Raw genomic sequence first — 62,618 nt, forward strand, 5'->3', positions numbered from 1 at the left:
GAACTATGAACCTGCATTCCATTGCTCAGCAATGTTCCCCGGGACTTTACCATTAAGTGTAGAAGTCCTGCCCTGATTTACCTTTCCAAAATACAACAGCTCACATTTATCTAAATTGAACTCAGTCTGCCATTCCTTGCTCCAATGGCCCAACTGATCAAGATCCTGTTGGATTCTGAACTGACCTTCTTCACTGTCCACTACACCTCCAATTTTGGTGTCTTCTGTAAACCTACTGACCATACGTCATATCCAAGTCATTTATTTAAGGGCCCAATATCCATCCTTGCAGCACATTGCTGCTCACAGGCCTCCAGTCCGCAAAGCAACCCTCCATCATCATCCTCTGTCTCCTACCTTCAAGATAGTTTTATAATGGCTTGCTCTCCCTTCATTCCAAGTTATCTAACCCTGCTAACCAGTCTGCTTTATGGAACATGGTTGAATGTCCATATAAACAACAATTCACCGCCTGGCTTCATCAATTTTCTCTGTCACTTCAAAACACTCACTCAAGTTCGTGAAACACAATTGTGCATTTTCAAAGCCAATTTGACTCTCCCCGTCATTCCTACCTTTCCAAAGAGATGGATATTCTGTCCCTCAGAATCCCTTCCAACAACTTGCCTGCCTCTGACGTCAGGGTCACTGTTCTCTTGTTCCATGGCCTCTCCTTACTATCTTTTTAAAATAGTGGCACCTCACCTGTCTCTATCAACGATACAAATACCTCAGGAGAGGCCCAACAATCACTTTCCTAGACTTCCAGAAAGTTCCAGGATACACCTGATCAGGTTCCAGGGCTTTATCCACCTTGATGCGATTTAAGACATCCAGTCCCACCTCCTCTGTAACATGGACACTTTTCAAGTTATCACTGTTTATTTCTCCAAACTCTCGAGCTTCCATATACTTCTCCAGTAAAAATGACGTGAAATATTTGCATTTCGTTCGCACCCCCTGTGGTTCCATAGACAGCTTTGTTGACCTTTAAAGGGTCCTATTCTCTGGTCCAGTTAATCTTTTGTCTGTGATATATTTGTTTAATCTCTTTGGATTCCATACCAGGACATCCCAGAAAAGCCTACTTCAAGGACAGTAATTTTCCTCCGACTTGATCAAAAATGCCCTCCAACACATACCCTCCACTTCCCGCACCTCCGCCTTTACCCCACCCCTCCAGCCACAATAAAGAATATAACCCTGCCGTCATCACCGTCCTCCCCACTAATCTCCAGATACAGCGCATTAACCTCTGTTATTTCTGCGACCTAAAGTCAGACCCCACCACAAGAGACATATTTCCCTCCTCAACCCTATCTGCGTTCTGCAGAGACCATTCCCGCGGCGCCTTCCTTGTTCGTTCCAAACCCTCCCACCAACCCACACTCCACACCGTTGACCCTCCCTTGACGCCATGGGAGATGTAAAACATGCGGCCACACCTCCCTCTGACCTCTGTCCAAGATGCCAAAAGGATCTTTTCACATCAGGCAGAGATTTGCTTGCACATCCCAAAACCTCATATACTGCATCTGGACACTATGGGAAATTTATCGTGGTTCATCCAACTAACCAACACATCTTTTTACTCTGGGAGCAAACTGCAACACCTGAAGGAAACCCTTAGAGACACTGGGGAGAATGTGCCAACTCCAACACAGACAGTTGCCCAAGGCTGGAATCAAACCCAGGTCCCTGGTGCTGAGGAAGCAGCGCTAACCACTGAGCCACAATACTGTGGGATCTTTGGTGCTGATGCACTGCCCCACTGATACCTCAATCACTCACCCTGCCTCATTTCCTAAGAGGCAGTGATGATGGAGTGAAATTATCACTAGACAGTTAATGCACAGACCCAGGTAAGTATCTGGGGACCCGGGTTTGATTCCCATCACGGCAGATTTTGGAACGTGAACTCAATAAATATCTGGAAAAAATAATCAAGTGACGACAAGGAATCCATTGTCAATTGTTGCAAAAACCAATATGGTTCACTCATGACCTTTAGGGAAGGAAAATGCCATCCTTACCTGGTCTGGTCTGCATGGGACTCCAGACCTATAGCAACGTGGTTGACCCTTAACTGCCCTCTGGGTAAACACAGCAATAAATGCTGGCCGAGCCAGTAACAGCCTCATCCTGTGAATGAATAAAGAAAACAGGCCAGGGTTTGTTCCTTCTCTGGTAGGTACATCCTACAAACTGAATCAGAAATGTTCTCGTACACACTGAACAAATACATTTCCATCCAAGCCGTTAAGACTACAGCACTCCGAGGCTATGTTGGTAAAGTTAAAACCCCTTATCGTTGCAACTATATTATTCTTACAGATAACTGAGGTCTCCTGGTAAAATTGTGTCTCAATTCCCCGCTGACGATTGGGAGAGAGTCTGTAATACAATCCGAGTAAGATGGTCTTCCCTTTCTTATATCTCAGTACCACCCAAATAACTTGCCTGGATGTACTCCCGGGAATATCCTCCTGAACCCAGCCATAATGTTATCCTTAATCAAAAACACGTCTCCCCTGCTCTGTTGCCCCCATTCTATCCTTGCTATAGCATCTATACCCTGGAACATTAAGCTGCTCGTCCTATCCATCCCTGAGTGATGCCTCTGTAGTTGCTGTAATATCCCAGTGCCATGTTCAAAACCATACCCTGAGCCCACCTGCCTGACCTGTCAGGTCTCTTGCACTGAAGTAAATGCAGTGCAATTGGTCTGTCCCACTTCATTCTTGGCTTGCTCTTGCCTGCCTTGACAGTCTGACCGGTGAACAGTACCAGCCTCAGACTCACCTCTTTTCTTACTATCTCTTTAGGATTACCCTGACTCCCTCACTGGTTTAATATCTCACGAGTGGCACTAGCAAATCTCCCTGCTCGTCAGGACCCATGCTTTCCCCTTCCTATGCCATTGGTACCAATGTACAATGTCCTCCCACTGGTTATTTTCCCTTTTGAGAGTATTCTGCTCCCTCTGTGAGACATCCTTGACACTGGCACCAGGGAGGCACCAACCCATTCTGATGTCTCACTGTTACCTGCAGAAACGGCAGATTGTGCCCCTGACTAGAGATACCCTATTCACCATCGATCGTGTGGAACTGGATATCCCTCACATTATGTTCGAAGCCAGTCTCAGTACCAGTAACTTGGCTGTCAGTGCTACATTCCACTGAAAGTCTATTACCACCTACATTTACTGAAGTATACTTTTAACAACCGTATACTTGTTTGAGATGGGGATAGCCACAGGAGACTCCTGCAGTACCTACCTATCCCTCCTAGCTTTCCTGGAGGTAACCCATCTACCTGACTGTATCTGCAGTATCCTGCAATCCTGAGACTGCCACCTATCACACCCCCCAGCTCCTGTCAATTCCTCACTGCCTTTAATCACTCCTCCACCAATACATGCGATCGAATACGATTTGCAATCACACTTCCTGCAGACATAATCATCAGGATCATTGAAACTCTCCCTAATCTTCCACATCCGACAGGAACAACACGCCAATCTGCAACAGGCCATCTCTCCGCATTCACAATCTACAGACCAAGACAAAGGCACAGTCTTACTGCTCGAAAAATACTGCCCGAGAATAACTTAATGCTTACGTTTTATATCTTAAACATTTAATCAAGAGACCGTAAGACATTAAAAAGATATCCTCACCTGACTCATTGTTGTAGATTTAATAAAATAAAACCGACTAAGATTTATATTTGAAGAGACTGAAACTCACTGAGCTGATCCCCGGCTCTGAGTACTTCCAAGGGTGAAGTCTCTCTGAGGGCAGCTGTGAAATGTCACTGTTTCGCTTCTCTGCCCACTCCATTTCGAGAGGTTTTTAACTTCACAGCAAGTCACCTCAAAGAGGTCACTGCTTTGTTTTATTCACTGGGGGTTGCCTTTGCTGCACAGACCAGTATTTATTGCCCCCCCCTTTACTTGTCTTGGAGAAAGTGGTTTTTAACCCCGTCCCTGAAATGCTGGGGTCCATGTACACCACAGTGATATTTGGACAACAATCCCCCTCTGGCCCCACAACCCTCCCTGTGTCTGTCATCCCCCTTTGGCTTCAGAAATCACATGTCCGTGGCATAGGATTTTTATTTGGATTCATTTTTGTTTAATAATCCCACGCCCGCACGCCCCCACAATCCCAAAAAAAGTGAAATATTTCACCCCCAAACAAATTTCTGTCCATTGACCTTTTGGAGAGACCGACACATGGACGTTGCCGTATTTTATCTCACATTGTGTACGTAGAATGATGGAACTTCCTTTTAAATATTGCTAAAAAAAGGGAGGCAATGGCTTAACGGTATTCCTGGCAGATGAGTGACATGTGCAATGTTCCGAGGGTTAGGGTTAGAATCCCAACATGGCTGATGGCAGCATCGGAATTCAATACAATCTGGAATGAAAAGGCGAATGATGACCATGAAACTATTATCGATTGTCAGAAAACCCATCTGGTTCACTAACGTCCTGTAGGGAAAGAAACGGTCATCCTCACCTGGTCTGACCTACATGTGACTCCAGACCCACAGCAATGTGGTTAACTCTCAACTGCCCTCAGGAAAACTAATTTAAAAACTGTTAACAAATACTCCGCAGGTATCACTTAAAAACTGGCTGTTCCCATTGGGACCATGTGAATTTCTGATCGGCCTGAACTAAAACTGAGTTTCAGCTTCACCTTCTCCCTGTCTCACATCAGTCTGTTTACACCCAACTCCAAAACACTCTCATTGATCCAAGCAGCCCTCACAGTGCAGCCCTGTCATTGTCATTGTCTGCTCACACCTACACTGCCCTCAGCCTCCTGTCCTGTTTCAATGCATCTCAATGGGAGCTCAGGGACAGCACGTCATCTTTCAATTCAGCCCTTTGTAACCCCAGAGTCAACATGGACCTCAGCAGTTTCTGAATGAACAAACAGTTGTCAGAATCTGGAACATTCCACCTGAAAAGGTACTGAAATTTGAGTCCATAAGGTTTTTTAATGGGAAGTTTGCAGGTAATTGAAAATATGACGTTTATAGGTTAACATCATGAAGTGGGTGATTGGGTCTAAATCTGAGAGATCTTACAAAGAGACGAGGTGTAATTTGGATGAATCTGTGCTCCCTCTCAGGCCAATATCTCCTTCCTCAGCTGCAGGGCCCAGAACAGAGCACACACCCAAAGGGTGATCCAACCACGGTTTTGTACATCTTTCTGCTTAACAAAAATATTGGAGATATTTCCCACAAACAGAACAGACAAACCTTTCTCCTTCCACAGTTAAATGCCAATGATATTCTGATCCGATGACTCCATTGACTGTAAAAACTTGCTTTTGAGATCCCAGCCTCAATTATTCTGATTCAGTATCCTATGAAATGAATTCACAAAACAAAACTCTGTCAGTGCAGGAAGAATATAAGACATACTTTTCTCTTGGCATGTGCTTGATGTGTAAATGCCTCTCTTCAAATCGTACGCCCCAACCCCCGATCCTAGGAACCGACACTGTACCTTGCCCCTAATAAAGATGGTGGCCATATTCCAGGTACTGTCACCGCCTGAGGGCCGCAGCCATTTTTCCATCTGCTGCAAATGCGGGAAAGTGCTTCTAATTCAGACTTGGGAACCACACAGAGTGTAATTAATTCTTCCCAGTCTAAAGTGACTCATTATCTCCCTGTCTCTGAGGCCACTCTCCCCTTCCCTGTTTGCGTCTTCCACATTCACCAACGGCCGAGTCACGTGACACTGCACAGGCTGAGTTACTGGTGACGTGTCATCCCACTGGCCACGCCCCTCATTCACTCCCATTGTTTGGATGACCAGCTGGTTCCACTTGGTCCACCAGTCCCACCACCATTTCCTATTGGTCCGAAGCTGCCATCAATCAGCTGGACCCCATTGTGAGGTCAGTGGGGGGATCCTCCCCCTGTCTGAATCAAACCCGGAAGGTGGATGGATGGTGTCAATCAGGAACAACAAGCAGGAGGTGCTGGGAAAGCTCATCAGGTCTGGCAGCATCTGGGAACAGGAATCTGTCCAGTGGCCCTTCCTCAGAACCGATGGGAGCTGGGAAAATTAGAATCCTGACAGTATGGCAACAGACCATTCGGCCCAAAAGTTCCACAGCGTCCCTCTGAAGGGTATCCCACCCAGATCCATTCTCCTACCCTATTACTGTATATTTCTCCTGAATAATGCACCTAACGAGCCTGTTCCCTGGACAACATCTCTGTCTCATGCTTACTGCAGTGTTCCAGTGAAGACAGAACATACCAAATGGCCCATATTTCAAAGACTGCAATTTCCCCTCCCATGGGTTCAATACCATCCACGATATCTCCTCCACTTCCCGCACCTCTGCCTTTGAAACCCACACCTCCAACTGCAACAAGGATAGAACAACCTCCCAGCTCCCTCCACCCACCCCAAGTCCTTACCTTCCACCCAGATACAACACATCATCCTCTGCCATTTCCACCAGCTACAATGAGACCGCATCACCAGATTCTTAAGGTGTTTGACAGAATAAATACCGATGTGTCTGAGGGTAAATATTGAGAGGGGAGTCTGAAACCAGATTCTGAGCCAGTCACAGAATCAAGTGTTCTGTTTCGGATTCATCAAGTTTAAGGCAACACAGACATGGGTAAGGGGTTTCAGTAGCACTGGGGCTGGGGTGAGGAGGAGACAAGCAACGTCTAAGAGATTGGAATTCCTGGTGTTTGGGATTGTATAGATGCCTGATCAGAAGGTCAGCTTTGCGTCATATATAACTGCAATACTGTGAAGAGTGTAGTTCTGCTGCATAGTTCCCAGTGAGAGGGAGAGGCTCAGCAGTAAGGGAAAGGAATTTGCCAGGCAACGCGTTTAACCATTACAATGTTTCATTGGGGGAAACTGCACCTAATCGAGTAGTGGGAATGTGGTAAGCAGTTTGATAACTGAGTAACTGTGGAGTAATGGAGAGGGAAGATGGGGAGGGAGAGCAGCGCATCGTCAGTGTACATGTGAAACCCAACATGTTGCTTTTGCACAATGTCACCTCCTGGCAGTATGTACGTGTGATACTGAAGGGACCAAGGACACCAAATGCAAGGAATTCAGAAAGGAAAGGGAGAGTAGAGATGGAGCAGAATTTTTCAACAACCATGAGGTCAAATATTAGGTTTTCACAGAATGGGAGAGAAACGATTCACATAACCAGAAAAGACAGAACAAGGAACAATATCTGTGAATCGGTGAGGGAGACTGATGAGGAGGAGGAGAAAAGAGAGTTGGAAAGTCTATAGTTTAGTGAGATTATGGTAAAGGGTCACGATGAGCTCTGATAAGGCTTGACATGAGATTGGAGAAGGTTTGGACAAAAACCGGGAACACCACGTGAGACAGTTTGACTCCGTGGGCTAGTGGGAGGGAGGGAAGCAGCAGATCGGATTATCTCAGTCTTATTGACAGAGAAACTCCATGTGCTCCAAACTCTTGTTGTTGGAGAGAAGGATGGGGGAGACAGGATGATGGACAGTGTTCCACAAATAAACAAAACCTGGGTAACTGATATTTAAAGTGAGTGAACCAACCTAATGTATTTAACTTCTATCCAAAATATTAAAACAAACGACTGAAGTCCTGGTTCGAAACCCATCTTGGCAGATGGTGAAATCTGAATTCATGAACAAAATAACTGAATTAGGAATCTCCTGATCTCCATGGAACCATTGTTAATGGCGGAAAAAAATCCTGCCAACCTGACAGTGGCCCAGCCAGCTACTCACTGTATTAATCACTGCAAAGTCTCAACAAAGGAATGAAACTAGATGGACCACTCGACATCTAACAGGGCACCAGAAAATACAACCACAGAATCAGCCCTCTCGATGGTGCAATGTCCTCCTCACTAACATCTTGATTTTGGGGCCAAAATGTTCAGAGCTGTCTCACAGACCAATCAAGTAACAGCCTGACATACTCATATTCGTGAAATCAACTCTTACAGACAATGCTGAAAATGTGTTGCTGGAAAAGCACAGCATCCAAGGAGCAGGAAAATCGACGTTTCAGGCATGATCCCTTCTTCGGGAGCCCTCTTACAGACAATGATCGGATAGCACCATCACCATCCCTAGATATCGAGAGTGTGGTGCTGGAAAAGCACAACAGGTCAGGCAGCATCCGAGGAGAAGGAGAATCGAGCCTAAGCCCTTCATCAGCCCGACCTGCTGTGTTTTTCCAGCACCAGACTCTTGACTCTGATCTCCAGAGTCTGCAGTCTTCACTTTCTCCTGAAATCTCTGGATATGTCCTGTCCCACCAGCAGGACAGACCAGTGAGAGGTCGTGGCACAGACAGGGAGGATTTGCCCTCAGAGTACTCAGCATTGACTTCGGAGATCAGGAAATCTCATGACTCCTGCTGATTACCACGTACCGTCCTCCCTTGGATGATGAATCACTTCTCCTTCATGTTGAACACCATTTGGAGGAAGCACTAAGGAAGTAAAATGGTGTCAAACGTACTCTGGGTACAGGATTTCAATGTCCACAATCGAGACTAGCTCTGCAACAGAATTACTGACTGAACTGGCCAGGTCCTAAAGGACATAGCTGCTCAACTGAGTCTGCAGTGGATGGTGAGGGAACCAACAACAGGGAAAAACATAATTGATCTCATTGTTATGAAATGACCGGCTGCAGATACATCTGTCCCTGACAGTATCGGTAAGAGCTACCATCACACGTTCCTCTTCGAGACACAAGTCTTGGCTTAAAGTTGAGGAAAATCCTCCATTGTGTTGAGTGACACTATCACCGTTCTAAATGGGACAGACTTTGAAGAGATGTCGGATCTCAAATTGGATCTCTCTGAGGCACTGGGATAACAACAGCAGCAGAACTGTACGCCAGCACAATCTGTAATCTCATGGGATTGTACATCCCGCACTCACCCATCACAATGGGCAGGAAAGGAGGGCATGCCATGAGCAGGACCAGGCATACCTAAAAGTGAAGTGCCCACCTGGTGAAGATACCAACCAGGATTATCTGTATCATCAAACAGCATCAGCAGCAAGGAATAGAGCTAAGTGATCTTGCATCCAAAGGATCAGATCAGAGCTCTGCAGTTCTGCCACACCCAGTTGTGAATGGTGATGGACAATTAAATAACTCACTGGAGGAAGCATCACAGATATCTCCACCTTTACTGATGGAGGGGCCTCACACATCCATGCACCAGATCAAATGACAGCATTTGCAGCCAGAAGTGCAAGTTGGGATGATCCACCTCAGCATTCTCCAGTGGTTTCTCACATCATGGATGTGAGCTTTAAGCCAGTTCAGTTGAGTTTGATTAACATCAAGAAATGGTTAAGTAGTGTAAAGGCTGTGGGTCCTGCTAACATTTTGGCAATAATACTGATCGCTTTTGCTCCAGCACTTGCCACCCACCAAGACACGTACAGCTCCAGCACTGGCGTCTACCGACAATGTGGAATATTGCCCAGCGATGTTCAACACAAAAACACAGGGCAATCCAACCCAGGCAATTTCCCTCTGTCAGGCCACACTCGATCAGCAGTAAAATGATGGAAGATGTCACCAACAGGGCTACCAAGCAGCAGCTGCTCAGCAACAGCCAGCTGAGTGACACTCATTTTAGGCTCCACCAGGGCCACTCAGCTCCCGATTGTGTTACCGCCTGATTCACAACCTGACAACCAGCTGAATCCCAGAGGGGAGGTGAGGGGGACAGGCCAGTCCCACTATAAGAGCACTATTTCTAGCTGATTCCACCCTTGTCTCAGCTCATACACTTTCATCCATCTTGTGTTATCTCCAGACTTCCTTATACAAACACACTCCTGGCCAGCTTCCCACATTCAAACTCCCTGTAATCTTAAGAAAAACTAAATCTCTGCCCAAGTACTCCCTTGCACCAAAACTTGTTGATCCATCAAAAGGCTGCTATTCATAATCAACTACATAGAGCCACAATGATGTACAGCATGAAAACAGACACTTCAATCCACGCTGTCCATGCCGACCAAATATCCCAACCCAATCTAGTCTCACCTGCCAGCATCGGGCCCACATCCCTCAATTTAAAATTCACACGCTTGATTCAATTCCTGGTTGTGATCATCCCCAGCTCGCTGTATCTCACACCCTTTGAGACCTCGACAACCCATTCGGTTCGAGACTTCCAATGATATGTTAATTCATTACTTCACCTGTGTGGCTGCTTTTACAGTTGCCAAAGCAACAAGGTCTGAAATTCGCAGCCAAAACCTCTCAGGTCTGCTTTCCTCCTTTAAGACATTCCTCAAAATCTGATTATTTGGTAATGATTTTGGTCACCTGACCTAATATCATCCTTCTCTGGCCTTACGTCTAAAGTTCCCAATAATATTTTGTGAAATTATAAGCAGGATAATGAAACTACAAACTGTTCTTGATTTGGACATTATCATCAAATCATCACTGTTGCTGTAATGAATAATCTGTAACATCTCGTACCCAGCCAACATTGTGGGAGGACCTTCACCACACAAACTGCAGCTGTACAAGAAAGTCAAACATCACCCTCTCCACAGGCAACAGGCCTTTGGTATTAATCACTGGGATCTGTGGAAGGAGAAACACAGTTGATGTTTTAGGGAGTGCAAAAAGAATTACAGGGAATGAAAATGGTGCAGTATTTGATAGTCAGAAATGGAAGGAAAATACACTTGCTTATTGGAAAAAGGAATTCTTGACTGTCAAAGATTTTCCAGAAAAATATTAATAAGCAGCACATGGTCAGGGGCTGGGCGGCACTGAAAAGTTAACTTACTAGAATGTCTGTAAAAGTAATGGTAAAATACTAAACAGACCAATAATACACCCATTCTTCGAGACTGAGGAAGCTAGATAGTGACAAAGTGGTCATGAGGGAGCCCAGAGATGAAGCAGAACAGTGTAAGTTGTTATGATCCCACAGTCATAGAGATGTAAAGCACCGACAAAGACCCTTCGGTCTAACTCACCCATGCCAACCAGGTATCCAAACCTAATGTATTCCCATTTGCCAGCACTTGGCCCATATCCCTGTAAATGCTTCCTAATCATATCATGTGTCTATTTAGATGCCTTTGACATGTTTTAGTTGTACAAGTCTCCAGCACTTCATATGGCAGCTCATTCCACCCACTGCATGAAAGAATTGTCCTTTAGGCCCCTCCGAAATTTTATCCATTCACTCTAAAGTAATGCCCTCTACTTCTGGCCACCACCACTCCAGGGAAAACACCTTGTTCATTTACTGTATTCATGCCCCTCATGATTGTATAAACCCCCATAACATCACCGCTCAGCCTATGGTACTCCAGGGAAAACAGCCCAGCCTTTTATGCCTCACACTACAGCTCAAATCCTCCAACCCTAACAACATCCTTGTAAGTATTTTTTGAAACCTTTCAAGTTTCACAGCACCCTTCTGATAGGGGGCAGGCCAGAATTGCACACACTGTTCCAAATGTGGCCTAACAAATGTCCTGTACAGCAACATGACCTCCTACATCCTATACGCAATGCTCAAACCAATAAGGGAAATAATCTGAACACCTTCTTCATCATCATATCTGCCTGCAACTTGACTTGCAAAGACTATGATCCTGCAGTCCAAGGTCTCTTTGCTCCGCAAACATCTCCAGGGCCTGGCCATTCAGTGTAAAAGTCCTGCCCTAATTTGCTTTTCCAAAATGCAGCCCTTCACATTTATCTAAATTAAACCCGATCTGATCGATATTTTATTGTAATCGGAGGTAACCTTCATTATCCACAATACCTCCAATTTTGTATGACCTGCAAACTCATTTACGATACCAAATCATTTAAATGAATGATGAAACAAATCCAGAAATAAACATCCATTTCTCTGAGTTTGAATGTGCTCTGTGTAAATCCTGCCCAATGACTCTGTACCAGACAAAGGCTGCAAATGTGCCTGGCTGCACCTTGCCCCCTGCAAAGTTGGCGGCTCCACACGTGTCCAATGAATTCTTGCCCCGAATAAAGATGGCGGCGCGCACCCATGCCTGCAGCCACACTGAGGCAATTCCCCGTTTACCTGAAAACACGAGACTGGGATGTTCATATTTGTGTTTCCCGATGTGCACATTTTGTTTGGAAAATCTCTCCGCTCATACAGAATCTCTCCCACCTCCTGCGGTTCCACAGACAGCCTTGATGTTTGCGGGTGCCTATTTTCTGCCTGGTTACTCATTTGTCCTTAGTGTATTTGTACAATCACTTTGGATTCTCCTTAAACCCATTTCCTAAATCTATCTCATGTCCCCTTTTTGCCCTATTGGTTTACCTGGAGTAAACTCCTACTGCCTCTATACTCCTCTAGGGATTCACACAAACACAGCTCTCTGTCCCTGCCATATGCCTCCTTCATTTTCTTGACCAGGCCCACAATTTCTTTCGTCAGGCAGTATTCTCTACACCTACCAGCCTTGGCCTTCACAGGAACATACTGTCTATATACTGTCATTGTCGCGGGCCTATGGAGGCAATGGCAGATGAGGACAGTAAAGAGGTAATGTTGGGAAAGATAACAACCTCAAGGTAGATGGGTGTCCTGGCCATGATGGAATGTATCCCAGAGACTATAGGAAATGGTGGTGGTGGGGGTGGGGAATAACAAATAGACCTTGTGATAATTCACACAAATTTGTTGGATTCTGGGATGGTTTTGACAGACTGGAAGCTGCAAATGTGGTGCCACTATTTTTCAAAAAGGACCCGTTAGGTTAACTTTTGTAGTGGAGAAAATGCTTGAATCTCTCAAGGAAGTAGTGGTGAGATATCTGGGTAGAAATTGTTTCATTGAGCAGACACAGCATGGATTCATGAAAGGCAGGTCATGTCTAACACATTTACTGGAATTATTTGAGGATACGACGAGCGCTTTGGACAAGGGGGACTCGGTGGAGGTGGTGTACCTGGATTTCCAGAAGGTATTTGATAAGCTGCCACATAAAAGGCTGCTGTACCAGGTAAAGATGCACAGCATTATGGGTAATTATCTTTGATACAGAATCGGTTAACCAACAAAAAATAAAGAATGGGGATAAATGGGTGTTTGGATTAGCATTGGCACTACAACTGTTTGCAGTTTGCACAAATGTTTTGGTGTCGAGGACCAAGTGTACGGTGTCAGAGTTCACATTTGATACAAAAATGAGGTAGAGCAATGTGTGCAGAGGCCACTGTCAGTCTGGACAGTGATACAGATAGGTTACGTGAGTGGGGAAGGATCTGGCAGATGGAGTTCAATGCTGCGGTATGTGAGGTCGTCCAGTTTGGTCGTGCTAACAGCAAACTGGATGATGAAATGATAAACTTGCAGCAGGCTGCTGTGCAGAGGGAGCTGGGTTTCCTTGAGCATGAATCACAGGAAGTTGGTTTGCAGGTACAGGAGGTAATTAAGGCAGTGAAGGGAATATTGTCCTTCATTGCTAGAGGGATGTTTATGCTGCAGCTGTACAGGGTCCTGGTGAGACCTCACCTGCAGTACTTTGTATAGGCTTGGTTCCCTTATATTAGCAAGGATGTACTGGCACGGGAGGGAGTACAGAGGACGGTCACTAGTTTGAGTTGGGAGTTGAGAGGGTTGGTGTATGTGGAGAGATTGAGAAAACTGGTTCTATAGTCATTGTAATTTAGAAGAATGGGAGGTTGGAGAGGAAACAAATAAAATTATGAAGGAAGAAGATAAGAAAGAAGCAGGGAGGCTATTTCCACTGGGGGCAAGTCAAACTACAGAGGATAGCATCAAAATAAGGGGGAGCAGATTTAGGACTGAGTTCAGGTGGAGCTTCTTCAGCTAAACGGTTGTGCGTCTGTGGAATTCCCTGCTGAGTGCAACATTTGACGTTATCAACTTGAATGCCTTTCAGGCAAAATGTAGATTTGTGAACAGGAAAGGAATTAAGGGTAATGGTGAGAGAGCAGGAATGTGGAGCTGAGGCCATGAAAAGATCAGCTCTGAACTTACTGAATGGTAGAGCAGGCTTGAGGGGCCAGATGAAAGTTCTTGCCTTGTGCCATCGAAATTGGCCTTTGTCCAATTCAGAACCTTAGCTTTTAGATCTGGTATATTATTTTCTGTAACTGTTTTAAAGCTAGTAGAATTATCAGAGACTTGCAACAGTGTGGAAGCACATCATTCAGTCCATCACATTGATACTGACCTGGAGAGCCTCCTAACCTCCCTCTGTAACATTGCATTTCACAAGTCCACCCATCATGCACATCCCTGAATACTATGGACAATTCAGCCTGGATAATCCACCCACCCTGCACATCTTTGGACTGTGGGAGGAAACCAGAGCACTCACACGAAATCCAGGCAGATAACCCCAAGAAGATGATGATCCCTTTCTTATTTCCCAGTTCCACCTAAATAACTTCACTGGGCGTACTCCCAGGAACTTCTTCCCTAAGCAAAAACATAATGCTATCCCAAATCAAAAATGCAACTCCCCCATCTCTCTTGTCCCCCTTTCTATTCTTCCTATAGTATCTATACCCTGGAACATTAAGCTGCCAATCCTATCCAACAAAGTGATGCCTCTGTAATTGCCATAATATCCCAGTGCCATGTTCAAAACCATACCCTGAGCTCATCTGCCTTCCCTGTCAGGTCTCTTGCATTGAAGTAAATGCAGTGCAACTGCTCAGTCCGACATCATTCTGTGCCTTGCCCTTGCCTGCCTTGACTATTTGACTTCTGAACTGAACCAGCCTCAGGCATACTTCTTTACTCACTATCTTCTTGGGTTAACACCCACTCCCTCACTGGTTTAATGCCTCCTGAGTATCACCAGCAAGTCTCCCTGCCTCGATATTAGACACCTTCCAATTCAGGTACAATCCATCCTTCTTATGCAGGTCAACTCTACTCCAGAGGAGATCACAACGATCCAAAAAATGTGAATCCTTTTCCCCTTCTCCAGCTCCTTAGCCACTCATCCACCATCTCCTCCTCCTCTGTAATATGGACATTTTTCAAGATGTCACCATTTATTTCCCCACATTCTATATCTCCCATGTACTTCTTCACAGTAAACACTGATGCAAAATACTGGTTTTCCTATCACACCCATCACCTGCAGCTCCACACAATGGCTGCCTTGGTGATCTTTGATGGTCTCTATTTTCGCCCTAGTTAGCGTTTTTTACTTCATGTATTTACAAAAGCCCTTTGGATTATTCTTAACCCTATTCGCCAAAGCTATCTCACGTCCCTTTGTTGCCTCCTGATCTCCCTCTTAATTACACTCCTACTGCCTTTATACTCAAAAAGACTTTTTGGATTGGAATAGATGCAAAATATAACATCCTGACAAAACAAATGAGGGTGTGTCTTACACTCAATAAAAGTAGGGCCTTGAGTAGTGATATAGGAACAAAGAGACCGAAGACTTCATGTCTTTGAAGTTTGAAGTTTGTGTTATTTGTAGACAGGTGGTTAAGAAGGCGCTTAGCACACTGACCTTCATTGTTCAGACCTTGGAGTACAGGAGTTGGGACGTTATGTTGAGGATGTACTGGATGTTGGGAGGCCTCTTCTGGAATACTCTGTTCTGGTTGTGCTGTTATAGGAAGGATATTAGTAATTTGTAGCAGGTTTAGAAGAGATTTACCAGCATGTTGCCATGAATGCAGGGATTGTGTTCTAAGGAGAGGCTGGAGAGGCTGGGAATTTTTTTCACCAGCGTACGCGAGGTTGAGGGGTGACCTTATTAGAGGTTTATAAAATCAGAAAGAGTTTAGATAAGAGGGATAGCAGGGAGAGAGAGGGATTCAAAACTCTGGTGCATTCATTTTGAGAAGAAATGAGAAAGATTTGAGAAAAGACATCAGGGTTTTAAAAAAAATTATACATGTGAAATGAACTTCCAGAGGAAGTTGTAGCTGTGATTACAATTACAATATTTGAAAGACATTCAGGTAAGTACATAAATAGGAAATATTTGGTTGGATGTGGACCAAGCGGAGGCAGGTACAATTAGTTCAGTTTGGAATTATGGTCGGCATGGACTGGTTGGACCACAGGGCCTGTTTCCTTGCTGTATAACATTATGACGCTAATCCTCACTAACTCTAAATTCCTCCATCCTCAACTCTCCCGATCACTGTCACCTCATCCAGCTTCACAACTCTTCCTTATTTATATAATTCCTCACCAGGCACAGAAAGCTCCCTATCTCATGTCCTCCAGTTTCTCAAATCTCTGCGATATGTGCCTTTCTTTAGTTCCAGCCTTGAGGATGTCCTCATTCACTCAGATTGGTTAGAGGACAAACTGGTACGACCTGGTCCTCTAGTACTGCCCTCTGCCCCCTATTGGCCTGAGCTGACATCGATCATCTGGGGCCCATCGTGAGGTGAGTGATCGGATCCTCCCTCTCTCTACCCTGGGGTGAGCTTCAACATTCACAGTCAATGGGGCAGTATCACAGAGCACAGGGGCTGGGGCTATTCAGCCCATTTGGGATGTATCCTCTCCCTCTGGAGATGCTGCAAATCTGTCCTAATTCCCTTGCCATTTGCCCATAGACCCCCAAATCTTTCCTTAAAATGTAAAATTCCACATCTGTTTATGAATAACTGCTGTGTCGGTATCCAGCTGCTATTCAGACTGTTCCAGATGCGCAGAACTTACTGAATAAAATAATGTTCACATATTCACATATTATCTACCAATTACCTGAAAATAGTAACTAAAATTGTGACATCGTTAACAATTCCCCTCTCTCAGCAAATTAAATATCCTAGAAACAAATTTGCAGCTGGTCGAATACACTGTCTGACCTTCTCAGCTCCAAGTACAATTATCTGTGCTTCTGCTAGCTCTCCACAAAAGAGGAACACATCTTATTTTCATTTATTAGTTTCATAGAGATGTACAGCACAGAAACAGACCGTTGGTCCAATTTGTCCATGCCAGCCAGGAATCCTCAACAAGTGGAGCCCCATTTGCTAGCATTAGAGCATTAGAAGCTCTTCCTATTGTAAATATATATATATATATAAAAAAACACTTAACTTACCTGGAAAACTTAGTTGTCGGGCCGGGGGGCGTGACCTCGGCGCTCGGAGTTCACCTGGTCCTCTGATGCGCGCGCAGAGTATGATCACGTGATGTTCCAGGACGCTGGCGCGGTCACGTGGTCTCCCTGTTTCGCGCTCCGGGAGGTCATGTGATCGGCCGTTTCCCGCCCCGGAAGTGGGCGAGACTGCCGTTTTGCGCTCGAAAGGAGGCCGCATGGTGGTCCTTTGTCTCCGAAAAAGGGAAGGTCACGTGAGATCGGACAGCCGGAAATGCGAGGAGGCGGGGAATGGAATCGGAGCAATAGCCAATGAGAAGACAATTTCACTTGAGTGATGGTATGATGTTTTGTATAGTATAAAAGACTGGAGCAGGGACAGAGGGAGGTCTTTTTTCTTTGTAAACTGACTGACTGAGTAGTTTGTCAGGAACAGAAAGGTTTAGACCCAGAGCTCTGTATACTTTATCCACTTATTGTTAGAATAAAACTAAAAGTGCAAGACTAAATGTTTTTTCTTATTGCTTTATTTTAAAGAGCACGCAGGACTTGGCTCACACAGAAAGAAAATAAGCGGGGAGAGTGGGCCGAAAGTCCATCACTATTCATGTACCCAATCGGATGCCTTTCAAATGTTGTAATTGTATCAGCCTCCACTACATCATCTGGCAGCTCATTCCACACACACACCTTGAAAACTTTGCCCCTTAGATCAGTTTTAAATCTTTGCCCTCTCAATGTAAGCCCATGAGATTTTGTTTTGAACCCACCTAACCTGGGGGGAAAGACCCTGGCTGTTCACCTTATCCATGTCCCTCATGATTTTATAAATCTCCATGAAGTCACCTCTCAGTCTTTGACTCTCCAGGGAAATTAACCCTGGCCTATTCAGCCTCACCCTGTAGCCCAAATCCTCCAACCCTGGCAAAGTCTTTGTAAATCTTGTCTCAACTTTCTTTCAAGATTCACAATATCAGAACAGGGAATTTCAGACTTGAAACAGAATTCCTGAAATGGCGTAATCAATGTCCTGTCCAGCCACAATTTGATGTCCCAGCTTCTGTACTCAATGCATTGATCAATAAATAGAAGAATAGCAAACACCACCTGCCTACCTGCAACTCTACTTTCAAGGAACAATGAACCTGCTCTCCATGGTCTCTACGTTCAACATCATTCCCAAGTACTTCACCATTAAGTGTATACGTCCTGCCCTGATTTGCCTTTCCAAAATCCAACAGCTTACATTTGTCTCAATTGAACCCAGTCTGCCATTCCTCGCCCCAATGGCCCATTACAGGCATGAGTTATTTCTTTGTTTGTTGCCCATCCCGATGTGATGTTAGTATTTGGTGGCCTATACACTGTGCCAATCAGTGACTTCCTTGTTAGAATTTTGAATGCATCATTCCTGTTTCTCCTAATGTATGGCAATAAGAACAACTACTTGCATTGTATGGAATCTTTCACAATGGCAAATCTCCTAAAGTGATTCATGGATGATCAAAACCTTGATTAAGGAGAATGATTTTTTAAAAATCTTAAAGGAGAATAGAAAAGGTTAGGGAGACTATTTGACAGAATTCTGCCCTTGACAGCTCCAATTGTAGAGTGATGCAAGTGGGGTGGGTTGGAAAGGGAACATGCAAAGGGGAAACGGAGGAGTGCAGGCAGTGTATAAGGTCTTAAGGACAGAGGAGGTTCCAGACTGAGTCTGTCGGTCATAGACAGTGTGGCTGCCTCATGGAGTTTGAAGCACTGCAATGGGTCCATGCAAGTCATGTTAGTCAAGGATAGTATAACGGTGGCTGAGAGTACTTTTGATAAGGACTTGATTACTGAGATAGTGTGGGCTGAGGTTAGAACAGGAGAGGAGAGGTCACACTGCTTGGAATTTTTATAGGCCTCCACAGAGTTCCAGGGAAGTGGAAGAGAAGATTTGCAAAATGATTCTGGGTAAGAGCAGAAGTACCAGGGTGGTCATTATGGGGGATTTTAGCTTCCCCAACATTGACTGGGAATGCTATAACTCTAGTACGTTGGATGGATCAGTTTTTGTCCAGTGTGTACAGGAGGGTTTCCTGACACACTATGTCGAAGGGCTGACAAGAGGGAAGGCCACATTGGATCTGGTGCTTGGTAATGAACCAGACCAGGTGTTTGATTTAGTTTTAGGTGAGCACTTTGGAGAGAGTGACCATAATTCAGATGCGTTTAGTTTAGCGATGGAAAGGGACAGGTACATGTCACAGGGCAAGAGATATCAATGGGGCAAGGACGATTATAATGCGATTAGGCAGGAATTAGGATGCATAGAGTGGGGCAGCAAAATGCAGGGGATGCAGACAATAGAAATGTGGAGCTGTTTTAAAGAACGGATATTGCATGTTATTGATATGTAAGGGAGGAAGGGATAAGATAAGCGAACACGTGGTTTACTACAGAAATTGCGTCTCTTGTTATGAAGAAGAAGGAGGCTTATGTGTTGATGAGGCAAGATTGTATAGATGGGGAGTTGGAGAGGTACACATCAGCTAGGAAGGATTTAAAGAGAGAGTTAAGAGCAGCAAAGAGAGGACACGAGCAGTCTTTAGCAAATAGAATAAAGGAGAATCCTAAAGTTTTCTATAGGTATGTGAGGAATAAGAGGATATGGTAGGAATAGGTCCAATCAAAGACAGAAGTGGGAAGTTGAGTGTGTACTCTGTGAAGATTGGAGAGGTGCAAATGAATATTTCTCATCGGTTTTCACTCAGGAAAAGGAGAGTATTGCAGAGGAGAAGAATGTGGTACGAGATATTAGACTAGAAAGGATCGAGGCAAGTTAGAAACGGTGTTATCAATTCTAGAAGGAGTGAAAGTAGACAACTCCCCTGGGCCGGATGGGATTTATCCAAGGATTCTCTGGGAAGCTAGAGAGGAGATAGCAGAGCCTTTGGCTTTGATATTTGAGTTAGCATTGTCTACAGGTTTGGTACCCGAGGACAGGAGAATTCCAAGTGTTGTGCCTTTGTTCAAGAAGGGCAGGAGAGATGACCCAGGTAATTATACACCAGTGTGCCTGACCTCTGTTGTAGGAAACATTTTGGAAAGGATTATAAGAGATAAGATTTATAATCATCTAGCAAACAACAATTTGATTTCTGATAATCAACATGGTTACGTCAAGGGCAGGTAGTGTCTCACAAAACTCATTGAGTTTTTTGAGAAGGTGACCAAGCATGTAAATGAGGGTAGGGCAGTTGACGTGGTATACATGGACTTCAGGAAAGCTTTTGATAAGGTTCCACATCGTAGGCTGTTGGAGAAAATGCAGATACACGGAAATGAGGGTATTGGATTAGAAACTGGTTTTCTAATGGAAGACAGCGAGTGTTCGTTGATGGAAAATATTGAACTGGAGTCCAGGTACTCGTGGTGTGGCACAAAGATCTGTTTTGGGACCACAGCTGTTTGTCATTTTAAGAAATGACTTAGACGCAGGCATAGGTGGATAGATGAGTAAATTTGCTGACGACACTAAAGTCGGTGGAGTAGCGGATTGTGTGGAAGAGTGTTACTGGTTGCAGGGGGACTTGGATAAACTGCAGAATTGGGCTGAGAGGTGGCAAATAGAGTTCAATGCAGCTAAATGTGAGGTGATGCACTTTGAGAAGAATAACAAGAAGGCAGAGTACTGGGTCAATGGAAAGATTCTTGGTAGTGTGGACGTGCAGAGGGATGTTGGAATCCATGTACATAGATCCCTGAAAGTTGCCACCCAGGTGGATAGTACTGTTGGGACGGCATACGGTGTGTTAGGTTTCATTCATAGTGTAATTGAGTTCCAGAGCCGCAATATCATGCTGCAAATATACAAAATGCTGGTGTGGCCACACTTGGATTAATGCGTGCAGTTCTGGTGCCCATATTTCGGGAAGGACATGGAGGAATTGGAAAAGTTGCAGAGGAGATTAACCAGGATGTTGCCTAGTCTGGAGAGAAGGTCTTATGAGGAAAGGCTGAGAGAGTTCAACCTATTCTCCTTGGCAAGAAGAAGGCCAAGAGTGAATTTGATAGAGACATACAAGATGATCAGAGGCTTAGATAGGGGAGACAGTGGAAGGGTTTTTCTAGGATGGTGATCTCAGTGTGCACGAGGGGGCATAACTGCAAATGAGGTGTGATAGAGTTAAGACAGATGTCAGAGACAGGTTCTTTACTCAGAGAGTGGTAAGGGCGTGGAATGTACTACCTGCTAATGTAGACAACTCAGCCACATCATGAAGATTTAAACAATCCTTAGATAAGCACATGGGTGATTTTGGGATAGTGTAGGGGGACGAGCGGAGAACAGTTCACAGGTTGGCACAACATCAAAAACTGAAGGGCCTGTTCTGCGCTATATTGTTCTATGACTATTGTGCTACAAGAGATGTCTGCTGTCTTAAACAGAGTGACAGATCTTATATTGTGGGGTTACGAAACATCACTGATCTCTACCAAACATGTACAAGGTAAAGTCAGGGCAATAATAAGATGCTGCAAAAGTAGTGGAACAGGTAACTGCATACAAAACCCTGCTCCTTCTCATCTATGTTCACCTCCAAAACTGAGGGCCTTCCAGAAAAGCAGCTCCATATCCCATGGCGACACTTTTCCCCACACTCGTGGTTTCTGGCTGTGCACGAGGAGTGGAACAGTCTGTACTGGGACCCACTGGGGCCCTGAAACCCTAAAGACAAAACACATCTCAGCATTGAGAGCCCCACGACATTGTATGCATTTTTCTATTGTTTTTAATCTGTTCCTGACTTCCCTTGTTTTTCCAAATGAACCTGTTCAAAGTTGTAATTACACACACCTGCACAAACTGTGAATTGAACTCAGGTCTCTCAGTCCAAGATTCGGGATATTTTCACATCACAAGGCATCAGTTCTCACTTCCCTTGTCCTTCAGCCTGCTGAGTTACGCCTAAAACAACTCTGCAATTGGGAGGAAGGGACGGAACTGGAGGACCGAACAGAGGCCTGTCCGCCAACCAGAGTGAGTGAGGAGCGGGGCCAATGCATTCTAGGGGAATGATTGGTCAGAAAGCAAACTGTTTTGCACGATTGTAATCATTCTCACTCCATCGTGGGGCATTAAACCTCTCTCATAAATCAATGTGAGATTTTAAGATGTAGTTGAAATGTAAAACTGATAACGTACATATTTCCAATCGATTCACACAACTAGAGTAAGAAACTTACTTTCAAACTCCCAGAACAATTGATAATTTACAAACCTGGCCAGTATGGTTAAGTTACACCAAATAATCTGCTTGAATGCTAGACATCTCTATGTCTCTATCTCGACAAAAAATTTAATGACAAATATTCTGTGCAGATATGAATATTCTCTATAAACTCACCGATAATCTCAGACGCACGCGCAGTTTGGTTTCTATGTGGAGCATGCGCAGTGTCACACTGATCGGGACAGAGAGAGAGAGAGACATGGAGCTGCTTTCTCCGACAGCGGCTGCGATCGGCTTCAGAGAGCGGCGCTCAGAGCCGAGGAGTGGGAGCCTCGCTGAGAGAAAGGAGCGGACAGAATTCACAAGTCCCCCATAATGGTTAAAAAAACCCCGAAAAAGCCCCTCCAGGCCCGGGGAAGGAGGTGGCGGTCTCTGATCAGGGAAGCGGTCCAGGGTCACGGCCGCCATTTGTTTGAGGGAAGAGGGAGCGCGGGCCTAAGCGCCACCATCTTGAGAAGGTCAAGGTGCAGGAGGGCGGTGCTCTCGCGGTCTGTAGAACAATCAGAGGAAAGGGAAGCCCCATTGTGATTGATGAATTCCATGAACACAGCGTCACTGGGCGGTCCCGCAGGAATATCCTCTCTCAGTCCTGCTGTGATGTTTCACCCAATCAGAACCAGCAGCTCTCCTCCTCTCTCAGCTCCCCTTCTGTCCTTCCTGCAGCATCTGTCCCCTGGGGCATTGAGCTGCCTGTCCTGTCCCTCCCTCAGCTGTTGTTCTGTGATACCTGTGATATCCCAGTCCCATCTTAGATTACTTCACTAAAGACAGGAATGCCCCCCATGGATTTCTCTTAACATCAGCAATTGTTTAATACTCACTTCCATGTTTTTAATTATATCTTTTTTGAAGTATTTAATTCACATTCAATCATTTGCAATGTTGGGATTTGAACCTGTGTCCAGAGAACATTTGTTGAGTTTCTGGATAAATTGCCTCACATAATGCCACTAGGCTCTCACTTCACCTGTTCACAGGTTGCACATCCCAGTGCAACATGAATAGAAACCCTATCTTTTTGCACAATTGTTTGATCCTGAACCCTGGTGATATCACTCAGTATCCCTCCATGTGGGGACTCTCACCGTGTGGGTCTAATTGCTGCCTCTATCAACGTCTCTGACACTTGCAGCTACTCCATATCCTGAGCCAACAGAATTTTCCACTCCAGAGAGATGAGGCAGTACAGGCCCGGAATGGAGACTGGGATTTTCCAGATCTCTGTGGGCTCAGTGCCATTCTACATGTGTAACCCTCACAAGTATCAGTCTAATTTCCCATTCTGCCTATTTGTGTGTCTTCTACAGATACTCAGGGAGTTCGTGACTCAAGAGACTTGCCAACTGCTGGTTGGGAAGATGATTGTTCAGCCAGAGAGACAAAGGTCAGGGAGGTCGGGAGCCTTCAATAAATCCTGCCGCCAGGTAAGATCACTCACAGTGCACAGCGCAGAGAGCAGTGAGAGAGCTCCAAACATCAGCTAACAGGACATGACATAGATATAGTGCTGGAGGGGGAGCACAGTACAGACTCCCCTCAGGCTCAATCACAACCCCTACTTTAAGTTTTATTGTACTGAGACAGCATCGGTAGTTCCCAGTTTTCAATCCAGGCGTGTGCTGTCTTGGTGAGCACCAGGACAACAGAGTGGAATGCAGGCCTGCAATGAAATGGTGGGAATGCTGCCTGGGATCTTACTGTTCCATAATCCCTCTCCAACACTGTATCTGTGTCTCGTATTGTGGATCAGTGTCTTCAAGCATTCTAACACCTATAACAGTTCCTATCTCTGTCATGTCCTCTCCTCTCACCAATTTCTTGACATATTTGAAACGTCCAGTCCAGATCCCATCCACATCGCTGTAACTTGCGTCAGTTTCTACAACATGCCTTGTCTCGATAGGCTCCTGCTCCAACAACCGAAGACCTTGGGTCTGTTTCTGTGCTGCATGATTCTTTATTCGAGGTTTCCTAAACGGAATGAGTTGGCCCAATTCCCTTCAAACCTTCTCCTCTCCATGTACCTGCCCAAGTGTCTTTTCCATGTTGGAATTGTACTTATTTTTACCATTTTCTCTGGCAGTCCATTCCGTCTATACACCATCCTCTGTGGAAAATGTTGCTCCTCAGCTCCCTCTTTAAATTCTTGCTATCTCACATCACGTTTATGCCTCTAGCTTTGGACTCACCTACCCTTGGCAATTCACGTTAGTTAGGCCCTACATTGTTTCATAAAGCTTCATAAGGTCAACCTGTGGCCTTATTGATGACAGTGTTAATAATATCTCCAACTCATGTACTCAATGCGCTGGCCAATGAAGGCAAGTGTGCCAAATGCTGTTTTCCCCACCCTGTCCACCTGTGATGTCATTTCCAAGAAACAATGTAACTGCACCCCTTGGTCTCTCTCTGTTCGACAACACTGTCTAGGGCCCGAACATTAACTGTGTTAGTCCTCCCTGGTTTGTCTGAACTGAATCCAACACCTGAATTAAACTCCATCTTTCATTCCTTGGCCCACTGGCAAAGTTGATTAAAATCCCCTTCGATATCTATATCCCCTGCACACTCTTCCACTAATCTTGGTATCCAGAGACTCCTATATTTTCACTCAAATTATTTATGTAAATGTTGTGGTTCTGTTCGCCGAGCTGGAAGGTTTTGCTGCAAACGTTTCGTCCCCGGGCTAGGGGACATCATCAGTGCGTTTGTTGGAGCCTCCTGTGAAACGCTGCTTTGATGTTTCTTCCGGTATTTATAGTGGTTTGTTCTTGCCGCTTCCAGGTGTCAGTTTCAGCTGTCCGCTGTAGTGGTTTGTATATGGGGTCCAGGTCGATGTGTCTGTTGATGGAGTTTGTGGATGAATGCCATGCTTCTAGGAATTCTCTGGCTGTTCTCTGTCTGGCTTGCCCTATGACAGTAGTGTTTTCCCAGTCGAATTCATGTTGCTGGTTGTCTGAGTGTATGGCTACTAGGAATAGCTGGTCGTGTCGTTTTGTGGCTAGCTGATGTTCATGGATGCGGATTGTTAGCTGTCTTCCTGTTTGTCCTGTAAAGTGTTTTGTGCAGTCCTTGCATGGTATTTTGTAAACTACGTTGGTTTGGGTCGTGCTGGGTATTGGGTCCTTTGTTCTAGTAAGTTGTCTGAGCGTGGATGTTGGCTTGTGTGCTGTTATGAGTCCTAAGGGTAGCAGTAGTCTGGCTGTCAGTTCTGAGACGCTCCTGACGTATGGTAGTGTGGCTAGTCCTTTTGGTTGTGGCATGTCCTCGTTCCGTGGTCTATCTCTTAGGCATCTGGTGATAAAGTTGCGTGGGTATCCGTTTTTGGCGAATACCTTGTATAGGTGTTCCTCTTCCTCTTTTCGCAGTTCTGGTGTACTGCAGTGTGTTGTGGCTCTTTTGAATAGTGTCCTGATGCAGCTTCGTTTGTGCGTGTTGGGGTTGTTACTTTCATAGTTTAGGACTTGGTCTGTGTGTGTTGGTTTCCTGTGTACCCTTGTGGTGAATTAACCGTTGGGTGTTCTCTCTACTAACACGTCTAGGAATGGGAGTTGGCTATCCTTTTCCTCTTCTCTCGTGAATCGGATAACTGTGAGTGTGGCGTTGATGATTCGGTGTGTTTTTTCTATTTCTGTGTTTTTGATGATTACAAAGGTGTCATCGCTATATCTGATCCCTTCCCCTCTCTCGCCCTCCCGCCCCTCCCTCCCCTCCCCTCTATCGCCCCTCCGGCCCTCCCGCCCCTCGCCTCCCTCGCGCTCCCGCCCCTCCCCTCCCTTCCCCTCCCTTCCCCTCCCCTCTCTCACCCTCGGCCCTCCGCTCCCCTCTCTCGCCCTTCCCTCCCTGTCCACCCCTCTCCCCCTCCCGGCCTCCTCTCCCCACCGCCTCTCGCCTTCCCCTCCCTTCTCTTGCCATCTCAGCACTCCCCTCCCTTCCTCTCTCTCGCACCCTGCCTCCGCTCCCCTCCCCTCTCTATCCCTCGGCCCTGCCCTCCCCTCTCTCGCCCTGCCGGCCCTCCCTCCCCTCCCCTCTCTCGCCCTGCCGGCCCTCCCTCCCCTCCCCTCTATCGCTGTGCTGGCCCTCCCCTTCCCTCCCCTCTCTCGCCCTCCACTCCCCTCTCTCGCCCACCACTCCCCTCTCTCGCCCACGTGCCCCTCCGCGCCCCTCCCCTCCACTCTCTCGCCCTCGGCACTCCCCTCCCCTGTCATGCCCTTTCTCGCCCTCCCGGCCACCCTCCCCTCTCTCCCGCACTCCGGGTCCTCCCGGACCTCCCCACCCCTCCCCTGCCCTCCCCTCCCACTCTCGCCCTCGGCCCTCCCTCACCTCTCTCACTTCCCTCCCTCCCCTCTCCTCTCTCGCCCTCCCCTCCTCTCCCCTCCCCTCTCTCGCCCTCCCAGCCCACCCTCCCCTCCCCTCTCTCTCGCCCTCCCGGCCAACCCCGCCCACCCTCCCCTCCCGACTCTCGCCCTCCTGGCCCACCCTCCCAACTCTCGCCCTCCTGGCCTCCCCTCTCCTCTCTCGCCCTCCCGGCCCTCCTCTCCCCTCTCTCGCCCTCCCGGCCCTCCCCTCCCCTCTCTCGCCCTCCCGGTACCCCCTCCCTTCTGCTCTCTCACTCCCCCCTCCCCTCCCGCTCTCTCGCCCACCACTCCCCTCCTCTATCCCGCACTCCCCTCCCTCTCTCACGCTCGTCCCTTTCTCCCCTCTCTCGCACTGTCCTCCCTCCCCTCCCCTCTCTCGCCCTCCCGGCCATCCCTCCCCTCCCCTCTCTCGCCCTCCCGGCCTCCTCTCCCCTCCCCTCTCTCGCCCTTTCCTCCCTTCTCTCGCCATCTTGGCACTCACCACCCTTACTCTCTCTCGCAACTGGCCTGCTGCTCCCCTCCCCTCTTTATCCCTCGGCCCTCCACTCCCCTCTGTCGCCCTCCCGGCCATCCCGGCCTCCCCACCCCTCCCCTACCCTCCCCTCCCTCTCTCGCCCTCGGCCCTCCCTCCCCTATCTCACTTCCCTCCCTCCCCTCCCCTCTCTCGCCTTCAGCCCTCCTCTCACCACTCTCGCACTTCGCTCCCTCCCCTCCCCTCTCTCGCCCTCCCGGCCCTCCCCACCCTTCACCTCCCCTCTCTCGCCCTCGGCCATCCCCGCCCCTCACTTGCCCTCCCGACCCTACCCTCCCCTCTCTCGCCCTTCCCTCCGTTAATCCCCTTCTCTCGCCCTGCCCTCCCCTCTCTCGTCCTCCCTTCCCCTCTGTCGCCCTCCCCTTACTCCTCTCCCCTCTCTCACCCTCCCCTCTCCTCTCCAGGCCCTCCCCTCCCCTCTCTCGCCCTCCCTTCCCCTCTGTCGCCCGCCCCTCACTCCTCTCCCCTCTCTCACCCTCCCCTCTCCTCTCCAGGCCCTCCCCTCCCCTCTCTCGACCTCCCCTCCCCTCCCCTCTCTCACTCTCCCCTCCCCTCCCCTCTCTCGCCCACCCCTCCCCTTTCTCGCCCTCCCAGTCCTCCTCTCCCCTCCCCCAGCCTCCCCTCCATCACTCGCCCTCGGCCCTTCACTCCCCTCTCGCGCACTTCCCTCCCTTCCCTCCCCTCTCTCGCCCTCCCGGCCCTCCCCTCCCCTCTCTCACTTCCCTCAGTCCCATCTCCTCTCTCGCCTTCCCGGCCCTCCCTCCCCTCCCCTCTATCGCCCTCCCGGCCCTCCCCTCCCCCCTCGCCCTTCCCTCTCTCCCCTCGCCTCTCTTGCCCTCCCGACCATCGACTAACCTCTCACGCCCTCTCTCGCCCTACCGTCCCTCACTCAACTCACCTATCTCGCCCTCCCGCCCCTCCCCTGCCTCCCCTCCCCTCTCATCATCCCGGCCCACCCCTCCCCTCCACCGCCTCCCCTCACTCTCTCGCCCTCGGCCCTCCCCTCCCCTCTCTCGCCCTTCCCTCCCTCCCCTCCCCTCTCTTGCCCTTCCGACCCTCGACTCACCTCTTCCGCCCTCTCTCGCCCTACCAGCCCTCACTCAACTCACCTTTATCGCCCTCCCGGCTCTCCCCTCCCCTCTCCCGCCCTCCCTGCCCTCCCTCCCCTCCGCTCTCTCGCTCTCCCAGTCCTCCTCTCCCCTCCACCGGCCTACCCTCCATCACACTCCCTCGGCCATCCCCTCCCCTCTCTCGCATTTCCCTCCCTCCCCTCCCCTCTCTCGCCCTCCCGGCCCTCCCCTGTGCACTCCCGCACTCACTCGCCCTTCTGGCCCTCCCTCCCCTCCTGTCTCTCGCCCTCTCCTACCCTCTCTTGCACACAGCCCTCCGCTCCCCTCCCCTCTCTCCTCTTCGGCCATCCCCTCTCCTCCCCTCTCCCCTCCTCTCTCTCTCCCGCGCTTCCCTCTCTCGCCCTCGTGGCCTACCACACCCCTCTTTCGCCCTCAGACCTCCCCTCCCCTCTCACGCCCTCCCCTCCCTCTCTCTCGCCCTCGGCCCTCCCCTCCCCTGTCTCGCCCTTCCCTCCCTCACCCCTCCTCTCTCGCCCTCCCGGCCCTCCCTCCCGTTCCCTCACTCGCTCTCCCGGCCCTCCCTTCCCATCTCTCGCCCTCCTGGCCCTCTCCTCCCCTCCCTCGGCCTCGGCCCTCCACTCCCTCTCTCGCCCTTCCGGCACTCCCCTCGCGTCTCTCGCCCTCCCTGCACTCCCTCCCCTCCCCTTACTTGCCGCTGGCCTTCTCCTCCCCTCCCCTCTCTATTCCTCAGCCCTCCCCTCCCCTCTCTCGCCCTACCATTCCTCCCCTCCCCTCCCAGCTCTGGCCCTGCAGGCCCTCTCCTCCACTCTCTCGCCCTCCCCTCCCCTCCCCTCCCCTCGCTCAACCTCTTGGCCCTGCCCTCCCCTCCCTCTCTCATCCACGGCCCTCCCCTTCCCTTCTCTCTCTCGCCTTCCAATCCTGTCTCTCACCCTCCCGCCCCTCCCCTCCGTTCCACTCCCTTGCCCTCCCTTCCCTCCCCTCTCTCGCCCTGCCCTCCCTCCCCTCCCCTCTCTCGCCCTCCCGGCCCTCCCCTACCCGTCCCCCCCAGCGCTCCACTCCCTCTCTCGCCCTCCCCTCCCTCTTTCGCCCTTGGACCTCCCCTCCCCTCCCCTCTCTCGCCCTCCGGTCCCTCCCCTCTCCTCTCTCACCCTCCCAGCTCTCCCCTCACCTCTCTCGCCCTCCTGGCCCTCCATCGCCTCCCCTCTCTCGCCCTCGTCCCGCCCCTCCCCTCTCTCGCCCACCCGGACCTCCCTCCCCTCCCCTCTCCCGCCCCTCCACTCTCTCGCCCACCCGGCCCTCCCTCCCCTCCCCTCTCCCGCCCTACCTCACGCGCCCTCCCTCGCCCTCCCGGCCCTCCACTCCCCTCTCTCGCCCTACCGGCCCTCCCCTCCCATCACTTGCCCTCCCGACCCTCCCCTCTCCTCTCACGCCCTCTCTCACCCTACCGGCTCTCCCCTCCACTCTCTCGCCCTACCGGCCCTCCACTCCCCTCTCACGCCCTCTGTCGCCCTCCCGGCCCTCCTTCCCCTCCCCTCCCTCACGCTCTCTCTCCCTCCCGGCACCCCCTCCCCTCTCTCGCTCTCCCCACCCTCCCCCCACCTCTCTCGCCCTCCTGGCCCTCCACTGCCCTCCCCTCCCCTCTCTCGCTGTCCCAGCCCTCCCCTCTCTCGCCCATTCCACCCTCCGCTCCCCTCTCTTGCCCTACCTTCCCCTCTTTTTCCCTCACTAGCCCTCCCCTCCCATCCCTTGTCCTTCTCTCCCTTCTCTCGCCCTCCCGGCCCTCCACTCCCCTCCTCCGCCCTCCTCTCCCTCTTTCGCCCTCTGCCCTCCCCCCTGTCTCTCCCTACCCTCCCTCCCCTCCCTCTCTCGCCCTCCCGGCCCTCCCCTTCCCTCCCTTCTCTCGCCCTCGGCCCTCGCCTCCCCTCTCTCGCCCTTCCCTCCCTCCCATCTCTTCTCTCATCTTCCTTGCCCTCCCCTCTCTCGCCCTCCAATCCCCTCTCTCGCCCCCCCTTCCCCTCCCCTCACTTCACCTCCCCTCTCTCGTCCTCGGCCAACGCCTCCCCTCACTTGCCCTCCTAGCCCTACCCTCCCCTCTCTCGTCCTTCCCTCTCTCCACCCCTCTCTCTCGCCCTCCCCGCCGCTCTCTCGCCCTCCTCGCCCCTCTCTCGCCGTCTGCTCCCCTGTGTCGCCCTCCCCTCACTCCTCTCCCCTCTCTCGCCCTCCGCTTTCCTCTCTCACCCTCTTCTCCCCTCTCTTGCCTTTCCCTCCCCTCCGCTCTCTCCCCCACCCGGACCTCCCCTCTCTCGCCCTCGGCCTTCCCCTCCTCTCCCCTCTCTCACCCTCGGCCCTCCCCTCCCATCCCCTCTCTCACCCTCGATCCTCCCCTCCCCTCTCTCGCCATCCCCTCCCCTCTCTCGCCATCCCCTCCCCTCTCTCGCCCTCGGCACTCCCATCCCCTCTCTCGCCCTCTCTCTCCCTCTCCCCCTCCTCTCCCCTACCTCTCTCGCCCTCCCCCTCTCTCGCCCTCCCTACCCTCCCCTCCCTCTAACTCTCTCTCATCCTCCCCTCTCTCTCTTCCTCCCCTCCCTCCCTCCCCTCTCTCGCTCCCTCTTCCCTCTCTTCCTCCCCTCCCTACCTCACTTCTCTCGCCCTCCCCTCTCTCGCCTTCCCCTCTCTCCCATACGTCTCTCGCCCTCTCTCTCTCACCCTCCCCACCTTCCCCCCTCCCTCCCTTCCCTCTCTCGCCTTCCCCTCCCTCCTTCTCCTCTCTCGCCCTCTCCCTTCCTCTTGCCCTCCCGTCACTCCCCTCCCTCACCCTCTCCTCTCTCGCCCTCCTCCTCTTTCGGGCTCTGTTCTCTCGCCCTACTGTCTCTTTCCCTCCCCTCTCTCGCCCTCGCCCTTCTGTTTCTCGTCTTCCCCTCTCTCAAACTCGCCCCTCCCTCGCCCTCTCCTCCCTCTCCTCTCTCTTCCCTCTCCCCTCTCTCGCCCTCCCCTCTCTCCTCCTCTCTTGCCCTCTCCCTCCCTCTCCTCCTTCTCCCTCTCTCTCACCTTCCCCTCCCTCTCACCCTCCCCTCCCTCCCCTCTCTCGCCCTCTCCCTCTCTCTCGCCTTCCCCTACCACCCCTCCCTCTCCCCCTCTCTCGCCCTCCCCTCCCTCACCGACGTCTCTCGCCCTCTCTCTCTCTCACCCTCCCCGCCTTCCCTCCCCTCCCTCCCTTCCCTCGTTCTCCCCTCTCGCCCTCCCTTCCCTCCCCTTCCTCTCCCCCCTCTCACCATCCCCCTCTCTCGCCGTCCCCTCCCTCCCTCCCCCTTTCTCGTCCTCTCCCTCCCTCTCCCTCCCTCTCGCCCTCCCCTCCCTCTCTCCCTCGCTACCCCTCCCCTCCCTCCCTTACCTCTCTCGCCTTCTCTCTCCATGTTACGCTTCCCGCCTTTCCTCCCCTCCCCTCCCCTCCCTCCCCTCCCTCCCTCCCCCTCTCGCTCCCTCCTCCCTTTCTTCCTCCCCTCCCTACCTCCCTTCTCTCGCCCTCTCCTCTCTCGCCCTCCCCACCCTCCTTCTCCTCTCTCGCCCTCTCCCTCCCTCTCGCCCACCCCCTCCCCTCCTCACTCTCCCCTCTCCCGCCCTACCCTCCCTCTCTTCATCCCCTCCCTCGCTCCCCCTCTCTCACCCTCCCTTCCCTCTCTCTCCGTCTCGCCCTCCCCGACTTTCCTCCCCTCCCTTGCCATCCCTTCTCGCCTTCCCCTCTCTCGCCCTTACCCCTTGCCCTCCACTATCTCGCCCTCACCTTCTCTTGCCCTCCCCCTCCCTCTCTCCCTCTCCTCTCTCGCCCTACGCTCTCTCACCCTATCTCACACTTTCCCCCCTCTTCTCCCTGCTCCTTCACGCTCTCTCCACCTTCTCTCACTCTCAACCGCCCTCAATCGCTGTCTCTCTCTCTGCCCACGTCCCTCCGTTTCTCTCTGACTGAATCTCTCTCCCTCCTGTCCCTCCCTCCCTCTCTCTCAGACACACTCTTTCTCCGTGCTCCTTCCCTCTCCCTCTGACCCCGAGAGTGGAGGTGGGGTGGGGTTGGTCATGGGGCTGGGTGTGGTGGGGGGTGGTGAGATGGGGTAGAGATGGAACTGCTGGAGGAGGCAGAGATGGGCAGGACAGAGAGTGTGAGGGTGAGGGGAAAGTGAAGAGTGGAGGCAGGTGGAGAAACCGGGGTTGGGGCGGTTGGTGTGAGAGGGAGAACGAGGGAGAGTGAAAGGGGGAGGTTGTAAGAAAGAGTGAGTGTGCAGGGAGGCAGAGGGAGAAATGTGGAGTAAGACTGGGGGAGATGAAATGGGGGGCCAGGTTGGAAAGGGGATGGGGAAGGGGACAGAGGGAGTTAAACCCAGCTCCTGAGCCCAGGGCGTGGTGCCCTCCCCTTCCCTGAGGACCAGGACTTGGGGCTGAGTCTGTCTCTCTCCAGCTCAGCTTCTCCAACACAAAGACACACAACAACATCGGTCACTCTGCTGCTCGGCACGCTGTAATCAGCATTTTTATTGGTTACAAATGGAAGTGATGGATACAGTCAGTGGGATGGTGCCTTTTCTCACTGGCCCCTGAGTTGTGAGAAACATTGAAATGTTTCCCTGTAACCCCCCTGTGGGATAAGGAGGGACAAACCAGCGCTCCCCTCAGTCTGTTACCATAGCGACAGGCTGCTCCATCGCTGAAACACTGAACTGAAATGAGAAAATCCCGGATGGTGTGATTAATGAGGGAATTTGATGGATGGATGGATTTGGGTGAAGGGATATTGCAGCACATTCTTCAGCTGCTGCCTGAACTTAGTCTGGGTCACAGCATAAATCGCGGTGTTTGTGCAGCAACTGAGGAGCTGCAGCATGAAGCCCAATTCCTGCACAAAGTAATGGAGATACAGAGGGGTATCCACAATAGCCCACATCCGGGACCATATAGAATACAGCATTAACGTTGACCATAACAGGATGAAATTGGCCGAGATCACAAACAGCAAAATGATGGATTTTTTTCGGTTTCTCATTTCAGTGTCAGACTGAGCGTCCCCATTGGTGTGAGCGCGGAGTCTCCTGCGGGCTCTGCTGGTCACTAAAATGTGTCTGACGGTGAGAACATTGAGCAGCAGAATCAGGAGAAATGGGACCCCCGGGGTTAGAATGTGGTGGAGGAACTCGATTGTGACCCAGACACTGGAGAATACAACAGCGACTGTTACATCACAAAACCAGGGGGCGTTCCCCAGCAAATACCGAGCCGTGAGCATAAAATACCAGGAAATGTTCTTTAAACAGCTCAGCACAGTCACTGCTCCCAGAACCACAGCCGCCGTTTTCTCACTGCAATATTTACTTTTCAGCTTCTGGCAACAAATGGCCACAAACCGATCAAAGGTGAAAGTGACGGTGAACCAGACAGAGCAGTCAGTGGCTGCATAAAGCAGGACGGCGTGGATATTACACACGGGGACGGAGTCCCTCAGGAAATAAAACTGTTCCTGATAAACAATGGGAATGTGTCTCAGGATCAGGTCGAGGATAATGACCAGGAGATCCGCCGCTGCCATGGCCCCCAGGTAACGTCTGACACATGGAGACAATCCACAATCTTTATAAAGCAGGACGTGGATGGTCACTACGTTAACTGTGAGGAAGGAAAACAAACCCATTATCCATCAGCCTGGAGGCAAAGGGACCCCGTTTGATCGGGGACACAGTGAGATTTTCAAATGTGTCCCTGTATTCAGGGATTTACGAAAATAATTGGAGCTGGAATAACAAATGGGAAGGTCGGAATTACTGACAAAAACGTGTCATAAACCACAAGAAACCCTCCCTCCCCAAACACACCGAGGACAGATGGTTTCTAGAACATCCCCACACACTTGATCACTCGAGAGCAGACACAGGTCACTCCTTCCCAGTTCCTGATACGGAGGGTGGGAACGATTCTCTCCCAGTTTCCTGAAGACAAACGGAGTTGGGAATTTCCTGTATTTTGGTCTAAATTGTGGTCGATCCTGTGTCGTGGAGAAATGTAAACGCAGGGAAAACGTATTCCCCCCTTTAACTGCCTGAGGGGCCTTCGGGACAGTGTCTCCTTCTCCCTGGAACGGGATCTCTTCCCTCGGGATCTTATCGTTTGTTCAATTCACTGACGTCCGGCCGTTCACAAACAAACAACGTCAGGGACAGAACGTTCCGGGGAATGTCGGTTATAGAATGTCAGGGACAGAACGTTCCGGGGAATGTCAGTTATAGAATGTCAGGGACAGAACGTTCCGGGGGAATGTCAGTTATAGAATGTCAGGGGCAGAACGTTCCGGGGAATGTCGGTTATAGAATGTCATGGACAGAACGTTCCGGGGAATGTCAGTTATAGAATGTCAGGGACGGAAACTTCCGGGAAACTCCGTGACCTGTCCATCACCTTTCACCCCACCCACCCCACCACCATGATGTACTGTGCACAGGCTACATACCTGTCCCGCACGGGGAGCTGCACTGACCACATCATTGTATTATCTATAAACCTCAACCAGACAGTCTGACCAGCACAGAGACCTGTGCAGTGATCACCCGTGAATTAATCTGTAACCCAGGAGCAGTTACCCTCCCAGCATGTAGGACTGTGTACACCACCCCAGTGCATTGATCTGTAACCCAGGAGCAGTTACCCTCCCAGCATGTAGGACAGTGTACCCCACCCCAGTGCATTGATCTGTAACCCAGGAGCAGTTACCCTCCCAGCATGTAGGACTGTGTACCCCACCCAGTGCATTGATCTGTAACCCAGGAGCAGTTACCCTCCCAGCATGTAGGACTGCGTACCCCACCCCAGTGCATTGATCTGTAACCCAGGAGCAGTTACCCTCCCAGTATGTAGGGCTGTGTACCCCACCCCAGTGCATTGATCTGTAACCCAGGAGCAGTTACCCTCCCAGCATGTAGGACTGTGTACCCCACCCCAGTGCATTGATCTGTAACCCAGGAGCAGTTACCCTCCCAGCATGTAGGGCTGTGTACCCCACCCCAGTGCATTGATCTGTAACCCAGGAGCAGTTACCCTCCCAGCATGTAGGACTGTGTACCCCACCCCAGTGCATTGATCTGTAACCCAGGAGCAGTTACCCTCCCAGCATGTAGGACTGTGTACCCCACCCCAGTGCATTGATCTGTAACCCAGGAGCAGTTACCCTCCCAGCATGTAGGGCTGTGTACCCCACCCCAGTGCATTGATCTGTAACACTGTGTTAGATCCCTGCCCAGTGTGGGGAAACTTGCAGCCCATGCTGGAGGTGAAAGGATGTACAGCTCCCACCCATTTACAGCTCCACATCTGTACTGTACCATGACAAGGGGGTGCTGTGGGTGTGTACATCACTTCTGGAGAGAGATGGCGAGGGAATCAGTTTAAAAATCATCACATGGGAGGGGTTTGGGTTATAGACAGAGAGGGGGAGACTGAGAGACAGTGTCATGGACGCATGTGTTCCCAGGTTTCGGAATGCTGAAACGTAGACACTTTGATAGCATCCGGTATCATAAGCCAGTCTTCCCAGGAAAGATGGGAAAAATGATGGAGAGTTTTGGATGAGCATTTGTTCTACAGCTTTGTAAATGGGAGTAGTTTCAACAGAATCTATGACTCACTGGGCTGATTCTAACAATAATTTGCCTCAGTGTCATTTTCATTGAGTGTGACAGAGAGATTATCTGTACGAGGCCAAGCTAGGTTCCTGGGGCTGTCTTACTAAACACAAACGCATTGACTTGCCCCCCCCCCCCCTCCCCCACCATGGTGTTCCTCTCATTCAATACCAGCCCGATTCTCCCACCCATCATGGCTGGAGGGACTCACAGTTGCCCGGGTGCCCCTGGATATTCCGTGACCCCTGGCACTGGCGCCATCTTTGAAAGTTCAAAGGGCACACAGTTGAGCTTTCTCAGTTTGGAGCTGCCCTGCACAGTTTACCCCGACCTTGGCAGCTAAGGGGCAATTACACCACGGTTTGTCGACAGGGTCACAGAGGTCCTGGTGGATGGGCTAGTACAGAGGGGGACCATTCTCTTCCCAGTGGGGGCCACACCAGCAGACCCACCGAGCATGGTCTGAGCTCCCCACCCAGCTCAGTGCAGTATCTGCGGTCTGAAGAAATGCCCAGCAATACAGGACAAGCATCAATAACCTTTCCCGCTCTGTCAGGATAAGGGTCACTGTATTCTCTCTGCTCCTTCACACTCACGGTATATCTGTTATAGCACCGACCCCCAAACAAAGCTCCTGCTCATATACACCCAGGGCCCTCTGTTCCTGCAGCCCCTTTATAATGGCACAGCCTGTTTTAAACTGTCTTTCTTTATCTTTCATACCAAAGTGCATCACCTCACACTGCTCTGCATTGATCCCCGTCTACCAGCGTGTCACTGTCCTGTTAGAGTTCCACACTGTCCTCCATAGACTTTAAAATCCTTGCAGGTTTCGTACCATTTACAAACATTAAGATTATCATAGTGTCCCAGTCCCCATGAAACAACTGAAATCCTGCCCCACACACAGGAGTGTGAGCAAGTGAAATACTGATATATTCCCACGGACAGAGTCGAATAATGACATACTGTCAATGGAGCAACAAAAATCCTGACACATACGAGACAGAGTAGATGAAATATTGACAAACCACAGAGCAAGAGAAATCCGGATAGGTTCCACTTATCTATATTCATCAGGGTATAATGGGATGAAGTTTAGTGTGTACTGTACCTTTAAGAGAAAGTGAATGCTGCTCTGAACTGAGAGCTTAGAAATACTTGTGATATGAGAGGATGGCAGACCCAGAAACAATATATTGCTGTAGAGCTGGAGTCGGGTAATACGCAGTTAAGAGATAGAGGGTCTCTTTCAGTTCACTTTCAGTGTTAAAAACTACATTGTTGTTTGTATTTAAACAGTGGAATTTGGGAGTTCTCTGTCACTCATATTTTAACAGTTTACGAGGCGAATTGAGCATTTATTTATGTTTAGTTTAAGTTACCAGATGAGATCTATGCCGTGTCCTAACAATTGCTGAGTGTGTATCTGTGTGTCTCTGTGTGGGGCAGGTCTGGCAGTCTCTGTTGTGCTTAAAGTGATGCAATGCCACCCTCTGCTGGCCTCCACACGCCACTGCACAGGCATTGGCAGAGGGTGAAAACCAACAGGGATTCATTCAGAGAGGGGGAGAGAGAGGGCAGCTGCTCACAGCACCATCCAAACTGATGTCTTATCCATGGACTGATCTAAATGTCCTTTAAACGTTGTAACTGTCCCTGTTTCCCCAAGTTTATTCCACACACAAGCCAGCTTCTGTCTAAAATACTTATCTCTCCTTGAAGCTCAATCCCTCCATTTCCAGCAACATCCAGGTTAAACTCTTCTGAACCCTCTCCAGCTTAATAATATCAAGGTCAATAATATCAAAGTGAATAGTCAATGTATTTTGTTAGGCTAATGGAGACCATATCTAGAGGACATAGTTGTAAGGTAAGAGGGGAAACATTTAAAAGTGATCTAAGGGCAGCTGTTTCACCCAGAGGGTGGTGTGCCTATGGAATGAGCGGGCAGGATGTCCAGACTGGACACAGTATTCCGGGAGAGGTCTCACCAATGTCCTGTACAACCTCAACATGACGTCCCAATTCCGATACTCAGTGGTCTGACCATTGAAGACAAGTGTGTTAAACACCTTCTTAATCACATTATCTATATGAGATGCAACTTTTAAAGAATTATACCTGACGGCCGAGGTCTCTGTTCTGCAACACTGCCAAAGGCCCTACGTTTAATTGTATAAGTCCTACTATTGTTGATTTACCAAATCCAATACCTCACATTAATCCAAACTAAACTCCATCTGCCACGCCTCGGCCAGTGAGTGAGATTACCACCTCCTCACCTTCTCCGTTTAATTTTAAAATGCCCATCCCTCTCCAGGAGGCCTGCACACTCCGGCCTTGATTTTCACAAAGACCCTGAGCTTGGTTTGCCTTGTGTGGTTAGAGGGAGGAGGGACAGATTGCAGACACAGTCAGTGGGGAGGAGAGGCTGGACAGTAATCAACGGCCTGGTTTCATTTCATGGTTTTAGGCAGAGGGCAGACACACGTAAGAGTTGGGTTATACTGATCGGTGTTTTGGGACCAGAAATTATGGTCTTTCTCCGTGTCTGGTGTTCAGTAATAAATATCTATTTGAGACCCTTCATTGGGCAGATTTTGAAGAGGCCTAAGGGGCAACTTTTCACACAGAGGGTGGTGTGTGTGTGGAATGAGCTGCCAGAGGAAGTGGTGGAGGCTGGTACAACGCCATCATGTAAAAGGCATCTGGATGCTGACAGACCTGCCGAGCATTTCCAGCAATTTCTGTATTTGTTGAAACAAAACATTCATTTTAACACAGGTATCTGTGTTAGCTGTCTGGATACAGAATTGGCTGGCCAGCAGAAGACAGCGAGTGGTAGTGGAAGGAAAATATTCTGCCTGGAAGTCTGTGGTGAGTGGTGTTCCACAGGGCTCTGTCCTTCGGCCTCTACTGTTTGTAATTTTTATTAATGACTTGGATGAGGGGATTGAAGGATGGGTCAGCAAGTTTGCAGATGACACGAAGGTTGGAGGTGTCGTTGACAGTATAGAGGGCTGTTGTAGGCTGCAGCGGGACATTAACAGGATGTAGAGATGGGCTGAGAGGTGGCAGATGGAGTTCAACCTGGATAAATGAGATGTGATGCATTTTGGAAGGTCAAATTTGAAAGCTGAATACAGGATTAAGGATAGGATTCTTGGCAGTGTGAAGGAACAGAGAGATCTTGGTGTGCAGGTACATAGATCTCTTAAAATGGCCACCCAAGTGGACAGGGTTGTTAAGAAAGCATATGGTGTTTTGGCTTTCATTAACAGGGGGATTGAGTTTAAGAGTTGTGAGACCTTGTTGCAGCTCTATAAAACTTTGGTTCGAACGCACTTGGAATACTGCGTCCAGTTCTGGTCGCCCTATTGTAGGAAAGATGTGGATGCTTTGGAGAGGGTTCAGAGGAGGTTTACCAGGATGCTGCCTGGACTGGAGGGCTTATCTTATGAGGGGAGGTTGACTGAGCTCGGACTTTTTTCATTGGAGAAAGGGAGGAGAAGAGGGGACCTAATTGTGGTATACAAGATAATGAGAGGCATAGATAGTGTTGATGGCCAGAGATTATTTCCCAGGGCAGAAATGGCTAACACAAGGGGTCATAGTTTTAAGCTGGTTGGAGGAAAGTATAGAGGGGATGTCAGAGGCGGGTTCTTTACACACAGAGTTGTGAGAGCATGGAATGCATTGCCAGCAGCAGTTGTGGAAACAAGGTCATTGGGGACATTTAAGAGACTGCTGGATATGCATATGGTCACAGAAATGTGAGGGTGCTTACATGAGGATCAATGGTCGGCACAACATGGTGGGCTGAAGGGCCTGTTCTGTGCTGGACTGCTCTATGTTCTATGTATTCTGAATACATTAAACATTTTATTTTTTTAATGACGCAGGGACATATAAACATATCTTCAAAGCGACCGAGACCATTTCCTGCTCAGGGTATGGCTCTGTGTATGACAGCAGCAATGATGCACCGACATGGAACAGGGAATGTGATGGAGACATAGTTTGGACAATGTACAAGGAGACCTCACATGGTCCAGTTTGGGAGAGAATGACATTATTGTGTGATTCAGCTCAGAGAGGGAGAAAATGTCACCTGCCAGAGAAGAAACGGCCTCTTGCACTCTCTCCTTCATTATTCCTCATCACAGTAACGTGTGCGAGCTAAAACAAAACTCTACTGTCATCGTTACCAATCTTATTTTTATAGAATCCCAGCAGTGTGGAAACAAGCCCTTCGGCCCAACAAGTCCATACTAACCCTCCAATCAGTAACCTTCCCATGCCCTTACAGTTACCACTGACTAGTGCACCTAAAGTAGAAATCGCTGAACACTATGGACTATTTGACCAATCCACTTGAATTATACAGCTTTGGGCTGTGGGAGGAAATGGGAGCACCCATCAGAAGCTCACACAGACAAGGGGAGAAGATGCAAACTCCACGCAGATAGTCTCCCGAGGCTGGAATTGAACACATGTCCCTGATGCTGTGATGGAACAGTGCGAACTACTGAGCCACTGTGCTAACCTGGGACATCCTGCCAGCCTAATGCAAAGGGAATTCCGCCAAATCCAACTCTCCCAGGATAAAATCCCATTGCTAGCAGCTGTGTGAGTACAATATCTTCAGAAGCAGAGTAACATTTTGGACAATCTCTCAATTTTTCCTTTTGTCATTAGTTACACTAATATTTGGACAAGGTTCTTTCAATGTGAAATTGCAGAGATTGTGTGTGTGTGTGTGTGTGTGTGTGTGTGTGTGTGTCAGTGTTTTTAGAAAGGGAAATATTGATTATGTATTTGCAATACCCAAACAGTTTGCCATCCATTTTTCCATCATAGTTGGAGTAACATTGCTCTGGATCATAAACGTGCTATTTCAGCAGATTACAGAAACCAGCCTGACTTGTTCCTAAAACTGACCCTGACCCAGTCTGAGACCGATATCATCGGCCACATCACCAACCTGGTTACATTTAACATTTGTTGTGAGCAGTGGAGGAGTGGGACTAGAAAAGGAAACAGTGACCCAAAAAGCCGGGGAACTGTAGACCGGTGAGCCTGATGTCAGTGGTGGGTAAGTTGTTGGAGGGGATTCTGAGGGATAGCATTTACATACATTTGGGAAGGTAAGGGCTGATCGGGGTAGGAAACGTGGCTTTCTGCATGGGAAATCATGTCTCATTAATTTGATTGAGTTTTATGAAGAGGTGACAAAGAAGATTGATGATGGCAGTTTGGTAGACATTGTCAATATGGACCTCAGCAAGGTGTTCACAACATTCTGATTGGTAGGCAGATTAGTAAGGTTCGGTCACATGGGATAGAGAGGAAGCTCGTCACAATTGGCTTGAAGGAAGAGGGATATTTTTCAGACTGGAGGCTTGTGAGCAGCAGTGTGCTGTAAGAATCAGTATTGAGTTCACAAAACATTTCATCATTTATGTAAAGGATTTAGATGTGGATATTGGGACCATAGTTAGTAAGTTTACAGACAACATCAGAAAGGTGGTGTAGTAGATTATCTCAGAGTACAACGAGACCACAAATAGATGGGACAAAGGGGCAAGGAGTGACAGATGAAGTTTAATTTAGATAAATACGAAGTTAAGCATTTTGGGAAGGTAGATCAGGGCAGGAATTACATACTTAATGGTAAGGGCCTGGTGAGTGTTGTGAAACAAATGGACATAGAGCTGCAGGTACATTGTTCCTTGAAAGTGGAGTCGAATGCAGACAGTGTGGTACAGAACAAATTTTACAAATTTGCCTTAATCAGTCAGAGCATTGAGTATAGGAGTTGTGGTGGCAAGTTGCATCTGTACAGGATGTTGGTGAGGCCACTTTAAGAATACTGCATCCAACTCGGTTTTCTGCAGAAAAGATTTACACGGATGTCCCAGGACTGGAGGTTTGAGCTTTAGGGAGAGGTTGATTAGTTTGAGGTGTTTCCCCTGGAGTGTCAGAGGCTGAAGGGTGACATTATAGAGGTTTATAAAATCATCAGGGGCATGGATATTCTGAACAGCCATGTTCTGCTCCCCAGGGTAGGGGAGTCCTGAACAAGAGAGCATAGGTTGGAGGGGAGAGGACGAATGATTTAGAAGGGACGTGAAGATAAATGTTTCACACAGAGTGGTGTGTGTACATAAAGTGCTGTCAGAGGAAGTGGTGAAGGCGGTTACAATCACACATTTAAAAAAGTATCTGAAAGAGGAGGGATATTGGCCAAATGCTGGGAAATGGGACTGGATCAGATTTGAAATCTGATCGGAGTGAACAGATTGGACTAACGGGTCTGTTTCCGTTCTGCAAGATTCTCTGATTCTATAAGAGGGATGACGAAAAATTCTGGAAGTACCTTTCAAATCCGAATCCTCTTCACTGGAAGTTTATCTTGCCGCTATGTTCATATTGATTGAAAGCTGCGTTCGTGAAATATTTGACAGAGAACTGAGTCATGGGTAATGGGGCGCGGACAGGAAAGTGGGGCTGAGACCACAACCTGATCAGCCATAATCTTAGTGCCTGGTGGAGAAGGTTCAACGTATCTAATGACTCACTCCTGTCCCTCAATCCCGTGTTCCTGTGTTCCATTCAGACCATTAAACCTGTTAGGCAGGAGCATTTAGGGGCTACTTACTTCTATAACCTGGTGCACAGAAACAGAGGAGATCATTCGGCCCTTCAATATTGTCCCACATGCTTTGAGTGATTTGAGAAATGTAATTGTAAAACCCAGGCTGGGTATGAAAGAGGCCCCTCATCTCTCTTTATAGAGATTCCCCTCTCTGAAACTTGTGCTCCGTTCGTTGGTCATGTTGTAGACCCAAATTCACTATGAATACAGCCCCCATACCTCACCCAGCGATGGCTCACAAAATCCTCTTGTCTCTCTGACGGCAACATTCAATAACAGAACATTCATGAAAATAACACCCACTAACTTTCCAATAACAGAATGTGTGAACATCAGACACAGGGGCAGGTCGTTCACTCCCCAAGCCTTCCTTCTCCTCCACTAAGATCATGGCTGATCTGCTCTTGGTCTCAAATCCTCTTTCGCATCCAATTCTTCATTGCCCTCAACTCTCTGACAGGACACATGGGTTCAGATAAAAATAACTGACCCTGATATCAAGGCTTCTGTTGACTTCTGTTGACATCAAGGATCTTAACAAATCTGAACTTAATGGGAATCGGAGAAAACTCTACAGTATTTGGAGTCAAACATGGCACAAAGGAAGATGTTCATCAGCTCAGTCCTGGGTCACCTCTGTGGGAGATCCTCAGGGTAGCTTCCTCTTCACAAACACCTTCAGCTGCTTCATCAATGTCTCCCCACCCTCACCCTCCTCACCATAAGATCCGAAGTGGGGATGGTCAATGCGGATTCCACAATGTTCAGAATAATTTGACGCCCCCGTCAGCTCCTGAACTGGATTGTGTCCATGTGAAGCAAGACATGGACACCATTGAGGCTTGTGCTTTTAAAGAGTCCATAACAGTCATATAAAGGACTGTCTGACAATGCATATTGCCACAGTAAAATAAGAGTTCATTCCGCACCTCACACTGGTTTCACAGGAATATGAGGAAGTCGTTCAGCCCATTGACACTATTGGAGAAGCGCAGGGACAGCCCATTCAGTGCCTCCAAAATATTACTCAGGAAGAGAAGGATTCTAGTGTGATGGGCCACACCAGAGCCCCTCGACAATATTTGAAGGCGGTAGCTGAGACTCTAATGTTTCCTAATTTCAAAGAAAATGTAAATTGTCTATTCCAGATGCAATGTGAGTGGTCAAACTACTTGGTGTGAAGCAAAACACCATTTACTTAAACATGATAGATGAAATAAAACCAAAGAAAGAAGAATTTAGAGTAACGTATTTATATTAGACAAGTTAACAGAATAATAGATCTAGGAACTAATACTAATGACCGTTCTAATACTGGAAATCATATGAACACAGCCCTTGGCAAAAAGGGATATTCAGACACTGATTGACACAAATATTTCTCCAATTCAGGATTTCAAAACAGCACCAAGAGAAAATCCATACAGAGTAGCTGCCAGGAGACATTCACTAAAGTTTTCAACTCAGTGGAGACCCCAATAATTTCTGATGTTACTGAGAAACCAAAACCCAGAAATCCTAATTTGTTAGAGCTGACCACACCCATTCCATCTGCAGTAAAATAAACCTAAGGCCTCACTAGTTATTTACTCAAGTGGTCTTAACTAGCCAGCTGGGTAACAGTCATTCAATCTTTCTCTTAAAAGAAACCAGAACAAAATAACCTCTTAAAGCTACAGCATCATCACACTAGTCAGCACATCGAGCTGTCATACAGGAACTAGCGGTAACCAGTCAGGCCCTTGGCCCTGTCCAATCGGACGAGGAAGAAGCCAGTCAGTCCCTTGAGTCACTTATTCAGGAACAGTAGGAGGCCATTCCCACCTCAATGCACTTACACAGGGGCAGAATGAGGTAATTGATGCTGATTCCTGATGAATGGCTTATGCTCGAAACATCGATTCTCCTGCTGTGCTTTTCCAGCAAACCACTGTCTACTCTGATCTTCAGCATCAACAATCCTCGCTATCTCCTAATTGATGCTCTAACATGGTGAACAAGTGGAGCAGAGGCTGCACAGACAGACTGCTCCACGTTGTTCTTCTTAGCTCCGTCTGTCATGATACACACGTGGGACTTTAACGCGGTTTTCTAGTGGTGAGGAGGGAAGCCAGATGTCTTGTGTGAAGTCACAAGAAGGCACCTTCCATCTCCGAGAAGCCAGCCTGGTGTTCTCTATGTAGGGTGGAAGCTGGTGGGAATGGCTACCTGTTTCAGATGGAAGGTATTGTGGCTGCTGTTGGGGATTGTGAGTAACCTGACGTTCAGTACGGGTTCACACGCCAACTGCAAAATAATGTGGGGAGAGTTAATTTAGGCAAATAAACTATTAGGAAAGTCACGTTAGACTGATGGATGGACTCTCTAAGTTCAAATAATGCTGATCTTGTTCATGTCGATCTTGTCTCGTGCACGTCCTGTTCAGTGTAACCTGTATGCCTTACTCTGTCCAAGTCTATTTCCACCGCATGATCTGTCTGGCCATGTTTACTATGATCTGCCTCCACTGCTCATAAATAAAGTGTTTCCCTGTACTGAGGTACACGTGGCAATAAATCACACCAATTAATCCTGGGTAAAGTATGGAATTTCTCACCCTATCAATGTCTCTTTTGGAAATAAGTGATCGCTGCCACTACTCAAGTTTAACGTCACCATTTCATCTTCTCTCACAACTCTACTGATTAAACACTCAGCTTCTTCACTCTATCCTCGTGATACCATCATCCGTGTCTGTGGTAAGGAGATCATTCCTTACAAAGGAGATCAAATCCGTAGAGAGTGTCTCAACCACGCTCTCAGCAAGGCCCTACAACAGCAGGAAGATGGCATTACTTATGTACTTGAATCATCTTACAATGAAGGACAGCATACCATTGACTGCACCCATTACTTACACAGGGTTTGATTCGGAGCAGTCAGCATAGACTTGTGAGTGGGAGATCATGCTTCCCAAATTATTAGAGTTCGTTGATGAAGTGACCAGGAAGGTTGATGAGGGCCGAGCAGTAACCATAGTCTCTATGGATATCAGTAAGGCCTTTGATAAGGTTCCACATGGCAGGCTGCTCGGGAGTATTACATCACGTGGAATGCTGGGGAACTGGCCAATTGGATACACAGTTGGCTTGACGGTAGGAAGCAGAGGGTTTAGTGGAAGGATGCTTGTCAGACTGGAGGCTGGGTCCATGGCTGTGTGTTATCTATGATTTGGTTGAGAATGTACAAGGTATGATTAGTAAGTTTACAGATGGCACTAAAATAAATGGGAGCATGATCAGTGAGGAAGTTTATCAGAAATTGCAGCAGGACCTTAATCAGGCGGGGAAGTGGGCCGAGAAATGGCAAATGGAATTTAATATAGATGCGTGATGACTTGCATTTTGGAAACTCAACTCAAGGTAGGAGTTGCACGGTGAATGGGAGGGCCTTAAGGGGTGTAGTGGGCAGAGAGATCTTGGTATGTAGGTGCACGGTTCTCTGAGAGTGGAGTCACATGTAGACAGGGCAGTGAAGAAGGCATCTGGCACACTGACCTTCATCAGGCCGGACATTGAGTATGGAAGTTGGGAATTTATGTTGCAGTTATACAGGACTTTGGTAAGGCCACACTTGGAGTATTGTGTTCAGGTTTTGTCACTTAGGGAGCACGTGTCTATCTCCTCAGGAACTCATTACGGTACCTTGCTGTGGCAACCAACAGGGTACACTTCGTTGTTCAGTACTTCCCAGGAGCTGAAAAATTATGCCATGTTCTTCGTGACCTGCAACACATTATCAACGAGGATGAGCACCTCCACTGCTTGCCTTTAAACAACCACCAAACCTCAAACAGATCACATGTTCATAGCAAGCTGCCCAGCTTTCAGGACAGCGCCATACAACCCTGTCACGGTAGGCGCTGCAAGACGTGTCAGAGTGTGGACATGGGTATTACCATTACATGTGAGGACACTTCCCACCATGTACGTGGCAGGTACTCATGTGACTCAGCCAACATTGTCTATCTTATACGTTGCAGGCAAGGGTGCCTGGAGGCATGGTACATTGTGGAAACCGAGCAAATGCTACGGCAACAGATGAATGGGCACCACATAACAATCAACAGACGGAAGTGTTGCCTCCCAGTTGGGGACACTTCTACGGTACAGGACATTCGACCTCGGACCTTCGGGTGACAATCCTCCAAGGCAGACTTCAGGACAGGCAACAGCGAAAAGTGGCCAAACAGGGGCTGATAGCTAAGTTCTGTACCCAAAGGGAGGGCCTCAACCGGGCCCTTCAGTTCATGTCATACTACCGGTGACCACCATTGCACTATATACACACACAGCCACACTTACACACACACACACCCAGAGTCACTCCTATACACACACATACACACGGACACACTTTTACACAGACACGCACACAGACTCTCACGCACACCCTTACAGACACACACACTCCCACACTCACACATGCATCCTCTCAGAGACTTAGACCACTCTACACTCATGCAGGCACATATACCCTCTCTCTCACAGACAATCGCAAACCCCCACCCCAGACACATACACACTTCCACACTCACACATGCACACCCTCACAGAATTAAGACACTCTGCAATCACTACACACACATATACACTCTCTCTCTCACACTCACAACCCCCAAGCCAGACAGACATACACACAAACAGACACAAAGACCCACATGCGCCCATACATTTTGTGGGCTAAATTTTACTTGCAGAGTTACATTGTACTTTGCTCAAAAACTGCATGAATACAGTAAAACTATGTTATCTGACTTTTTAGGTTAGAATCGATCTAAAATCATGGCATAGACAGAGAACACAGGGTGCTAACACCTTCGACATATTGTGTAACTAACCTAATTGTTACAGTTAACCTGAGAATGCAACTTTTAACAAAAGGTTTTTTTGATTTACACACGGAAGAAGCTAAACTATCATGGTATTCGAACAGATGAAAGACTCAACAGAAAATCAAGGTGATTTTCAATATGTAGTTTCAGTTACATCATACTGTAATGTTTTGCTATAAATGCTGTGCCTTACAATTTTGTCCCCCACAATCACCTGAAGAAGGTGCGGTTCTCTGAAAGCTAATGTGCTTCCAATTAAACCTGTTGGGCTATAACCTGGTGTTGTGTGATTTTTAACTTCGTACACCCCAGTCCAAGACCGGCATCTCCAAATCATGATTACTGTGAAGTGGAATCGTATTAATCGTTCTCCAGTACTCTGGCACCTCGACTATCGTCAGATTCTAAACAAAATTAATGTTAGGGGCCATCTCGCCACGTTATTCATGCTCTTCTCAAGCATTATCGTGAGATTTTCTCCAGATCTCCCGTTATGCATGTGGAGTAGAGAAGGACAATGATTTTAGACAATGCTGTGTATTACCCTAGAGAGCTGAGACTGCTCTAAACTGGGTGTGAACCTTTCACCACCCTGGTAATGTTTTTGCTGCCTCTGTACAGGATCTTAGTGAGATGACATTGGAGTAGTGTGTAAAGAATTTTTCTACTCAATGAAGAAAGTGTATTGTTATATTGGAAGGAGCTCTGAGATAGTTCCCTCAACTGATTCCTGCAAAGAAAGTGTCTTAGGATGGAGAGATAGCAGGAAAGTGGAACAGAGGCCGCGATAACATCAGCCATGATTGTATTCAATGGCGGAGCTGGTTCGAAGGGTTGGATTCCTGACTGATGCTCCTCGTCCATACTCAGCCTTTCGACTGTGTTACACAGTATAACTGAGGACTGTCTATCAAACAGGAAGCAGGCTCTCTGGATAAGTCAGTCTCAATCAGTTATAGAACATAGAACATAGCAAAATACAGCGCAGTACAGGCCCTTCGGCCCTCAATGTTGCGCCGACCGAATCCTACCTAATCTACACTAGCCCAATAACTTCCAAATGCCTATCCAATGCCCGCTTAAATGACCATAAAAAGGGAGAGTTCACCACTGCTACTGGCAGGGCATTCCATGAACTCACAACCCGCTGTGTAAAGAATCGACCCCTAACATCTGTCCTATACCTTCCACCCCTTAATTTAAAGCTGTGTCCCCTTGTAACAGCTGACTCCATTAGCGGTAAAAGGTTCTCAGTGTCTACCCTATCTAAACCCCTAATCATCTTGTACACCTCTATCAAATCTCCCCTAAACCTTCTTTTCTCCAATGAGAACAGCCCCAAGTGCCTAAGTCTTTCCTCATACGATTTTCCTACCATACCAGGCAACATCCTGGTAAACCTCCTCTGCACTCTTTCCAATGCCTCCACATCCTTCCTATAGTATGGCGACCAAAACTACACACAATACTCCAGATGAGGCCGCACCAGAGTCTTATACAACTGCAACATGACCTCAGGACTCCGGAACTCAATTCCTCTGCCAATAAAGCCCAGTACACCATATGCCTTCCTCACAGCACTATTTACCTGGGTGGCAACTTTCAGAGATCTGTGTACATGGACACCAAGATCCCTCTGCTCATCCACACTACCAAGTAGCCTACCATTAGCCCAGTAATCCATCTTCTTGTTACTCCTACCAAAGTGAATGACTTCACACTTAGCTACATTGAATTCCATTTGCCACCTTTCTGCCCAGCTTTGCAACTTGTCTATATCCCGCTGTAACCTGCCACATCCTTCCTCACTATCCACAACTCCACCGACTTTTGTGTCATCCGCAAACTTACTCAACCAGCTTTCAAGCCCCTCCTCTAGATCATTTATAAAGATAACAAAAAGCAATGGTCCCAAAACAGATCCTTGAGGTACACCGCTAGTAACTGCACTCCAAGATGAACTTATACCATCAACTACGTTTGTCAGAACGTCACCAGTGGAGTCACACAGTGACCAGTGCGGGTACCTCAACTATTTACAATCTACAACAATGATCAGGAGGTTGGAATAGATATTCAGATACTGAGTTTGGTGATGTCGCTTGGATAAGCAAGAGATAAAATTATCAAGAGAGGGTGGAGTGTCTGCAAATAGATACAGAAAGTTCAAGGCAATAGATAATAATTTGGAAGGAGCAATACAACATAATATAACCTGCAATTTCATTTACAGGAATAATGGAAGGCAGCATCTTACTGAAATGGAGAGGGATTACAGGACTCAGTGATACTGGGTACTGGGGAATTCACGGAGACCCGTTTGGACATGGAAGGTTTTGCTCCATCCCCGATGGTCTGCTCATTGACACTCCGAGTGACCCCATTGCTCTCTGTACACATGGGATACTTTTGATGTGGTTGGTTGGTGGTGGGGATGGTGTTTTGAAACGTGTAGTAAGGGGATGGCCTTTATCCAAGATACAATTATTCCTTTCTATATGGAGACCCGTAGATGGTGGGAATGGCTGCCTGCTTCTGAATGAAGGAACTATGGCTGCTTTCAGGACAGGGGTATTCACCAACATAATATACTGTACATGGACACACTGTAACATTAATAGAGAGAGAGCTCCTTCAGTTCCTCTACCTCTCGCCATTTAATGGCTACTCTGCAGGTACCATGTTCACCTTCGGGAATCTCACTATACTGGGAAAATAAGGATACACCTGGCAGCATCCCGCTGAGGGTGAAGTCATGTATTTACCTCATCCACCATATACATTCTCCATCACCGAATGGTGACATTGATGTTGAGATACTGGGAGAAGACGGAGCTGTCACCGACTCCGGCCTGGAAAGTTTCGGATCACAGAAGCTGAATGAAACTGTGACCCTAATAGCCACCGGCAGCACCGTCCTCCCCCTGGCGTGAAGCTGCAGGTCGTGTTGAAGAAGGTGACACCGCTCTGTGACCAGATCCATGTTCAGTCCAGATCCCCTCACACTCCGCTCCTGGGTTAAGTTTAACTTGGGAAGCTGTTCCTGGAAAACCTGGAGTGGATACAGCAGATCCCTTTCCCAACACACACTCACTCCGTGGTTTCAGAGCTTCCCCTGTCTGCAGCCTCTGCTCCATTTGGTGTTCATGTTACACACCCAGATGCTGTTACTACAGTCCCCATGTTCCATCCAAAGTTGGCTCACCAAATCCTCCGGTCTCCCTGAATGTCTGAGGCAGCTCAGAGCACAAGCCCCAGCAAACCATGCCCAGCACCTCCACTAACTTTTCAACAACAGGAGTCAGTCAGAAACCCCTCGGCTACAAATATTGTGGACCAGACCAGATCCTCGCAAAATATTTTAAGAAGGCCACTTAGACCCAAACCATTCCTTATTTTAAAGAGAGATGTGAAGTGCATTTTCCAGATATGTTGTGACTCGTCAAAGCACTCAACATTAAGCCAAATATAATCTATTCAAATGCTTTAGCTAAAATACAAACAAAGAAAATTTTGGGAGAGCTTATATGTTGGTACACTTACACAAACAATAGATACCGTACCTTCTTGGTATACACTGCTTGGCACAAAGATAAATTCAAATACAGATTCTTACATGCAGTTTTTTGATCCAGGAAAAATCAACATCAACAACCATCTCAGAGAGAAAAGCAGCTGGGGATCAGGTATTGAAACTTCGAACCCTGATGGGATCTCCAACAGCTTCTGAATGCTGCAGCTAAAAACAAAACGAGAAACCCTGGTCTGGGAGAGCTGGCCACTGCCCTTCCTTTGTTATCACCGTTTTAATAGAACCTAAAGGCCTCCTCAGTTATTTACTTAAACTGTTTTCAGACAGCAGTTCCGCACCTCTGCCTTTAAAACTTCTCTTAAAAAAAACAAGAGAAAATAACCTTTTTATAGTGATAGGATCCTCAGAACTCCACCTTTAATAAAATGATCTATCAATATACAAAGATGGATTCATGTTAGACCTCCTAATCTTCTTCTATTAGTAGCAGATAGAAAGGATAGTGAAGAAGATGTTTGGTATGCTTTCCCTTATTGGTCTTAGTATTGAGTACAGGAGTTGGGATGTCATGTTGCGGCTGGACAGGACATTGATTAGGCCACTGTTGGAATATTGCGGGCAATTCTGGTCTCCTTCCTATCGGAAAGATGTCGTGAAACTTGAAAAGGTTTAGAAAAGATTTACATGGACTAGAGGATTTGAGCTATAGGGAGAGGCTGAACAGGCTGGAGCTATTTTCCCTGGAGCGTCGGAGGCTGAGTGGTGACCTTATAAATGTTCACTAAATTATGATGGTCATGGATAGGATAAATAAGCAAAATCTTTCCCTGGGGTCGGGGAGTCCTGAACTAGAGGGCATAGGTTTAGGGTGAGAGGGGGAAGATATCAAAGAGACCTAAAGGGCAACCTTTTTCACGCAGAGGGTAATACGTGTATGAAATGAGCTGCCAGAGGATTTGGTGGAGGCTGATACAATTGCAACATTTAAGAGGCATTTGGATGGGTATATGAATAAGAAGGGTTTGGAGGGATATGGGCTGGGTGCTGGCAGGTGGGAGGAGATTGGGTTGGGATATCTGGTCAGCATGAATGGGTTGGACTGAAGTGTCTGCTTCCATGCTGTACACCTCTATGACTCTGTGATTCTGTGATTGCAATGCATACACACACACACACACATATAATATTGACTCTGAGCATATAAATGTTCACAACGAGATTCGATTTCAGTCATTTTACTCCTGCCACAGAATGCCTTTGTCTTTCTTCATCCACGTCCCCTGAATGTGTCAAAACTTAGTTTTCTCGCCCTGTCAATTGCATAATTTCAAATTGGATGGCAGCAATAATAAGCTCAATCGAAACAGACTGGTATTTTTTCACCTGAACGTCTCCAAAAGTTTTAAGGGGTCACGATCAGTGATAAAGATTTGTCTCATGTATGTTATTCGCAATTTAAATGCTGAAATGTTGTAACGCCAACACCAAGCTCAAGGCCTCCTTCCCCATTGTGGAATAAATCTGTTGATGTTTGCACTGGACACTTCAACCACAGATTGCATAATGGAGCACTCCTCATCTCTCCAATAGTCCTTCTGAATGACATAGCTCCTCATGTCTCAGAAAAAAATAATTACATACTTCTGTACCTCTTAATGCTATAACCTCTTTACCTGCTACTCCTGGCCTATGCCAGTAAACCTTACTCTCACAGGTATATGTTTTAAGAAGTTCTCGCACATTCTTCTCCATCTGTCACAGAAACTAAACTTTGATTTCTGAACCCAATCATCATCAGCCATTTCAGCGTCTAATCTTGCCGTTTTTTCTCTCTGCTCTTCCACACGAGTTCTCACGACTGCAGGAAGTGAATTGTTGAACTTCTCCAAAATAAGAATCTCTGTAAGGTTGCCATAGCTTTCCTCTGTTTTTAATGCCATTCTATAACCTTTCAAAATTACTTGTTTCATTTTTTCAAACTCAATGTACGCTTAACGAGGGAGCTTTTTTTTAGATTTCAGAAACGCTGTCTGTAGCTTCTGGCCCAAGCTCATATGCCCTTCAGATGGCGTTCTTCACCTCCTCATACTGGCCAGATACCCCCAGTGATCGGGATGCAAATACCTACCAGCTCTGGGTGGATCAACTAAATCCACATGTTAACTGATCACTGCATTTGTTTATCCACTTTCTCAAATGAAATTAAAAAGGCTTCCCCATCCTTCTCATCAAATTTAGACAATGCCTGAGCGTATTTAAACAGAACCCCATCAGGCCTTTGGCTACTAAAGGAATGCTCATCCTCACTATCCTCCTCATCCAACCTACCGTCTGCCTTCATCTCCACCTTCTATGTCAACTTTCCTCTCTAATTGTTAACTTTTGAAGTTGAAACTCTCTGGCTTTCTTCTCTCTCTTTCTCTCTTTCTTTTTCATTTCCTTTTCTTTTATTTCTACTTCTCATTTTAATTTAAATGGTTTCAATTCCTTCTCATGTTCAAGGCGCCTGATTTCAAATTGAATTCGAGCCATTTCCAAAGAGTCTGATGGTGGTTCCACCAAATGTAATTGCCGAGCTATAGCTGTAATTATCTCTCATTTTCTCACAGACAAACACAACCCCAACTCCAGCTTGTCTGGCAACTCCTAAAGCTTTGCCTTTGTTACCTTTTGTGTAACACCCAACTTCACTTCTTCCACACCCAGAGAACTCTCAGTGACTGAAAGAACTTTTATACACAAAACACGTTTTAAAACCAACCGAATTCAACACCTGGAACAACTACCATACGCGACTTTTGAACCCAATAGTCTCCGTTGCATACTCTCCAGTGTCTGCATGAGAGTATTCTAGATGCTCTGGTTTACTCCCACAATCTAATGATGTGCACATCAGGTGAATTGTTTGTAGTTTTCAGGGATGTGTGGGTTAGATGCCTTAGTCGGGGTAAATATGTCATAATAGGGCAGAGGAATGGTTCTGGGTAGGTCACTACTCGGAAGGTCGGTGTGGACTTGTTGGGTCAAATGGCCTGTTTGCACATTGTAGGGATTGTAATTCAAACCCAGTTTGGTGTTATTGATTTAGAACCAGACACGAGTCCACAGTTAGAACAACCAGACTGCCTCAAATTATTTCAAGAAGGTAGCTTGAATGCCAACATTTTCTTATTTTAAAGTTGGATGCGAAGTGGGATTTCCAGATGTGATGCTACTTGCCAAACCACTCACCATTAATTAAAACACAATATATATATAAACACTCTAATGAAAAGCCATACAAAATGAAGAGGATTTTAGAATAACTTAACTATTGAAAACCTCAACAAAATAATGGATACAGTATCTTTTACAAATGAACTGTTCCAACATACTAACATCATCTAAACACACCCCATGGTAACAAGGAGCATTCAGACATACAGTTCTCCAATCCAGGAGGAAACAGCATCAAGTGAAGCTTCAGAGAGAATAGCAGCTAGGGATAATTTACTAAAACTTCCAACCCTTCTGGGACACACACACCTAATGACTTACAGCTATGAGGAAAAAAAAACTAGAAAGCTTGTTCTATGCGAGCTGGCCATCGTTACTACTATTTATTAAGAACCCTAAAAGTCTCATAAGTTATTTACATGAGCCAGTTTCAGTAGGCAGTTTGGCCTTTAAGACCTCTTGTTAAAAAAAGAGAAAATCACCTTTTTTTTAAAAAAAGTGACAGCATTGTCACACAATTTAGATTCCTGGTCCTTTACTCAATGAGCTTCCCCGTGTTACTGATCGCAAGGTCACCTGAGTTGGCAAATACGGGTACAGACCAATTTACAAGGATGTGTCTCATAACTTCTGAAACACGCTTGTCCATGGGCCATCACATGGGACATACCGAGAAGTGAAAAACAGCCTGACACACACCATTTCACTGTTTCTGAGCTTCACAATGCCAGCACTCGATACAAAAAAAAATAGCCAAAACCCAAGGCCAGGGAAAGATACAGAGGGACAGAGATTCACAGTAAAGACAGAAACAGACAATTAATTAACTGGGAGGAGGTTGTGGAAATATGGGGGAAAAAGACAGCAGTGGGACTAACTGGAGAAGTGAGATCTTCGAGAGTAAAATTACAAGAATGAGAACATTGAATAAAGACATTGTCAGATCAGCTGAAATGGTTTGTTACATTAAATTCCGAATCTGCTTCACAGAACACCACAAACAACATAAACTGGGACAAGATGACAGCCCAGCATGGAGAGCTGTGTAGACCATGCCAGCGTGTTGCTCAGTAAACTGCACTATCTGCCCAGTATGGAGAGCATGTGCTAACTATACTCGCATTAGATTACTGTTTCCAATGGGAGGGTTTGCTCTCTCTGAGTGCGTGTGTGTTCATCAGAGTGAGAGAGATAGAGAGTGCGTGTGTGTGCGCGATAGACGTGGTTGAATGCGTAACTCATTGTTTGAGAAGGAACACACATGGAGGAAACTATTTTAACTATGAACAACTGGCAGGCTTTTGGATAATCGACAGAGAGAGAATGAGAGAATATTCATGGGCAGATGAGGTAACGTGTTTGAAAATGTTCAAATAAAGGCATTGCCATGAAAATAGCAATATATGTCCACGTGCACATGAATGACAGATGGGAGGTTGGTGTGTGTTCGAATCAGATTTGCTTCAACAGGTTTGAAGCCGGCAGCGTCAGCAGCAGATTATTAACTTCATTAAGACTGTATTTTATAACTCAAGGTTCAAACAGGAGATGGAATAAGCCAATGAGATACATTGTGGAGATGTGAGTATTTCAAGTTAGAAATGGACAGGGCATGGAGTCAGGAATCAGCTCATGATCAAAGGGATCACCCACAGTTGTGACTTGTCTGCTTCAGCCGCAGATATTGACCAGGGAGGGGATGGAAACAGTGGAAGGAAGGAGAGTTTGTAACCAGAACAGTAGGCAGTGACCTCCATGCTCTTAATATTTAAATGACAAAGGCAAAGATACAATACATTGTGGTTATCCGCTGAAACTGAGTAGATCAACATAGAGACCCACGAGTAACATTGCCAGAGCAGAGGGAGGCAGTAATTGAACACCTTCATTGATGTAGTTAGTAGTGGTCTGTAGAGTAAATATCTGGATTCAGAGTTTCAACAGGAACAATATTAGTGGGTAGAAGTGTAGACTATATGAAAGAACAGTAATACAGCCATAACTAGTTTATAGAAAAAAATGGACAGTGACACTTACCAGGAACACCAACGATAGCCAGGAAGGGATAATAAAAATATTGAATAATGAGAAGAGCGTAATAGATCTGCAATGATAATGACAACCAATAAAATGCAGAAAGATACCAAATATAATCGGATAAACTCCTGTCTATTGTTGGAATATTCCAGTCTCAGATTCTGATCTCTCCTCCCCCTCTCTCTGGATCTGCTGATCCCTGTCAGTGTTGTCGGTGATGCTCCCGCTCATGTTATGGGATAACACATTGAACGGCGCTCATTTATCATTAAAAGATGTAAATCCTCCACTGGGATAATTAGAATCCATGGAGATTGGCATTAATCACAGTCACTGAGCAAATAGGATCAGTTAACCAGTTCCATACATCACTTTTCATATCACTATAAAAGGGACCATTTACCGGTTTTGGATGGAATGGATGAGGGTTGCTGAGGGATGGACCATAAATCATTCAATTTTTATTTCTTTTTCCTTGTATACGAGATTATTAACAGAACACTGCAGGGGTGTATATATGTTCCACTCTGTTTATGAAAGGAAGCAGTTATAAAATAACAGATCAGCTACATTAAAAAAAAATCAGGTGGGCAAGTTTCTAGATGCCTTAACCTACAGTATGATACTTATTGACCAGTGTGAGGCTACGCTGGGTTTTAAGTGCCCTGTTTTCAAATCCTTTTATAACCTTGAGACAGAGCACTGAGACTGCTGCTCAGCAATAGGCCGAAGCAATTCTGTCCCTATGGGTCTCTTACAGAAGGATAGGAGAAGGCCATTCAGTCCATATTAGCCTGTTGTTACTTGAAAATGTGGAACTCTGGAATATTAGCACATTTTGCCAACAAAATCATTCAAAATAAAAGGATTTGTCGCTGCAGCTGTATGAGGTGTTACTGAGCGGGCACCTGGAGTTCATTGTTTCTGTAACTGAGAAGGGTTGGACCTCCATCAGGTACAGTTTATTGGCTGCTCGTAATCCAGGGGTTGCTGTGTCCTTTAATGTCTCGTGGCTGTTATACAGGGACTGGAGGCTCCTATGCAGCCTCTCGAGCCTGTTACAGAGGAGCAGGAAGTGTTTATTTAACATTTCAAGTCTGTTACGCATAAATATTACTTTTAAACTAGTTATGGAATAGGAAAGACCTGATGTAAACAATAAAGTTCTAACTTTGAACAAGACCAATTTTGAAAGTGTTAGGTGAGCCCTGTGAAAGGCTGATTGGAATACCCTATTCACAGGTAAAGGGCTGGTTGGAAAATGCAAGGCCATCAATACTTGGTTTTAGAGAGTCCAGAGCCAACGTGTTCCTGTTAGTGAGAGGGGCAAGGCTGGTGGGTGCAGGGAGTGCTGGATGGCTAGGTATATTGATGCTGTGGTCAAGGTAAGGAAGGAGGAATATGTCAGGTAAACAGAGCTGAGATCAAGTGGATCCCCAGAGGAGTATAAGGGCAGTAAGTGTATACTCAATGGGAAATCGGGCCAGAAAAATGTGAACACAAATTGGGGCTTTAGAAATAGGGTTAATGAGGTATTGAAGAAATTCTACAAATCTTTTCATGGCAAAAGATTAACAAGGGAGAGAATAGGGCACCTTAAAGCTCAGTAAGGCTACCTATATGTGGAACTACAAGAGATGGGAGGGATATGAAACGAGTATTTCTCCTCAGTATTTAATGTGGAGGGAGTTACAAGCGCGAGAGAATGAAGAATGTATAGTGATATCTTGAAAAGTGTCTATATTACAAGGAGGTGTTGGACATTTTAAAACACATAAAGGTGAACAAATCCCTCGGACCTGATCAGTTGTATCCCAGACGTTTGTGGGAAGCTACGAAAGCCATTGCTCTGCATTTTGCTGATGTATTTGTAACAGTGATTTCCACAGGTGAGGTGCCATGGTACTGGAGGGCTGCTAACGTAGTGTCATCATTTAAGAAAGTAAGGAAAAAAACAGGTAACTATAGATCGATGAGCCTGACGCTAATGGAGACTAAATTGTTGGAGGGGGTTTTGAGGGAAAGGATGTATATGCATTTGGAAAGACAAGGACTGAAGAGGGCTTTGTACATTGGAGATCACGTCTCACTGACTCGGGGGAATTTTTTGAGGAAGTGATGAAGATGATTGATGAAGGCAGGACAGTGGAGGTTGTCTAGGGAATTCAGTAAGAAAACCAAAATGTTCTACATGGTAGACTGGTTAGCAAGGTCAGACTGCCTGGGATCCAGGGAGAGCTCGCCATTTAGATCCAACATTTTTTTGAATATTGGAGACAGGGCGTGACACTGGATATTTGTTCATTAAACTTGGAGACCTGTGACCAGTGGTGTGCCACAAAGGTCAACAGTGAGTTCACTGCCTCTTGTCACTTATACAAACCATTTGCATTTGAGTAAATGATGTATGGTCTGTAAGCTTGTAGATAATCCCAAATTTGGTGGTGTAGTCGACAGTGAAAAATGATATCTCCGAACAGAGAGAAAGTTGATTAGGTGAGCCAAGGGGTGGTGGATGGAGTTAAATTTAGATAAATGTGAGCTGTTGCATTTTGGCAAGACAAATCAGGGCAAGATATGTAGGTAGAGTTCTGTCAAAAGTTGCCACTCAAAGGGAACTCCAATGAAATTATAGAATCCCTCCAGTGACGAAACAGGCTATTCTGCCCATCAAGGCCACACCCACCCTCTAAACAGTATCCTACTGGAGAAACCCCTACCCTGTCCCTCTGAGCCTGCATTTCCCATGGCTAATCCACCTCGCCCACACATCCCTGGGTACTTGTGGCAATTTAGCATGGCCAAACTACACTTGCCGGTATATCTTCATACTGTGGCAGGAAAACGTAGCACCCAGAAGAAACGCACGCAGACACAGGGAGAATGTGCAAACACCACACAGGTAGTCATTCAAGGATAGAATTCAACCCAGATCGCTGCGCTCTGAAGCAGCAATGTAAGCCACTGAGATACTGTGTCACCTGGTGGTGCAGGTTCTTCGTTCCTTGAAAGTGCCCTCACAGGTAGATGGCGGAGTGAAGAAAACACTCGGTGATCTTCCCTTTATTGGTGCGTGCTTTGAGTCTATGCGTTTGCATGACACATTGCCCCTGTCCAGGTCATTGGTTTGGCCACTTTTGTAATATTGCCTTTAATTCTGGTCTCCCTGCTGTCGGAAAGATGTTGTCAAACTTGAAAGGATGCAGAAGTGATTTAAAAGAATATTGCAGATGTTGGAGGGTTAGATTTTCAGGGAGAGTTTGAATAGGCTGGGAGTATTTTCAAGTTTTGAGGCTGAGAGGTGACCTTAAAGCGGTTTATAAAATCATGACGGGCATAGATAATGTAAACAGTCACCCCAGGATAGGCGAGTCCAAAATTACAGGACAAAGGTTTAAGGTGAGAGGGGAAAGATTTATAAAGGGAAATGAGGTACAACACATTCAATGAGAGACTGCTGTGTTTATGGACTGAGCACCCAAAAGAGGTGGTGGAGGCAGGCACAGTTACACCATTTAAAAGACATTTGGATGTGTACATGCATGGGAAGGGTTTAGAGGGGTATGGGCCAAGTGCTGGCAAGGGGGACGAGATTAATTTAGGATATTTGGTTAGAACGGACGACTGGATCGAAGGGTCCTTTTCCGTGCTGTACATCACTGAGACTCTGTTGAGTTTTGAGTGTATAACACGGGAACAGGAAGAGGTTATTCAGGTTCTGAATTCTGTCAGTCAGCTTGTTTGCTCAATTACTGAGAGTCAAATACAAAAATACATCATTCAGATTTTAATGGTGTTTTCCACAAACAGGAGAAAGGCTTTTAGTCAAGAGAAGCTGTAAGGAATATGAAGAGTCCATTCAGTCCCTCAACTCCATTCCACCGGAGCAGCAGGTGAGCACAGAGAGATTGGAGCCTGTTACACAGCAACAGGTGGAGGACATCAATTTTCACAAATAGATGGCAGTCACTCGGATGCTGAAGGCTGGGACACAGGAACAGGAGGGAGTCACTCAACTGCTCGGGACTGGGACACGTGAACAGGAGGCCGTCACTCAACAGCTCGAGACTGGGACACAGGAAAAGGAGGGAGTCACTCAACTGTTCGAGACTGGGACACAGGAACAGGAGGGAGTCATTCAACTGTTCGAGACTGGGACACAGGAACAGGAGCAGTCACTCAGCTGTTCGAGACTGGGATACAGGAACAGGAGGCAGTCAGTCAACTGTTCGAGACTGGGACACAGGAACAGGAGGCAGTCATTCAACAGCTCGAGACTGGGACACAGGAACAGGAGGGAGTCACTCAACTGTTCCAGACTGAGACACAGGGACAGGAGAGAGTCACTCAGCTGCTCGAGACTGGGACACAGGAACAGGAGGCAGTCATTCAACAGCTCGAGTCTGGGACACAGGTACAGGAGGGAGTCATTCAACTGTTCGAGACTGGGACACAGGAACAGGAGGCAATCACTCAACTGCTAGAAACTGGGAAACAGGGAAATCTGGAGGCTAGTAAGGCCCGAGGATCCTGTTACGCAGGAAAAGGAGGAGGTGCCTCACTCCCCACCAGTATGGGACAATGGGAGAGAAGGTGGGTTTGCATGGCACAAACAGAAATGTATGATAAGTTGCATTAGTGGTCCATTCAATCCTGCCCCACCATTCACTAAGACCACGGCTGATCTAATTATGATTCCCTCATTCCATTTTACGGAGACTGTTCTCTCTGCAGCCTGTGCTCCATTTGTTGGTCATGTTGCAGACCCAGATGCTGTAACAACAGTCACCATGACTTATCCAGAAGGATGGGTCTAACCGGATGAGTCAGGATTTGAAGGGTCCAATCACAAGAATGAAAACACAAAATAAAGGTATTGCCAGATGTTTAATTCTCTCACATTCGCAATCCAACTCACAAAACCAGCCCATCCATGATACTTTCAGGATGGAGAACTGTGTAGATCTGGCTACCGTACTGCTGAATGCAACCCAGCAATATCCAGAATGGAACTCTGTGCAGCCCACACCAATGCTTGATCTATCATCCTGGTCTAAAGGTCCAGCGTGGGGAGCTGTGCAGACCGCACTGGTTCATTCATACAAAAAACCAGGCTGTTTCTCTGTTCGGTAACACTGTGTTAGATCGCTGCCCAGTGTGGGGACACTTGCAGCCAATGTTGTAAGTGACAGGATGTGCAGCTCCCATCCATTTACAGCTCCATATCTCCACTGTACCTTGACAAGGGGTGCCGTGGATGTGGAAATCACGGTGATGGAGAGATGTAAATGGAAACAGTTTAAATGCCAATAGTACTGATTAAGGCGGGTACCACACCTGTATTTAAAGTTGAAATAACTTAGATAATATCCAATGAGGTTTGGTGAATGGTGCAAAGTAGTTAGAGGGGGATGGTGATGTTATAGTGGTTGCTCTATAAGCCTCCAAATAATCAATGGGAATTAGAGGAAGAAATATGCAGGGAGACTGGGAGACTTGCGGGAACAATAGGGTTGTTATAATAGGTGATTTCACTTTTCCTAACTAGACTGGGGCTTCCAGATGGTTAAGGACTTAGAAGGAATGTAATTTGTTAAGTCTGTTCAGGAAAGTTTCCGCAAGTAATATATAGAGAAGCCACTCGGGAAGGGACAAACTTGACCTACAATTGGGAAAATAGGGCAGGACAGGTGAATGAGATAAAGTGGGGGAGCATTTTGGGAAAAGTGAAATAACCTGAATTACTAAGTGTGATGGGATACTTATAACCATAAAATAAGTGTAGATTTTTGTTTGGCCTGTGTAAAGCATGCTGACCGTTGCATGAAAGTATAAAGATGATGGAATATATTGTTAGGAGTGTCCGTCCCTATGGGAAATGCCCTCAAAAAGGCGATTGAAAAAATACTGGGGTAAAAGTGCCTGAGTGCTGTCTGGTCAGTGACAGGAACCCAGGGGGTTGAATGACTGAATGTTCCTGTAACATGGAGCTGAGAAAACCATCAGATCAGCCGGGATATTATTAAATGCTAGAGCACACTTGAAGGGCTGAATGGCCTCAGCATGGTTTGAATTGTGTGTGATTTAAAAAAAATGTACATCTCTACTCCTTCCTCTAATGTGTTACACACTGGGACACTGCCATTTTCCTGAAACTGGGAATTATTTGGAACATTATCTGGAACATTCCATAAGCAATCTCAAGAATATTCTATAACTGTGTGGGAGGTATTGCAAAGTTTTAAGCTGGTAGGAGGAAAGTAT

General features: G+C 47.4%; 1 protein-coding gene across 7 annotated transcripts; it reads left to right on the forward strand.

Moving 5' to 3' along the window:
- The first annotated feature begins 23,709 nt into the window (after positions 1 to 23,709).
- On the forward strand, positions 23,710 to 60,384 carry LOC132809468 (uncharacterized). 7 transcript variants are annotated; one of them, XR_009642340.1, is made up of 6 exons: positions 23,710 to 23,823; positions 33,418 to 33,644; positions 33,746 to 33,961; positions 38,823 to 38,915; positions 46,718 to 47,695; positions 49,803 to 49,821. XR_009642340.1 is itself a non-coding variant. In XM_060822578.1 (5 exons), the coding sequence occupies exons 2-5, from the start codon at positions 33,483 to 33,485 to the stop codon at positions 47,000 to 47,002; spliced, it is 756 nt and encodes a 251-aa protein (XP_060678561.1). In that variant the 5' UTR covers positions 23,710 to 23,823; positions 33,418 to 33,482; the 3' UTR covers positions 47,003 to 47,844. The 7 variants fall into 7 exon arrangements, 4 of the variants coding, with proteins under 4 accessions (XP_060678561.1, XP_060678564.1, XP_060678562.1 ...); XM_060822578.1 differs by lacking the exon at positions 49,803 to 49,821 and having other exon boundaries at positions 46,718 to 47,844; XM_060822581.1 differs by lacking the exons at positions 46,718 to 47,695; positions 49,803 to 49,821 and adding an exon at positions 39,941 to 45,381.
- Positions 60,385 to 62,618: the final 2,234 nt, after the last annotated feature.

The sequence above is a fragment of the Hemiscyllium ocellatum genome, unplaced genomic scaffold, assembly GCF_020745735.1.
Source record: "Hemiscyllium ocellatum isolate sHemOce1 unplaced genomic scaffold, sHemOce1.pat.X.cur. scaffold_125_pat_ctg1, whole genome shotgun sequence".
Taxonomy (NCBI): Eukaryota; Metazoa; Chordata; class Chondrichthyes; order Orectolobiformes; family Hemiscylliidae; genus Hemiscyllium; species Hemiscyllium ocellatum.

Excerpts from the sequence above, each read along its gene's own strand:
- LOC132809468 (XM_060822578.1), top strand. The coding sequence starts at position 33,483 with ATGTGTCTGACGGTGAGAACATTGAGCAGCAGAATCAGGAGAAATGGG. Across the intron at positions 33,962-38,822 it reads GCCGCTGCCATGGCCCCCAG|GTATCTGTGTTAGCTGTCTG; the intron begins GTAACGTCTGAC and ends ATTTTAACACAG. Across the intron at positions 38,916-46,717 it reads ATTCTGCCTGGAAGTCTGTG|GCAAGGGTGCCTGGAGGCAT; the intron begins GTGAGTGGTGTT and ends TATACGTTGCAG.